This window comes from Erythrolamprus reginae, chromosome 1 (genome assembly GCF_031021105.1).
Source record: "Erythrolamprus reginae isolate rEryReg1 chromosome 1, rEryReg1.hap1, whole genome shotgun sequence".
Taxonomy (NCBI): Eukaryota; Metazoa; Chordata; class Lepidosauria; order Squamata; family Dipsadidae; genus Erythrolamprus; species Erythrolamprus reginae.
Window position 1 is genome coordinate 313,068,186 of NC_091950.1, and position 72,089 is coordinate 313,140,274.

The following is a 72,089-nucleotide window of genomic DNA, read 5'->3' on the forward strand; positions in this document are numbered from 1 at the left end:
TTTGGAATTGCTGAAAGGACTGTGTTGTAAACAAGAGATGGGAGATAGCTGGTGTCATATCCCTGCCCTCTTTGTTGAAAAAGGACTGTTCAGTTTTAAAGAAGATGGCCTCTTTGACCCCTCTTTCAAACCAGCTGTCCTCTCTGTCCAGAAGGTGGACAGAGAATCAAAATCTCTTCAAAGAAAAACAAGTCAAAAACAAGTCTTGAAAAAAGCACCTTTAGGGCAACCATGACTTGGATGACTGAAAATCTCTATAGCAGTGGTTCTCAACCTGGGGGTTGGGACCCCTTTGAGGGTCAAACTACCGTTTCACAAGGGTTGCCTAAGACCATGGGAAAAGACAAATTTCCCCTGGTGTTAGGAACTAAAGCTTCTATTCTGGCACCTTGGAACACAATTTTACAATCTAACCAATCAGGCGATTACAGTAGAGGTGTCCCCCTGACCTTCCTGCCAATCAGCTTAAAGCTCTGTTGGGAGAATTGGTGCTAGACTTATGGTTGGGGGTCACCACAACATGAGGAACTGTATTGTGGGGTTGTGGCATTAGAAAGGTTAGGAACCACTGCTCTATAGAAATGCAATTACCTTACAATACTAATGGAAATAAAGGGGGGGAACATAAGATGTATGATTTCTCTTTCTATGTATTTCTTTCTATCTTAATAGTAAACTCTACTCACGATATTTATATTGGAATGTACATATATATAAAGAAATGAATGATGTATTGAAAAGGTAATAGAAATGGATTAAGATCTGTAAAACTAGAACAAAATATGTGAGAAATATTTTCTTTTATTCTTTTTTTTTTTTTTAAACAATAAAGAAATTTAAAAAGAAAAAAGAAATGCAACTTCTAAACTTGGAAAGCCAGCTCTCTACTCAGAGCTCTCCTAGGACAAATGAATTTGTAGGCAGGAAATTATAATCACACAATTAATTTGTAAAGTTCATTTTTGAACATTTGGACACCAAATAGAGTTTGTTTGAAAAAAAAACCCAACAAAGCTGACTGCTGTAAATATAGACTATCTTTCCAATCTCCCTCTTTTCCTGCTGTTATAATATTCTGAAATGATGCCGTGCTTGTTCCTACATTTTAAACACAGCAGTTATAAAGTGCTATATTGATTGCGTTGCTTACTGGGCAGGAGTTACATGCCAAAGAATTATTATTAGTGATTAGAATTCATTGTATTTATATGCAACACCATGGAGCTACAACAGTAATAAACCAGAAAATGTCCCTGCTGTAGTAAGATGCAAGTGGGAATAAGGCCTCAGAGGTCTAAAGACACTTTACATATGAATTTCCTCTCATTTTATCACCACAGCAACAGTATTTCAAGTAGGTTGGGCTGATGGAGGACGGGGAGCCTCAAATTTCCTACTGAAGTCCAGTGCAAGTTTAAATCTTGATTTCTTTAGACAAAGTCTGATATATTATCCCAGCAGTTTAATGTTTTGTACTCAAAACCATAGCTCTTGCTTCACCAAGTTATACACGTCAGCAAACCAGAGAAAAAGACTACAGAAATGCCAATTTTTATCAGCCCGGTCAGAAAGGCCATTTAGAGTATTTCCATTAGATTTACTTGCTTGCTTGCTTGCTTGCTTGCTTGCTTGCTTGCTTGCTTGCTTGCTTGCTTGCTTGCTTGCTTGCTTGCTTGCTTGCTTGCTTGCTTGCTTGCTTGCTTGCTTGCTTGCTTGCTTGCTTGCTTGCTTGCTTGCTTGCTTGCTTGCTTGCTTGCTTGCTTGCTTGCTTGCTTGCTTGCTTGCTTGCTTGCTTGCTTGCTTGCTTGCTTGCTTGCTTGCTTGCTTGCTTGCTTGCTTGCTTGCTTACTTACTTACTTACTTACTTACTTACTTACTTACTTACTTACTTACTTACTTACTTTGGGAGGGAAGTGTTTTTTAATAGGAAAGTGAACACAAGAACAAGGGGGCACAATCTGAGGTTAGTTGGGGGAAAGATCAGAAGCAACATGAGAAAATATGGTTGGAACAAACTTCTAGCAGATGTGGTTGGTAAATCTACAGTAGCTGAATTTAAACTTGCCTGGGATAAACATATATCCATCCTAAGATAAAATACAGGAAATAGTATAAGGGCAGACTAGATGGACCATGAGGGTTTTTTTCTGCCATGAGGGGTTTTTTTCAATCTTCTATGTTTCTATGTTACTTACTTACTTACTTACTTACTTACTTACTTACTTACTTACTTACTTACTTACTCACTCACTCACTCACTCACTCACTCACTCACTCACTCACTTATTATTTGAGTCCCTTCTCCAGTGGACTCAGGATGGCCTACAAAGATAAAACAAAGATACAATATAAAACCCCAAATATTAAAAGTCACTCATCCATCACTCATCCATTCTACTAACATTCTACTGGACGGAGCAGTATTACGTTATATTGGGAAAGGGAGAGAAATCTAGTACGTTTTAGCCTTCAAGGTTTCAGTGAAGAAATTCATGCAGGTAGTCTTCATTCAGCAACTGTTATGTTATGAAAGCACAGAATTACAACTGGGTCTTGTATTTGTAGCTGCCACAGCACCCCCAAGATCACATCTGTCAGCCCCACCTTTTGGGGCTGCCATTTGGGCAGAGGGACGTTAGACTCTAGCCCCCTGGTCGACGAGTATAGGTATGTCTGTTTCTGAATGGGAATGAATGATTTCTAAATGGTTTTTTAAAATTTAATTTAAAGTGTTGGTAATGACCTTTAAAGCCCTTCATGGCATTGGACCAGAATACCTCCGGAACCGCCTTCTACCGCACGAATCCCAGCAGCCGATAAGGTCCCACAGAGTTGGCCTTCTCCGAGTCCCGTCGACCAAACAATGTCATTTGGCGGGCCCCAGGGGAAGAGCCTTCTCTGTGGCGGCCCTAGCCCTCTGGAATCAACTCCCCCCGGAGATTAGAACGGCCCCCACCCTCCTTGTCTTTCGCAAGTTACTCAAGATCCACCTATATTGCCAGGCATGGGGGAATTAAGACATCTTCCCCAAACTTTCTTATATTTTATGTTTGGTGTGTATGTGTTGTATGGTTTTTAAATTGTTGGGGGTTTTTAATGTAATTTTATTATTAGATTTGTTCCATTGTTATACTGTTTTTATTGTTGTTGTGAGCCGCCCCGAGTCTTCAGAGAGGGGCGGCATACAAATCTAATAAATTGAATTGAAATTGAATTGAATTAATTAGTTAAATTAATTGAATTTGGATATTTGTACTGTATATTGTGTTTTTTTGATATGCTGTAAGCTGCAACATTTTGATATGTTATAAATCCACTTAATAAACAATGAATAAATATAGGAACAACAGAATGATGCATTCAGTCAAAATAACCACGTGGTAATTATAGGCCAGTCACTGCCTCTCATTCCAACCTATTTCAGAGGGTTGTTTTAATAATAGTGTGTGAAGGGGACCTATGTATTCAGTGTTCCTGGATGAGTGGGCTATATATGAGTAGCTTGAAAACTGGCTTCAGCATGGAAAAATATGAATCACATAGCTGAATGGAATGGTCTAGAGGCTGCCAGACCAGACTGGCAAGATTTTCTATATTAAAAAGAAAACTCTTATCAAGAGATAACACCCTGCCATTACCACAATTCATTCATTAGTATTTTCAGAAAGGTTGCTATGGCATTATTACACAACACAAATAACATGTGGTTAAACAAATAACATACCGTTCTTGGGAAAATAAGGTAATTAATTCCCGTCACAAATCTTGAGTTACACTCCTATATCTTGGAGTATGTAATAACCAGAGGTTAAAACATTTCAATTAATTAAAATCACTCAATTTCAGGTTTATTGGGATAAAAATGACACATTTATGTGATGAAATGTCATTCTCAAGTCTGGCATTAAATAAGAGGAAAAGATAAACTCCATGATCATTAAAAGAGTTCAACAGACAAAATTACAAAACATTTTATTAATAGGGTTTGTTGGTCTGTTTGTAGTTTTCTTATTGATGTGTCTTATCTTTAAAATCTCTAAAGCAGAATTAATGCCAACAGAAAGAAAATTGAAACAGATGACTTAATCTAACTAAAATTATTCACCACTTTTGTGGCAAACTAGGGAATTCAGTCTGTGGCTATATCTGCTGTACAATTTATTTATTAAATTTATATGCTTCACATCTAACTGTTGAAGCAATTCTCGGCACTTTACATACAGTAAATACATAAACAACATATAAAGTTTCATTCATTTAAATTTAATTTCCTTTCCAAAGAGTTAACAGTTACAAGAAACCTCCAGGGAACAGTAAGTTTATAAGAGAGGTAGCATTTGCTTGTTTAATAGTTTTAATCTCCTTTCTAAAATTATACTTCTCAAGCAATAATTGTTAAATTAGTTTTAGTATAGTTAATAAGATAACTTTCACATTTCATCCAGCAGATTCATTTTAAAAAGAAACTATACAGAAGCTGAGACCATAATATTTATCAATGTTTACAATTTCAATTGCCATGAAAATAATTCTTGTTATATAGTTACAGATGCTACATATCAGATACTAGGTACTTTTATAAGATTCTTATTTCTTTTTCAAAAAGAAACAAGAAATCTTGCTGATGGATCTTATACTTCACTTTGTATAATCTAATATGCAATGACTGAAATACAAAAAGGCTTATAAACTTTCAATTTAGTCCTGTACAAGGGCATTGATACAGAATTTGTCATATTGTGCTTATTTGTAGATAAGTGGACAGCTTAAACGTTTCAAGCTGAAAAACTAATCACCTGACATCTTAAATCTATTATATTTGCTTCCCCCCCCCTTTACTCGAGTTTTAAAAAGATGGGTTAAATTGATACACGCTGTCTCTGCTTTGTTTCCTATGAATCTTAAGTTTTGAAAGAGAGCATTCAAATATGTGATGCATAATAGAATAGAATAAAATAGAACAGAATAGAATAGAATTCTTCATTGGCCAAGTGTAATTGGACACACAAGGAATTTGTCTTTGGTGCATTTGCTCTCAGTGTACATAAATAGACAAGATACATTCATCAAGAATCATAAGGTGCTACACTTAATGATTGTCATAGGGTACAAATAAGCAATCAGGAAACAATCAATATTAATATAAATCATAACGATACAAGCAAAAACGTACAGTCTGAAGTCATAAGTGGGAAGAGATGGGTGATAGGACCAATGAGAAGACTAATAGTAATATTAATGCAGCCTTAGTGAATAGTTTGACAGTGGAGAGGGAATTATTTGTTTATAATAACAATAACAACAACAACAACAACAACAACAACAGAGTTAGAAGGGACCTTGGAGGTCTTCTAGCCCAACCCCCTGCTTAGGCAGGAAACCCTACACTGCTTCAGACAGATGGTTATTCAACATCTGCTTTAAAACTTCCAGTGTTGGGGCATTCACAGCTTCTGGAGGCAAATTGTTCCACTGATCAACCGTTCCTAATGTCAGGAAATTTCGCCTTAGTTCTAAGTTACTTCTCTCCTTGTTTAGTTTCCACCCATTTCTTCTTGTTCTACCTTCAGGTGCTTTGGAGAGTAGCTTGACTTCTTCTTCTTTGTGGCAACCCCTAAGATACTGGGACATTGCTATCATGTCTCCCCTGGTCCTTCTTTTCATTAAACTAGCCATGCCTAGTTCCTGCAACCGTTCTTTATATGTTTTAGCCTCCAGTCCCCTAATCATCTTTGTTGCTCTTCTCTGCACTTTTTCTAGAGTCTCAATATACTTTTTGCATCATGTTTAGCAAAGTAATATGTTCTTGTGTCTAGTTTTCTCAGTTGCAGAGCTCTGTAGCGTCATTTTGAGGGTAGGAGTTCAAACAATTTATGTCCAGGATACGAGGGGTCAGTAAATATTTCCACAGATCTCTTTTTGACTCATACAGTATACAAGCCCTCAATGGAAGGCAGGCTGGCAGTAATTGTTTATTTTTCCTGCAGTTCAGCAATGAGCCATAAATCTGATTTTAAAAAATGCAAATTCAAACCTAGATAAGTAAAACCATATGTTCCTATAATCACTTCCTCAGAGATATTATGGAGAACTGATATACTTTTTAGTATTTCCCTCTTGCGATATAAAATAAAACCTCTTGAGATATCTTTGATCCTCTTTGATATTAATAACTGTACAAATGCAAATTACAACCAAAATCTTTAGATTTGAAACAGCTTAAATTGCTACATTTGTAAAATTATGTAGAGTTTTGAGGCATGAGATCCACACAAGTGCTACAATATGTTCATAAGAAAACAGAATTCTGTCTTGATTTAGAAATCAAAAGCATAACATTCAAAGAAGTCTTCGGAGAGGGGCGGCATACAAATCCAAATAATAAAATAAATAAATAAAAATAAATAAATATCAGGTTCAAGACAGTTTCTTAAATGATGCCATTATCCCATTGTATTTTAAAAGGCTTCATGAATCTGATTTAAAAATTATGTGATTACTAATAGATTTGATGGCTGTGTTCCTATATTTGGTTCCTTCCCCGCCAGAGAATGGTGTCATGTGCCTGGGTGTCTTCCAAAGACTACCCACTTCTACTGAGCTGGATGCCATGAAATCCCACCCAACGGAGTCATTCCTCTCTTGAAAACAATTACTAATTCTCCTACAATAAAACAACCAGGATACTGTTGCCATACCACAGGAAGGACTGATAACATCACGTGGGCTGCACATTCTTTTGTTTTGGCAGACTGCAGGTGGGATGGTCCTTTTTAAGATCTACAGAGCAGAGGAAGTGGGCCTTGAAACACAATGTACATTCAAACTGGCTTTTGTCTCAAGATCTCATGATATTATTATTTCTTCTACTTAGTGACACTGATTCCATCTGCAGCAGCTTTTTCTTGATGTACTTCCCTTCTTTGTTCCGAGACGAAAAGCAGACACAGGATAATAAATGAAGAGCACTAGACCATATTATGAGACTGAAGGATATTTAAAAGTCTTGAGAGGGGCAAGCTTCAGTCAATTTAGTTAGAAGATTAATCAGCTCAGCTAATTAACTTGATGGGGCTGGTTTTTAAATTGGCAAGAACAAAGGTTAATTGAAAAGGATCAGAGTTAAAAATATGTTATTATTCCTCTTTTGGGTAAGTTGCTTACCCAAATATGTTATGTAAAATATGTTATTATTCCTCTTTTGGGTAAGTTTGGGTAAGTTGCTCTGTGATGAAGAATAAAGCGCCCAGTTAAAATACATTATGTAATTTGTTTCTCCTGAAATACAAGTGACAATTACAATCAACAAGTTTTATGCAAGGAATAGACAAATATGTGAAAGAATGTGTCTAATCACACTTTGTCAAATAAAGTATCCTATCTTCTCCCCCTCCCCTCTTCTATCCTATCCAATCCTATCCTATCCTTACCTATCTTATCCTATCCTGTCCTAACCTATTCTATTCTATCCTGACCTATCCTATCCTATCTTATCCTGTTCTATCCTATCTTATCCTATCCTATCCTATCCTAACCTAACCTAACCTAACCTATTCTATCCTATCCTATCCTATCTTATCCTATCCTATCCTAACCTAACCTAACCTATCCTATCCTATTCTATTCTATCCTATCCTATCCTAACTTAACCTATTCTATCCTATCCTATCCTATCCTATCCTGATCTATCCTATCCTATTCTATCTTATCCTATCCTATCTTAACCTAACCTATTCTATCCTATCCTGACCTATCCTATCTTATCCTATCCTATCATATTCTATCCTATCTTGACCTATCCTATCCTATCCTGACCTATCCTATCTTATCCTACCTTATCATATCCTATCCTATCCTATCCTATTCTATCCTAACCTATCCTATTCTATCCTATCTTATTCCAACCTTATCCTATCCTGACCTATCCTATCCTATTCTATCCTAACCTATCCTATCCTATCTTATCCTATCCTATCCTATCTTAACCTAACCTATTCTATCCTATCCTGACCTATCCTATCATATTCTATCCTATCTTGACTTATCCTATCCTATCCTATACTGACCTATCCTATCTTATCCTACCTTATCATATCCTATCCTATTCTATCCTAACCTATCCTATCCTATCCTATCCTATCCTAACCTAACCTAACCTATTCTATCCTATCCTGACCTATCCTATCTTATCCTATCCTATCAATGGATACTGTTCAAGTTAATTTCATTTAACAGAAATAGGAATTTGAACTGAGCCAAGAGTCAGACCATTATCTCTGTCCACATAATGTGGCAGATGTTTCAGATGTTCATATTTATTTATTTATTCAATTTTCATGCCGCCCTTCTCCTTAGACTCAGGGCGGCTTACAACATGTTAGCAATAGCACTTTTTAACAGAGCCGGCATATTGCCCCCACAATCTGGGTCCTCATTTTACCCACCTCGGAAGGATGGAAGGCTGAGTCAACCTTGAGCCGGTGATGAGATTTGAACCGCTGACCTTCAGATCTACAAGTTTATATTAAGGGGCTGTGATAACATACATATTCATTATATTTAATTAATTCATAGCCATACAAATGGAAACCACCTCTCCAGCCAATAATAGCCCAGAATGCTTTAGAAACTCTCCTGCTTGAGATGTTAAATAGAGGGAGGTTGTCAAGAATTCAGACTGCAAGCACCCAATGTTAACAGACCCTTGTACTTACGCCTCCAATTTGTTTCCACCTCTTTGTCTTTTGATACTTGTAGACCAAGCAAATATTGTAGAGATATACTACTTGTACATTACCAAAGGGAAATCAATTGGTAATGTCATCCCTGATATCCAAGAAGAGATAAGAATGCATATGTAGACCAACAAACACATAACCGATTAAACAGCATAAAAATAATACAACACTGTTGCTACTTGCCTAGACTAGATAATGCTTGAACATCAGAGGTTTTACTCTTGAAAGAAAATTTAAATAAACAAATCAACTTCAGCTTCATAAATCTTCTGTTGATTTACAGCCACCTTTACATAACATATTTTTAGCTTGACAGTTAGGAAAACACTATTATTATTATTTTTTAAATTGGATGAATAAATATTGCATTCAAATATTGTAGAGTGTAGGCCAAACTTATGAAAACATTCAATCATTTTTTTAAAGGAGCCAATATTTTGCCCTGTTCAGATTTTATGCTGGTTTTGAATATTTCTGAGATAAAATTCTGTATGTGTATGACTTGTAGACTGTGGCAGTTGGGCTTCAAGCATCTCTCAGCAGATTTGAGAGACTTTCATGGTCTCTTTTGAGTAATAAGGAAAGATTTCTATGTTTGCATGGAACTCCAAAGGGTTTTTTTGCTGTAGGGAAGCGGACTTCTTTCTGGTGGCCCCTGTAACTTGGCATGTTATCACTCCTAACATTCATAATGCAGATTATAGAAGATTTCTCTTTTCACTCAAATCTCCCTAAATGAATACCAGATAAATTACTTCTCCATAATTTTCCTTCCTACCCACCTCCTACACTTTTGAATATCAGTCTTAAAACTATACATATATATAACAATATTTATTTATTTATTTAATTTATTTATTATTTAGATTTGTATGCCACCCCTCTCCGTGAACTCGGGGCGGCTCACAACAGGCATAAACAAATCGTACAAATCCAAATAGATTCAAATAAATTTAAATATTTAAAAAAGTTTTTAAAAGAACCCCGATACACACACACAAACATACCATACATAAATTGTACGTTTCAGTTCCCCCATGCCTGACGACAAAGGTGGGTTTTAAGAACTTTACGGAAGGCAGGGAGAATAGGGGCAGTTCTAATCTCTGGGGGAGTTGGTTCCAGAGAGTCGGGGCCGCCACAGAGAAGGCTCTTCCCCTGGGGCCCGCCAACCGACATTGTTTAGTTGACGGGACCCGGAGAAGGCCCACTCTGTGGGACCTAATAGGTCGCTGGGATTCGTGCGGCAGGAGGCGGTCTCGGAGGTATTCTGGTCCAATGCCATGAAGGGCTTTAAAGGTCATAACCAACACTTTGAATTGTGACCGGAAATTGATCGGCAACCAATGCAGACTGCGGAGTGATGGTGAAAAATGGGCATACCTAGGTAAGCCCATGACTGCTCTCGCAGCTGCATTCTGCACGATCTGAAGTTTCCGAACACTTTCAAAGGTAGCCCCATGTAGAGAGCGTTACAGTAGTCGAATCTCGAGGTGATGAGGGCATGAGTGACTGTGAGCAATGAGTCCCGGTCCAGATAGGGCCGCAACTGATGCACCAGGCGAACCTGGGCAAATGCCCCCCTCGCCACAGCTAAAAGATGGTTTTCTAATGTGAGCTGTGGATCAAGGAGGACGCCCAAGTTGCGGACCCTCTCCAAGGGAGTCAATAATTCCCCCCCCCCCAGGGTAATGGACGGACAGATGGAATTGTCCTTGGGAGGCAGAACCCACAGCCACTCCGTCTTATCCGGGTTGAGTTTGAGTCTGTTGACACCCATCCAGGCCCCAATGAACATTTCTCATTGTTTTTACAATTGTTTTTCTGATAAACTACTTTGAGATGATGTAGTATAAAAATATGTTAAAATAAATACACTAGCTGACATATAATTTGAGCTAGAAATGTGACATAGCATTCCAAATTGCATTATGGGGAATTTAAAGAAGCTGCTTGTCAAACATTGTCTTGAAGAAACACCTGGAGATTCAAGATCCTTGAAAAATCATCCTTTGAGAGGTGCCTACACCTTTGGCATCAGTCCAGATGCTGACATATCCCGTGCCCATATTTTCCAGCTGCCATAATGGAAACTTTAATCCAGAATGTGGAGAAGGATGTTATAGAGGGTTGCAAAGCTTTCATAAGAGTAGCCACTATCCACAATACTTCATCATAACTGAACTCTAGAAGGATTATCAGCTGATGGACTGATATTAACATGGTTCCAATAGTGGTTTCAAAGAAGAGAAATAGAAAGCACATTGTCTCCAAATGTCCCAAACTGTCCTATGTGGACTGGTAGACTCTTGGTTAGGTAATGACAGGCATACTTATCTTCTTTTGCTAAGCATTAATATCAAATCAGAAATATATTGTGATAGAACACAGAGGTCCCAACAGCAAATCATTCTTGTTAATGGGAATTAAAAAGCATAGAAATGAGCTGAAATTTCTAGCCTATTGCTTACCTAACTATAAAACCTATTAAATTCATTGGTATTTACTTAGCCTAGGATTAAAACATTTAGTACTCTATGAGTTCAAGTAAGGGAGGTCAGGTTCAAATGATATTAGGAGCTCTCATGTATTTTTAGTACTTGAAAAGAAAACAATATTCGTTCAAAATAAATCCTTCCAACTTTCAGCTACTACTATTTCTCCAGGGTAAACCTTCAGAATTTTCCATCCAAATTAATTTCATAGGGTAAATGAAACACGTAACAACATAAAATTATTCTATCATTATAGGCAGTAGGGTTTCATGAGCACAAAGCGGAACCTGATACGCAGACATTGGCATAATTTATTCTGTGTTTTATTTTGAGCCTTTAGGTGTGTTTTTTTTAAAACCATTACTCTTCTTTATTATCAAAAGGATATTTTCTTCTTATGATGAACTCTGACTCCAGTTGTTTTCTCAGAGGGTCACTTGCTGGAATGATTTAGGATGTTGAATTAAAGCAGTGAATGATGGGTGAACGATGATATGTTGGAGTGGTTTTTTTGGTACATCAGTTTGGATAGAGCTAGATCAGTAAGCTCCAGAATTGGAACTAATATGAAGAATAGAAGCTAGGAAATGATTTGATGAAAGTAACTAGCGGTAGCTTATTGGTATGGGAGAACAGAATGGTCTACTCTTACCAGTACTGTAACTTTGTTTGTTTGGCATGGTAGAATGGGATCCTTGGTAGACTAGCACTGATAGGAAGGAACTTTTAACCACCTACTGATACAAAAGGCATGATGATCATGATCAAATATGAGCCAGCAATGTGCAGCAGCGGCTAAGAAAGCCAACACAATCCTAAGCTGCATAAACAAGGGGATACACTCCAAGACTAGAGTGGTAATAATACCACTCTATAATGCCCTGGTCAGACCGCACCTGGAGTATTGCATCCAGTTCTGGTCACCACACTTCAAAAGAGACATAGAGACTCTGGAAAGGGTGCAGAAAAGAGCAACTAAAATGATCAGGGGACTAGAGACCAGGCCATACAAAGAGAGGTTGCTGGAACTGGGCATGGATAGGCTAGTAAAAAGAAGGGCCAGGGGGACAGATACTTAAGGGGTTGCCACGGAGAGGAGGGGGGTTACATTATTTTCCAGGGCACCAGAGGGCTGGACGAGAAACAACAGATGGAAGCTGACCAAGGAGAGATTCAACCTGGAGATAAGGAAGAACTTCCTCCTGATGGTCAGAACGATCAACCAGTGGAATGGCCTGCCAGCGGAGGTTATGAATGCCCAACTCTGGAAGTTTTCAAGAGGAGACTGGACTGGGCTGGGGAGGTGTAGGGTTTCCTGCTTGAGCAGGAGGTTGGACTTGATGACCTGTAAAGTCCCTTTCAACTCTAATAAATAAATGAATGAATGAATGAATGAATGAATGAATGAATGAATGAATGAATGAATGAATGAATATGGTGGTTTCCAGCGAGGACTTCACTGCACAATCCAGTTATGGTTCTTTCATTTGGGAGATTGAATATTATTGAGTACAAGGAATTTTTGTTCTTTAATAGGTAAAATAAATTTCAGGGCAGATTTTAGGTTTCTTTCCTATCTCAAAATGTCAAGAAACCATGCCACTGGTTGTCAGTTATTATGCCACTACAATTATACTACAGCTTTGAAGTTTGAGGGGGCTCCAGTAAGGGGTTGAAATAAAATAGATAGCCACAGGTCTGCAAGATTCTTTGTTCTTCTCCAGAATGAAAGGAAAGGTAATTCAAAGCCCCAAGCACAGGAATCTTACCAAATAGTAAGGAAAGCTGAAAAGTTTGTGCATTGCGCAGTGATTCTAAGCAGTTAGCAGAGTCATAATGGATCGAATGCCTTGTGTGGCAGAGGAAAATAGAAGAAAACAACATTTGGCTGTATGAAGAGCACTAAAATAGCTACGTTATAGCAGTAAGGAGAAAGGTAAGCAAATTGATCTCTTTTCACAGACATTGCAAGTTTGTTGATATAGAACAAAAGAAAAATTCAATATAATTTTGACCATATATATTGGATGAAATATACACAAGGAGGAAAAAGAGTAGAAAACTTTTCAAATGGATGTAGACAATTCTACTTTATAATATGGACTCTTTTTTTCTTTATTTAATTCATTTCTATTGTTCACTTAATTCATCTCTATAGTGCTTGGAAAGAGTACAACTCTGATAAAATACTTGCTTTGAGTATGATTCATTTAAAAATGCTGGGTTTTTAATAGCACCAAATTAAGTTATCTTTTTCTGTACCAGCAACTGGTAATGATTCCTTCCCAGATCCATCCTGGTTGTTATCGATTATTTTTAGGCTCTCCATAAGAGCAGGAGAGAAATAAAGGTAACCCTTTTTTTATTGATTTTACTCTTGGTTACTATTATTTTTGTTCTTACTAGTTTCCAATAGTGCAGGCTATTCTGTTCAAGCACATTAGTGCAACACAACACTGGGGAAAATGGGTCAGCTAATTAGTGAGTAAATAATGGATCTTTCTTGGACTATGGAAGGATGCTAATTTAAACTATTATTGACTAGAAAATTGGAAAATGAATTATGTGTTAACTTCATTATTAAATGAACATACATTATGTGACAGGATTGGTATTGTGATATGTATTTACTATCAGGTTCTGGAGTGCCTTTTTGACATCCACCAAGTTATTTAGGAAGAAACTATTAGTTTTCAAGAACATTGTCATATCATAAGTGTTGTGGTTAGCTCTGGCCCAGCTCCTGCCCGAAGGAATGTGGAGGTGGAGGTGGGGGAGACATCCACATGCCGCAGGCCTGTTTTGCTCCCAGTAGAATCTGCTGACAAAGTCTCCTCTGACCAAGGAAGCGTGAGTGACAGGGAAGAGGGGAGTTTGGCAGACAGCCCAGGAGGAGATCAGTTATCTGTATCATCCCTGGATTCTGAACAAGAATTACTGACACATCCACGCATGCGTAGAGTGATGCATAGGAGACAACAACTGAAGGATTATTACAAGAGAAAATGAGGCCACCTGTGGTTGGGTGGGGCTGCTGTAATTAGTGCTACAGATAAAAGTGCAGCCTGGTGTTTTAGCCCCATGGCAGTTTATCTGATTCATTGTTTCATCAAGATTGTGGTTTTTGTGCTGTTCAAGATTGTGTATGGACTCTCTGGACTTTAGAATTGGACTCAATTTCCCAGTTATTGGGTGAGCAATTGGATTGCATTTAACCTGTGCCTTGTGTGTACCAGAAAATCCCTTTGACATTTAAAAAGGGAACTGTTTCTGTTTTTCTGTTTATAAAAACTTTTGGGCTTTCCTTTTATTGTGTGGTGTGCATCTTCCTGTAATAATTACCCTGTAATTACGGGCAGTTGAGACATGCCAACAGAGCAATAAGTACATACCTCTGTGAAATTTTCTCCAAGATATTCTATATATTTATTGCTATTTAAGATAACAATATCTTGCAGTGCAGGAAAAGCCTTTACATATTTGGTAAACACCAAATGATGTTTCATGGCGACATCATAGGAATAAACCAGTTTTTACGTTGCTTATCATATATCTGATGCAGCGTGGGGGATTATTTTTATTTGTTTTGGTTTAAAACAAATATGCCCCCTTTGACCTTGGCACTTCTGCTTTAATTATTTTTTTCTTAACCTACCTTCTTTTGGCAGTAACCAAGACGTATGAGCCCATGCTCACCTTGCTCAACATCTAGCTTAACTGGGTGGTTCTCAAAGCAATTAAGTAAAACCAGATCTGGTTAGTTGATGTATGCATGTTTTTAAAAGTATTTGGAAGAAATGCTTGAGATCTCGCATGAGCTCTGCACCTCTTTGCGATTTATTAAAGTGCACAACTTTTTTCAAGTGTCCAAGTAACCAGGTAACTTTGCTGGGATGGATGGATAGATGGATGGATGGATGGATGGATGGATGGATGGATGGATGGATGGATGTGCTCTGTCGGGCTCTCTGGTAGAATCCTCCCAAAAATTCACAGGTACAAATTTCAGACACACACACGTTTGAAAATTCAAAACAATGTTCTTTATAATGAAAATTCACTTAAACTAAGCATTCTTTTTGTATAGCAAAGAGCACTCGTCTCCCACCAAACTGGTAATTTGTACAAGTCCCTTATCAGTTCTGTGATACTTAGCTTGCAGCTGTGAGGCAATTCACAGTCCTTCTTCTTTCACAAAGTGAAACACTTTGCTCTGGTTTAGTTTCAAAGCAGGGAAAAATCAGCACACAAAAAGTCAAAGTCAGTAAAGCAGTCACGAAACACAACGGTCAGATAATCCTCCACAATGGCCAAACCCACAGGCTGCTATTTATAGCAGCCTCACTAATTACCACAGCCCCACCCAACCACAGGTGGCCTCATTTTCTTTGATAATAATCTCTCAGTTGTTGTTGCCTATGCATCGCTCGCCGCATGTGTGGCTGTATCATTAACTCTTGTTCCGAATCCAAGGAGGAGCTAGATAATTTATCTCCTTCTGAGCTGTCTGCCCCACTCTCCTCCTCCCTGTCACTCATGTCTTCTTGGTCAGAGGAGCCTTCATCATCAGATTCCACCGGGGGCAAAACAGGCCTGCAGCATGTGGATGTCTCCCCCACATCCACAGTCCTTGGGGCAGGAGCTGGGCCAGAGCTAACCACAACAGAATGAATGAATGAATGAATGAATGAATGAATGAATGAATGAATGAATGAATCTAAGCATTGTGGAATGGGTTCCAACCTCTTTGTTTCTCAATCTTTTTCACAAATCCAAAGAGGGTGGGGAAATGCTTTAATGAAAAGCAGAGACATGTTGTAAATGCAGCATTTCTTCTAAACCATTGATTGGTTAATCAACAGGAGCCTCAGGGTAAAGATCAAAACAACCAAAATGGCTGCTAATAAAGATCTGCCTCCTTGTTACATGTGTAAACATCACACACACAAAAGCTTCAATTGTGCAACTGCGGCCATCATTTTGACTTTTATATTACCTTCCCTGAGGACACACTGAGTTAGTACTTTGAGCAAAGAAAATGGAAGTATAAATTCTGTAGCCAGACAAGAAGTCAAAAAAAAAAGGCCCAGTAGAAGGTAATGACAGAGATTTTCAGGATTGTTGCCAAAAAACCCTAAATAATACGTCCATATAATCATCATGGCTCAATTCTGTCTTGATGAATTACTTCCTTTCACAGAAACATAGAAGATTGACTGCAGAAAAAGACCTCGTGGTCCATCTTTCCTTATTTGAAATTTCTGAAGCAGAACTTCCAATATGAAAAGATTTGTTACCTGCGTTAGCGTTTTTCATTGTTGATTATTGCCTCTGATTATATTTCATTCCAGGCTTATTAATTTTGAAAGTCAAGTGGCCGAAAGTTTACATTTTTCTTTAGCTCACACATGTTTGTTTGGTTGCAGACATATTCTATAGAAAACAAAACAACTGAAGGATTTCCTCTGAAAAAATAACGTGTAACTCCAGCGAAAGTGATGTCGGTGAAAAACAGATGGCTACTTCTGTAACATTCATTATAAAGGAGTTAACCACAAAGCTGTCAGAAGTGGCTGTAGTGGGTATTCATTTAAGTTATAAGGAATCAATAAGACTTGACAAGCTTGCCATATAATAGCATGGGAATCCTCCTACTGGGAAAAAGAATTTTTTTTAATGCTTGTCAGAGCTAAAAAGCTTTCTTTCCCAGTGCCAGATTTGTCCCCAGTGATTGTACAAAAGACTCAGCAGTTGGTAGGACCAAAGCTAAAATGTAGCCATGGGATCATCTTCCAAGCTTGTCAGACAGCATGGCTGACATGGCTGTGGAAGCACCACAATCATACAATTATACATTTTGTTCTGTCTGGGTCACTCCGGAGGCTATGACCAACCCAAAAAGATAAGCCAGACACACCAGTTAAATCCAAACACAGTTTTATAATGGTAAAGAGAAAAGAAGCCAACAGAAAATGTCCTTACAAGTCAGGAAAGCACTGGAACTCCAAATAGATACACGAAGGCAAATGTTCATACATAAACACAGGATCCTCAATGCCAAACGAGGCTGTTGCTAACAGACATCAACCTCCCACGGGTCTTCAAGACTGCTGGGCCACGAGCCAGAAACAAAAACGCTGAGAGAAAATGCAGATAACAGCAACTCCACTTTGATAACACTCCACGCTGCCGAAAGGGTTTGCCTGCCTTATAAACCCTTCCCTGCTAATGAGGACCACACCCAACCCCCTGGTGTTCCTCATTCAATGCTGATAATACCTATTCAGTTGATTCCTCCTTTGATCTATGCATCTCTGTCGCATACTAATGATAGCTTGTGCTTCGTCATCCAATGACTCCAGAGAATCAAAGCTACTGGCTGGAGAGAGCCCTTCCCCAGGGCTCCCAGGCCTTTCATCAGCATCACTTTCATGGCTGCTGTCTGACTGCCAAAAACTCTCCTCTCTGCTCTCAGCCTCCCCCGGGCATGGAGCCAGCAGAGACGCAGCTGGTCTTTGATCTGACTCAGGCTGAACCACAACACATTTGAAGAGGCCTTTACACAATCACTGTCTCATTGTGTTGTTGAAATTCAGTGTTTATTGACTGTGATCTAAACAACCTATTTCCTGACATTTCACTGGCAATTGTTTTATTTTTTATTTATTTATTGTTAGAGTTGAAAGAGACCATGAAGGCCATCAAGTTCAACCCCCTGCCCAAACAGGAACCCTATAGTACACCAGTCAAGTGGCAGTTCAATCTTCTCTTAAAAATGTCCAGAGTGTTGGAGTTCACAACGTCCGCTGGTAGGTTGTTCCATTGGTTGATCGCTCTGACCGTCAGGAAGTTCCTCCTTATCTCCATGTTCCTCCTTATCTCCAACGTCTGCTGGTAGGTTGTTCCATTGGTTGATCGCTCTGACCGTCAGGAAGTTCCTCCTTATCTCCATGTTGAATCTCTCCTTGGTCAGCTTCCAGCTGTTGTTCCTCGTCTGGCCCTCTGGTGCCCTGGTGACATCCCCTAGTCTACTTGTAGACTGCTATCATGTCCGCTCTGGCCCTCCTTTTCTCTAGGCTATCCATGCCCAGTTCACTCAGTCTCTCTTCATAAGTCTTGGTTTCCAATCCCTTAATCATCTTGGTTGCTCTTTTTTGCACCTTCTCCAGAGTTTCAATGTCTCTTTTGAAGTGTGGTGACCAGAACTGAATACAGTACTCCAGGTGTGGTCGGACCAGGGCGTAGTAGAGTGGCTGACATCTTCAGAAACAACTCAGCAGACTCAGCAAAGGTGACTTTACTTCCGATTGTTCTTTCGCTGACTTGGTTTCTGATTGCTGCTGGTTAGCAAGAGCCAGTCATTTTGCCTCTGAAGATGCCATCCACATTTAGTGGCAAAACCTCAGGAAATCTGACATCTAGACTACAGTGGCTAGATCGTGAAGCTCAGCACTGACCAACAGATATTGACCATGAAAGCCTATGCTATATTAGTATACCATTGATTTGTTTCAGAGTTTTCAAAACTTTTATTATTTGTGATGGCTGAATTGGGCAGTTTGGTCTCATTTGTTTCTGCTATTTATATTTCTCTCTATAATATTTTTCTTAAGTAAACTGCCAAAATGTTCAGCTTTTTCTTGTGTCATAAAATCAACAAGTTTTCTTCTGTTATATTTCTGGGATGGGGCAATGTTTTTGTGATTGCCATGTTACTTTTCCCAGAAAGCCTGTTCAGTGATGGGCTTGAAATTAGGGACATTCAAAATGGCAGCCTCTATAAATAAGACTTATTTCCTTAGTGACTCATTTGGAACTGGTCCTGTTGAGGTGATATTCTACCAATGATTATTATAAGAACCAATGGTTAGAATGCAATATTGCAGGCTAACTCTGCCCCCACAATAAGAGTTCAGTCCTGACCAACTCAAGGTTGATTCAATCTTCCATCCTTCTGAGGTTGATAAAATGAGGACCCAGATTGTTGGGGTCAATATGCTTACTCTGTAAACTGCTTAGAGAGTGCTGTAAAGTCTAAGTCTAATAAGTCTAAGTGCTATTGCTATTACAAAGGAAGTAAAACATTCCTCCAACAGTTCATTTTATCTGGTATTAAATATCCCACAAAAAAAGTTTATACAGTCACACAGTGAATCATTTCCCTGTTTTTACAATTGAACTACTAGAAATAATACTTTAGAAATATTTATTCAGTAAGAATGCCATACTGGTAGACAGATTGATATAATTTAAGTGAAAGCACACCTTAAAAGCACATCCTGTTTGGGGATGAAGAAAAACATAGGGATTTGCTTGTCTCTATTATGTATGACTCAACTCTACACATTCTCATAGGATTTAATAAGAATTTGCCACATGTAACTTTGCTCAAGATGGAGTGAAATGATTTGGAAAAACATTGTTAGAAACATTTCTTCTCGGATTGCTGGAATGTTTTCAATTATCTGATGCTGAGTCATTTTTTTCTCTCTAGCCCTCAGAATAATAGATGTTTTCCATTTAGTAGAGGCATAAAACATAAAACTGTGGAGAATGTTACAATTCCACACAAGGGTGTACTTTTATTTGTGCATTTTTAAGTGGAGTATAATAAACATACCTACATTTTCTGTTTCATTCATAGGAGGAGTTATATAAATCAAGGATGGTATAGTTAAAAACATGTTATCCATAGATGTGGAAGTGTGGATCTAGTTAATAACAATATGGAGACTTTCACTTCTAAAACGGATAGCAAAGGCAAGCAACCAATGAAGAGGGAGAGTTAAGGCAGGAATTGGTAATATCTAATCAGCTATGATTGCTTCCTGTGCAAAAGTCAGCTGTGCTTCTACACAATAGTCAAGCTGTTTGACTTCCTGGCGCCATCCCAAGGTCATCATTTTCTATTGTTGCTTTTGTCTTATGGAAAATTCCTTTTGGAGAGTTGGAGTTTTCGTTTGCATTTTTTGGAAGAGGAAGTATGCCGAAGTTTTTAGTGGAACAAAAGATCTTTAGTCTTGACTGCCTCATGTGGTTAGCCAAGACCAATCTCAGGTACAATTGAAATACTTATTTTATATGCATACATGCACACATAAAACTAAAACCTTGATGTAACATTTTATATTTATATTCTACAAATTTGACAACAGTTTGAAAACATGGCATTTCTTTTTTTAAATATGTATGTATGTTGAATGCTAAATGTATGCAATTTCAGACTTGGTTTAAACAAAATTGCTCGGATCCGGGCAGACCTCGACTCCAATTGGGAAACAGAGTCGACTGACAATGAGTCAGTCGAGGTGACTGGGGCCCATACTTGTCCATCTGTCTGAGAAGAGTTTGATCTGGTGACACCTGATGAAGTGGACAAGGCCATTGGAGCTGTGAGTTCCGCCACCTGTTTGCTGGATCCGTGTCCCTCTTGGCTGGTTTCGGCCAGCAGGGAGGTGACACGGAGCTGGGTCCAGGAGATTGTCAATGCTTCTCTGGGGAGGGGGTCCTTCCCGGCTCCCTACAAGGAGGTACTTGTGCGCCCCCTCCTCATGAAGCTTTCCCTGGACCCAGACATTCTTAACAACTATCGCCCAGTCTCCAACCTTCCCTTCATGGGGAAGGTTGTTGAGAAGGTGGTGGCGCTCCAGCTCCAGCGGTCCTTGGAAGAAGCCAATTATCTAGATCCTCAGCAGTCAGGATTTCGGCCCAGCTACAGCACGGAAACTGCTTTGGTCGCTCTGATGGATGATCTCTGGCGGGCCCAGGACAGGGGTTTATCCTCTGTCCTGGTGCTTCTTGACCTCTCAGCAGCTTTCGATACCATCGACCATGGTATCCTTTTGCGCCGGCTGGAGGGGTTGGAAGTGGGAGGCACTGTTCTTCAGTGGTTCTCCTCCTACCTCTCCAGTCGGTCATAGTCGGTGTTAGTGGGGGGGGTCAGAGGTCGACCTCGAGGTTACTCCCTTGTGGGGTGCCTCAGGGGTCGGTCCTCTCCCCCCTACTATTTAATATCTACATGAAACCCCTGGGTGAGATCATCCAAGGGCATGGGGTGAGGTATCATCAATATGCAGATGATACCCAGCTTTACATCTCCACCCCTTGTCCAGTCAGTGAAGCAGTGGAAGTGATGTGGCGGTGCCTGGAGGCTGTTGGGGTCTGGATGGGTGTCAACAGACTCAAACTCAACCCTGATAAGACGGAGTGGCTGTGGGTTTTGCCTCTCAAGGACAATTCCATCTGTCCATCCATTACCCTGGGGGGGGAGTTATTGACCCCCTCAGAGAGGGTCCGCAACTTGGGCGTCCTCCTCGATCCACAGCTCACATTAGAGAAACATCTTTCAGCTGTGGCGAGGGGGGCGTTTGCCCAGGTTCGCCTGGTGCACCAGTTGCAGCCCTATTTGGACCGGGAGTCACTGCTCACAGTCACTCATGCCCTCATCACCTCGAGGCTTGACTACTGTAATGCTCTCTACATGGGGCTACCTTTGAAAAGTGTTCGGAAACTTCAGATCGTGCAGAATGCAGCTGCTAGTGCAATCATGGGCTTCCCTAAATATGTCCATATCACACTAACACTCCGCAGTCTGCATTGGTTGCCGATCAGTTTCCGGTCACAATTCAAAGTGTTGGTTATTACCTATAAAGCCCTTCATGGCACCGGGCCAGATTATCTCAGGGACCGCCTTCTGCTGCACGAAACCCAGCGACCAGTTAGGTCCCACAGAGTGGGCCTTCGCCGGGTCACATCAACTAAACAATGTCAGTTGGCGGGGCCCATGGGAAGAGCCTTCTCTGTGGCAGCCCTGACCCTCTGGAACCAACTCCTCCCAGAGATTAGAATTGCCCCCACCCTCCTTGCCTTTCGTAAGCTCCTCAAAACCCACCTCTGCCGTCAGGCATGGGGGAATTAAGATAATCTTTCCCCCTAGGCTTCTACAATTTATGCATGGTATGTTTGTATGTATGATTGGTTTTATAACAAGGGTTTTTAGCTGTTGTAGTATTGGATTTTTACATTCTGTTTTTTGTCACTTTTGTTAGCCGCCCCGAGTCCACGGAGAGGGGCAGCATACAAATCAAATAAATAAATAAATAAATAAATAAATAAATAAATAAATAAATAAATAAATAAATAAATAAATAAATAAATAAATAAATAAATAAATAAATAAATAAATAAATAAATAAATAAATAAATAAATAAATAAATAAATAAATAAATAAATAAATAAATAAATAAATAAATAAATAAATAAATACATACATACATACATACATACATACATACATACATACATAAATAAATAAAATCATATGCTTAATACAGTTGGATTGACTTGATTTTGCAATGGGTGCGAATACAATTACTTCACTTAGTAAATATGGTTTCCTAACAGCCTATTCTATGAACCTAGACAATAATGATTTTTTGATAAAACATTAATATTAAATAAACATTACAATTCAGGGTGGAAAATGTTCTCAAGTTTCTGACTGTATTAAGGAACAACTTAAACTTTAAAAAGAGATGTACTATTTAGAATCTCCCCTTCCCTTCTTCTCTCCCTCCCTCCCTCTCTCTCTGTATCACCATTTCCCTATCACATTTTATTTTCACCAATTTTCAATACCATAAAACTAACTTGTGTGCATGGATGAGGTTCAGGATTTTTTAAATATTAATTTTCTACCTCTGAAACAAAGTTTTATATTTCAAAGTAGTATACAATCATAATGATTATGATTGTATACTACCATGTGTAAAAGTCATCCCACCATGTGGTTTTGCTGCCAGCTTGTTTCCTCCTGTGATGCGTGGGTGCGCATCGTGGGCGTGGGTACACATGCACGGTCACAAAAAATCCTTGCCCCCAAAAAAGCCAAAAACAAGATGGTGATTGCATGCACAGGGCCAGAAACTCAGCTTCTTTGCATGTGCAAAAGCAAAAAAAAATCTGGAAAAAATTCAAAAAAAATAATTCAAAAAAATTCCACATTTAAAAAAAAAAAGATGGCGGCGGCACCAACTGAACTGGTTCTGTGACATCATCATGACATCACCAGTGGGGTGTTAGTGGTTTAGGCGAACCGGTCCAAACTGGGAGGAACCCATCTGGTTTGATGGCCATCTTTACAACTTATGTCAAATTGTACATCAAACCCTGTATTGATTTGAAATTTAAGTGCATATCCAACTGTTACAGTCAATGATGCTTCAAAAAATAAACTTATTTCATTGCTTGACTGACACTTGCAAATTTGTTTATGAAAAAATAATATTGATTCTGGGATAAACAATGGCAAAATGAAGTCCTGATAATCTTTGGGAATAATTTCTTTTAAATAATTTATGGAAGGATTTTCACCTCCCATTCTAGTGATTTTAAAACATTCAAAAAGTTTTTGCACCAAATTTCCAGAAGAAATACCTGGGATTAGCATTTCTTGATTCCCATCCCCCATCCAAAATACATAGTGGGTCAATGTAGAAATAATCAGAGATGGATGCAGCAAGGACTCCATAGCTCAACTCTGATATATATAAGCAAATATATATTTTTCTCTTCTGTTGCTAAATAATTATGTGTCAGTCTTACATTTAGAGTGATTTTTTGCCACGTATAGGCACCATGCAGAGAAAACAAGTCAATTCTACTTCTTCAAGAAATCTATTAATCAGCAATTGTTTATATAAACTGATCCATGGATTTAGCACCACATTGTACATTTTAATTGCATTTTGTACAGTTGCACACAAATTACTCCTCTAGATTTTCCATTGGTTAAATTTTTAATTTCATTATATTTGATGGGATAAATGTTTATGGCAAGTGAGGTTTCTATATGTGAGGTCTCCTTCTCTACAGGGTAATGCCTCAATAATATGCTACAGTGAAAAATAAATCATTAATCTTCCATGTTTGAAAAGCAAATCCAGAGAAGCTCCTGGGAATTTTCAGTGGCTTAGTCAGAAAACACCAGGCTAGAAATCTAAGTTTATGCCATCCAATAGAATGACATCTCTTCAGTTACTGTAACATAGGTTAGGTTTTGGGGTCATAATTATCACCATTTTGCTTCTCCATCATAAATACTGATAATCTTTTTATTACTATTATTATTATTCCAGTGACAGGAGCAATCTGAAGGTTTGGCACTGGGAGATACTAATTCTATTTATAACTTTTCTTTTTCTCACTGATCTCATACAAATGAACAATAAGGAAGAAAATTTTGGTGCATGAAATCACACCAAATGGCATTATATTTATTTTAGATTTTTATTTTATTTGTTGTTGTGAGCCGCTCCGAGCACGCTGGGTGCAGTACCAAAGGATCTCAGTAGACATTTGAAAACCATTGGAATTGAAAAAATCTCCATCTGTCAATTGCAAAAGGCCGCTTTACTGGGATCGGCAAACATAATTTGCCGCTACATCACACAGTCCTAGGTGCTTGGGAAGCGCCCAACTGGCGATGAAATACAAAATCCAGCATAGTGATCTCATTTGCTGTGTTGTACTGACATAACAATAATAATAATAATAATAATAATAATAATAATAATAATAATAATAATGTTAAAATACTAAACTCCAAAAAAAAATAAAAAAGAAAAAACACAAAGCAAACAAAGTATTGAAAAACAAGTCACACACATATACACATAATATCCTCCCTAATTGAATACTAATTAATACATTATTGCAATATTAGTTTCTCACCCACTGCAAAATAAGCTCCCCAAATTTTTAAACTACTAAATATATTTGAAAATTATTGGTCTATAAACTATATACTATATTAATGACAAAATAGTTACCAGGAAGAATAATAATAATAAGAAAAACAAGGTTAAAGTTTCAAAAACCTCTATTGACAAAATGTTATTTTAATTTACTCATAGAACATGTATCATGGTATCTTATCTATCCTAAATCATCTCAAGATTTACAAGTAATTCGTCCTGGATCAAATATCCACATTTGTTGCTTAATACCATCTCCTATTGTATGTTCTCTGGTTAAATATAATATATTCGGTCTCCCCAATTGGTCAATCTTCCCAACTAAGCCAGAGATTAGTATAAGAACTCCGTACTCCCTACTCAATCTGACAGAGTTTCTCATGTTTGTTTTAAAATGTTACTCCTCTTGCTTGCATCTTTGTAGTTTGGGTTTAACCCTTGTCAATCAGCCATTGGAACCTGAACACAAAATTCCACTTAAAAACAAGTTTAAAAGATTAATAGAATGATTATTAGAACAATAATACATAATGCAAAGACAGTAAAAAGCCTGTAGGGGTTTTCAATTAAGATTCCATTCATGGCAGAAATGACATACACACGAACCCCTCCCCATTCTCCTTTGCAGTCCTCTGATCCCAAATTTCAAAAGACATAGAAAAAAATAGTCAGTGCCCAAATCAAGTGAAGAGCATCACATGCACACTTTGATCTGAAGCTACTTTGTTCAGCAAGAGCCTTTGAAGCAGATACGTTAATAAATATGGAGGGTGGAAGCGAAGCAGAGGCATACAATGAAGTCCCAGTTCCATAGCTAAACATATACCACTGCAGGAGTTACAAGCCAATCTTCTCCATCGTGCTGTTTGGTCCAAATATGCTTTTTTCAAGAGGCAACTGGACTTTCTGAATGGTGGGGTCAGAGATGAAGAAGCTTCTTGGATGAGAAGCAAAAGGTCTTCAAAGAAAACCAATTCAACATCTTTGGAGCAACCATGATCTGGATGACTGAGACTTCCATAGACATCTTGCTGTTTAGTTAACAGCGAACTATCAGCATCCCAATAAACATCTGAGAAATAAATCAGAGTCCAAACCTTGGCCTTCTTCCAAGTTCCAATTTATTAACAGAGCCATGTGGATTACGAACTGTAGCAAAGCCAATACTAATCTTTCCTAGAGTTCCCCATCCAGGTTAAGGTTCATCCCTCGTCTCAACACCCACAAGTTCATCATGTGGACCAGTCTAGTTATCTGCATGTCCACGGACCTCCTCCTTACTTCCGTTAGTGAAAGGATGATCTTGAATCTTCAAGAAGGAATTTGTTGTGGCTAGTCTCTTTCCCCCTCTTGCAACCACCCCTCCAAATTCCCACAGTACTACTTAGTTGAGTTAGGCCAGGGGTAGGCAAACATGGCTCTTCTATGACTTGTGGACTTCAACTCCCAGAATTCCTGAGCCAATCATGCTAGCTCAGGAATTCTGGGAGTTGAAGTCCACATGTCATAGAAGAGCTAACTTTGCCTACCCTGGAGTTAGGCCAAAGTCTCTAACTCAGGCGATGGCTGCGGCCTGACACGAACATTAGTTCATAATGCATAAGGCAGTGTTTCCCAATCTTGTCAACTTGAAGATATCTGGACTTCAACTCCCAGAAGTCCCCAGCCAGCATTCTCTGGCTGAGGAATTCTGGGAGTTGAAGTCCAAATATTTTCAAGTTGACAAGGATTGGAAACACTGGCATAAGGCATAACCCTACAGTCTACAGCCCTTCAGGGATTAAGATATGGCAGCTAACTCCCCACCCCAATTCCTCTTCTGGCAGAACCTCATCTTGTCCTTCTCAAAATGCTTGCTTATGACTCCCTCTTCTGCCTTCAACTTCATCATCCTCTCTGACCCTTTGGTGAACTTTCTCCATGTGCATTCCAGGCAGGAGTGGGTTCTAACTTACCTCACCGGAGGTTCATTTTGTCGCATTCCACGTGGCTGTGCGTGCATTGCACAGCATCAAAAACATGGCTTCTGCACATGCGCAGAAGTAAAAACCAGCAAAAAATAAGGGAGGGAGCTGAAAACAAGATGCACAGTAATGAAAACTCAGCATCTGTGCATGCACAGAAGCAACAACCAGCAAAAACTATGGGGGAAGCAAAAAACAAGATGGCAGTGCATGCGCAGTGCTGAAAACTCAGCTTATGCACATGCGCAGAAGAAAAAAAAAAGCAAAAAATTTTCCCCAATTTTCTTTTTTTTTTAAATCCCAAAAAAGATGGTTCCATTCACAGATCAGCACCAACAGAACTGGCTGCATGATGTCACCACCGGTTTACTACCAGTTCTACAGAACCGGTGTGAACTGGGAAGAACCCACCTCTGATTCCAGGTTATGTTTTCCTTGCCAGAATCTGGTCAGTTTTCCTGAGTCTTCTGCTTCCCAGTTGATCTGCCTCAGATTTCCATATGTTTTATAGCACTAGGTCACCAGAGATTTTGCCCCATCTCTTCCATCTTCCCAGAAGGAAGCAGATCATAAGGGTTAGATGCATCATGATAGTTGCCTTCAGATCCAGAAAGTCACACCTCAATCATATAATGTTAACGCTATATATTAAAGTTGGAATTATAAATTATAAATTTCAACTTAATATAATTAAGTTGAACCGGACCAGATTATCTCAAGGACCGCCTTCTGCTGCACGAGTGGGCCTTCTCCAGGTCCGGTCAACTAAACAATGCCGCTTGGCGGGACCCAGGGGAAGAGCCTTCTCTGTGGCGGCCCCAGCCCTCTGGAACTAACTCCCCCCAGAGATTAGAATTGCCACCACCCTCCTTGCCTTTCGTAAGCTTCTTAAAACCTACCTCTGCTGCCAGGCATGGGGGAACTGAGATATTCTTTCCCTCTAGGCCTTTACAATTTTATGCACGGTATGTTTGTATGTATGTTTGGTTTTATAATAAAGGTTTTTTAGTTGTTTTAGTATTGTTACATGCTGTGTTTATTACTGTTGTAAGCCGCCCCAAGTCTACGGAAAGGGGCAGCATACAAATCAAATAAATAAGTAAGTAAGTAAGTAAGTAAGTAAGTAAGTAAGTAAGTAAGTAAGTAAGTAAGTAAATAAATAAATAAATAAATAAATAAATAAATAAATAAATAAATAAATAAATAAGCTTCCTATTTCAAAGCCAGATAATATATCACACTCTTCGCTGAGCTATTATCACCCACTGAAGTGTGTGCACATGTTTGGTTAGTTTAATTCATTCTTAAAATGTTCCTCATGTCAGCTAATAATAGAAGCCAATTTTTTAAAATGTCCATCTTGCTGTAACCCTTTGATGTGAAATCAGTATAATAGCCTAATTATCTCATTTGCAGAAGGTATGTTGAATTCACATTTTCATTCAAAAAGGGAAGATGGAAAAAATCACGCCTGTTCTTTGAAAAAGTGTGAGGGTTCAAAGAGCAGGAGAGGTTTATGGTTTTACAGATTGTCTGAACTTTAACACAGTCCATTTATAATGCTGATCAAAGTGTTATTATTTTTCCCTGAGTCACTGAATGTGTTTTGGAACCTACTTCTATTGTACAAGACAGTTTCCCAGGAAGATTTGCCTGATACAGATGAGGGGGGGAAATCTGAGGTTTGGAGGGAATAAAATGCATGAAATTTCTATGTATCCTCTACAAGCTAATTACTGAACCTTGCGCAATATTACGGTATATAGTAGGGGAATGTTGTCAAATACATGAATGTATTTATTATTTATATATTTATTTATTAAATTTGTATGCTGCCAAATTCCCAAAGGACTTACAACAGCTAAAAAACAACGTAAAACAATTTAAAACCCCTATGAATGCAGTCATACAATTCTTATTGATGTTGGATCTAGAGATGTGTGAATCAATCATGGCCCTAGGCTTGCCAGCAAAGCCAGGTCTTCAAGGCTTTCTGGAAAGCCAGTAGGGTAGGGGCAGTGCAGACCTCCAGAGGTAGGTGGTTCCAGAGAGCTGGTGCCACCACAGAGAAAGTCCTCCCCCGCAGTCCGGCCAACTAACGCTGCCTAGCCGATGGAACCCAGAGAAGATCAACCCTGTATGAATGTATTTCACTCTCTACCAAATTCCTATGCACTGACCAACTGTTTCAGCACATATTCATATTATTATAATTAGAAACAAACAAGGCTTCATTCTCTCCAGTCAATATCATAGTAAATCCTAGTGAAACAGACTGTTATAGATTTCTCCTTCTCCAGATAGCTTCAAATAGGCCGAACAAATATCTATCAGAGATGCTATGCTTTGATAATAACCAAGATAATTTCTAAAGTCCTTTCCAGCTCATTAATTTTATACAATTTAAACAGGATGATGCCACTGAAGTGCACATGGAACAAAATCAGTTCAGTTCCATTGATGTTATCAAGAAAACTGACCTTAAGTCTGTAAAATTTGTAAGACAAATCTTTACAACCTTTCAAAACTCTATGGTAGATTACCATTCCTGAATTTTAATTTTGCGTTTAATTGAGTTCCTTGAATTTAAACTTTGACCTTGAATTCAAAGAAAATACCAATGAAGTGAAAATGTAGGAAACTTTTTTGCCAGTTGGTCCTGGCTGCCTTATCAAATATTGTTATCACTTGCATCTCTAATATTCCAATACATGTCAAGCAATTGTTTGAAAACCTGCTACAGTACTACTCACCTGCTGTCAAATTTTTAAGAGCCGGCGTGTTTAATAGCCGGGGTGGCGCAGTAGTTAGAATGCAGCACTGCAGGCTACGTCAGCTAACTGCTAGCTGTAGTTCAGCAGTTCAAATCTCACCACCGGCTCATGATTGACTCAGTCTACCATCCTTCCGAGGTGGGTAAAATGAGGTCCCAGATTGTTGGGGGCAATATACTGATTCTGCAAACTGCTTAGAGAAGGCTGTAAAAGCACTATGAAGTGCTTTTGCTAAGTCTAAATGCTATTGCTAAATGCTGACTGCTTTGACATGCTTCTGTGAGCCGCCCCAAGTCTTCGGAGAGGGGCAGCATACAAATCTAATAAATAATAATAATAGTTTACCTGTATTTCTATATATAGAAAAGAGGAATTATATTTGATAATATATATTTGTATTTTTAGGTAGAGATAAAAATACATGAATATAGGGCAACGGTAATGAGAAGCAGTCTAATCCTTTGTCTTCTTAGCAAATGAGCCCTATGTTTCAGTGTTTCCCAACCTTGGCAACTTAAAGATATCTGGACTTCAACTCCCAGAATTCCCCAGCCAGCATTCGCTGGCTGGGGAATTCTGGGAATTGAAGTCCAAATATCTATAGAAACATAGAAGACTGATGGCAGAAAAAGACCTCATGATCCATCTAGTCTGCCCTTATACTGTTTTCTGTATTTTATCGTAGGATGGATATATGTTTATCCCAGGCATGTTTAAATTCAGTTACTGTGGATTTACCAACCACGTCTGCTGGAATTTTGTTCCAAGGATCTACTACTCTTTCAGTAAAATAATATTTTCTCATGTTGCTTTTGATCTTTCCCCCAACTAACTTCAGATTGTGTCCCCTTGTTCTTGTGTTCACTTTCCTATTAAAAACACTTCCCTCCTGGACCTTATTTAACCCTTTAACATATTTAAATGTTTCGATCATGTCCCCCCTTTTCCTTCTGTCCTCCAGACTATACAGATTGAGTTCATTAAGTCTTTCCTGATACGTTTTATGCTTAAGACCTTCCACCATTCTTGTAGCCCATCTTTGGACCCGTTCAATTTTGTCAATATCTTTTTGTAGGTGAGGTCTCCAGAACTGAAAAACAGTATTCCAAATGTGGTATCACCAGCGCTCTATATAGCGGGATCATAATCTCCCTCTTCCTGCTTGTTATACCTCTAGCTATGCAGCCAAGCATCCTGCTTGCTTTCCCTACCGCCTGACTGCACTATTCCCCCATTTTGGGACTCTCAGGTCTCAAAAGTTGCCAAGGTTGGGAAACACTGCTATATTTCATTCTAAACACATTGAAGGCTCGATAAAGATGAAGATAAATCACTTCCTTTCCCACATAGCAGCAGATATTTGGTTTCTGTGAACCAGGATGGGGAAGTGACATGGATTTGGAAAAATCATGGCTTCTCACTGTGTTGATAGATTTTATGAGACTTGTCTTTGAAATTGGTACATGCACACTCTTGTATTTGAGTATGAACGGGGTTGAAGAGGGCTTCCCATAACCCGTTTGCCACACAGGAGGCGCTTACAAGCTCTTAACAAGTTTGCCTTCACTTCTGATTCACGCCTGACTCACCTATTCAATCTGCCAAGAACATTCAGTCTTCTCTGCTGTGAAAGAGCAAATCCAGTGATTTACACAACAAGATTAACTGAGAATAAAGGTAGGGTAGTGTGTTTGTGCCAGACTAGCCTGCCAGGTTATTAAAACACCTCTGCCTAGCAATGGCCATCTTTATTTTTTCCACTTGGAAAAACAGCAAAGTTCAAAGAGGGTAGAAAGAGAAACTGGAGGGAGATTAGAATGTCCTGGCAGATCAAGGTTTGTGGCTGAACTTTCCCATAGTTTATCACAATTCCAAAACATTTGGGAACATCTTTATGAAACATAAACAGTCTAACAGTGCTTATTGTTCCATTGCTTCAAATGCAGTTAAATATGAACTCTTTTCTGTATGTTTTCCTTACCTTAGTTAGAAGTGCCCTTTGTTGTTCCAAAAAATATCAGTTAAATTCATCATTATTTTGGAATAGATCCATGACTATGAATTAAACATACTTTTTAGAAGGCAAAGAAAAATGAATTATTGTATCTTTTCCTGCTGATTTCTATGTTAAAGGGTTGATCAATCTGCAAGCTAACTAAACAGATCCAATCCCCTCTATTTCTTAATCTGGATTTTTAGGACTACCATACTCAAACTGCAGTGTGTTTGTTTATGTTCAAAACCTTGTAATTATTTTTGTTTGCAAAGCACTTAAAGTTCAGTGTATTCTCATATTTATGAATGAATTAAAGAGGAACATTGGCTGGTAATTATATCCTTACATGGAACGTTATAATCAATTGAGACATTTAAATCCAACTCTCAGTGCTGGTGTGATAGGTTTTCCCACACAACTGAGACACTCCGACTAGATAATCCTTGCAAAGTTCTTTCATACTATGTAATTTGGTGATTCTATTATTTTATTACCCTATTCTATTTTAGGGGTGCAATGGCATAGCCATTAAGATGCTGGGCTTGTCACCAGAAGGTTTGTAATTCAACAGTAGTGGGTTCTAAAACCTTTGCTACTGATTTTCATGCACAGAAGTGTCCTGTGGGTGTGGGAGGAGCATCCTGGGGTGGGTGGAGCCTCCCATTACTAGCGCTACTGGTTCGCAGAACTGGATCAAACCAGGAGCAACCCAGCACTGCAGTTCGATCATGAGTGCCAAGCAATGGGGTGACCTCCCATTACTTGCTCCAGCTCCTGCCAGCCTAGCAGTTCATAAGCATTCAAATGCAAGTAGATAAATAGGTACCACCTTGGTGAAAAAGTAACACTGTTCTGTGTGCTTTAGTGTATAGACATATCAGCCTCATTACCAGGAACCATCTTCCAGCAAAACTGGCATCCTTGGGTAGGAAATGGAGATGAACACTGCCCCCTAGAGTTGGACATGACTAGGCAGGGGAAATATTTTCCTTTTTATTATTCTATATAAAAAATTAGGTTCCAAAGAATAGGAAATAATTATTATTTAATTAAAAATGAATTAATAATTTTTCATTTCTATGCTGCTGCTTACACCTTCTTTGAAAGAATGCTAAAATGTTGCTTGCTCCTTTAAATTATATTTGTTCCTTTGATTGCTATTTGCATTGTAGTAGATAAGTATAGGAAAATTAGCATTCAGGTTTGTTCATGGTTGCCTGAGTAACAATGCTCTGATGCAGCATAAAAGTCCAATTAATAAATAAATAATCAATTAATAAATACGATATGATATATGATATAATATGATTTTATAATCCATATCACAGAAGCCAAAATATCAATAAGCGCTCAGCTTACTGTCTAGAATACTATCTTTTGTCTGGGTATTTGGGATATCTGTCTGTCTGTCTGTCTGTCTGTCTGTCTGTCTGTCTGTCTGTCTGTCTGTCTATCTATTTCCTCAAGTTTGAAACAGCCACATACCATTTCAACAGAGGCCAAACTTATCAGCCTTTTTAATCAGAAAGTTTGATGTGAAAAAGTTTGAAAAGTATATGTAACGTTTTTCAGCCTATTACATACATGATACTTTCTAATAACCAGAGGATTGAAAAGTGAGAAGAAAATGAGTAGTTAATATTCATACAGTTCAGAAAAAATGGTTCTTGAAACATCCCTAAATTGTCAAATAAAAAATATTTTTGTTCAAAAAAAAGTATGTCTATTCCCTTTTTAGAATTCTGTTGATTTAAATTGACCCATGCTAGATATAGTTTGATGTATGATTTATATAACAGTGTCAGTTATATCTATTGCCACACAACAGATCATCAATCAACAGACCTATGGAATGAACATGTAGCATTATAACTTAATAATTTAATGTCCCTGGCCAAGGAGTTACCTAACCTAATTAAAGGTAAATGCATTGCTGAGGGCTAATTTAATCAGGGTATAAATAAAAGGTGTCACATTATTTGAATTAAACTGCTGTCAAAGCAGAAGTTATATTGCAAAGTTCCTTGGCATTCAGAGACTCCCCATGAGCTGGGAGCAAGATACGGTCACTTTGCAGACTTTCAATTCCTCCCAAGCTGTATTTTCTAAAATACCGGGATAGAAGAATGTTAATTTAATCTAAACCCTCATCTTTCCATTTCTTTTCAATACAGCCTATTCAATGTCTCTATTTTTGAATCAACCAAAGTAAACAGTTCGGTATAAGGGAGCATGTTTGGAAATCACAAAATGCTGAAATAATTTTTGGAATGTATTTTAACTGCTCAAAAGTATTTCTTAGAATGAAATGAATGGCTCCATCAGATTATTTTAGACAAGTGACTGTCCAGTGTTAAAAACCTCCAACATTGGAGTACCTACATTTGGAGTACCTGCAAGCTGTTCCACTGGTTAATTGTTCTCATTGTTAGGAAGTTTAAACAAGGTCTAAGTATCGCCCACAAGATCATATGCTGCAACGTCCTGCCTGTCGGCGACTACTTCAGTCCCCTGTCCTATTGCTCTCCTATATCTTTCTTCTATTCCTATATCTCTTCTTCTATTCTTTCATTGATATGTTCTATTACTATAACTTCTTTCCTATTATTTCTTAGATATATTTTACTATGAGTATCTCCTCTATAACCTTCATCATGTATTTTACTATGTGTATATAGAGATATACCCACTAAAACCCTCATTGTGTATTGGACTAACTAACTAACTAACTAACTAACTAACTAACTAACTAACTAACTAACTAAATAAATAAATAAATAAATAAATAAATAAATAAATAAATAAATAAAACAAACAAATAAATAAATAAATAAACAAATAAATAAATAAACCAACAAACCAACCAACCAACCAACCAACCAACCAACAAACAAACAAACAAACAAACAAACAAACAAATAAATAAATAAATAAATAAATACAGTAAGTTTCTTCTTAGTGCCAGGTTGCTTCTATCATTGATTCGTTTCTATCCATTGTTAATTGCCCTGCCTACAAGTGTTTTGGTAAATAAGTTGCCCTCCTCACGCCAACCCTTTTTAACCCTCTAAAATCTATGTTCACTGTCTGCACTGTCTGAATATGCTTTAGCATTGAGAAAAAAACACCAGTGAGGGTATGAAAGAGGCAGAAAGAGTGTTTGTAGGTCAGCTGCCTGCTTAGACAGTAGCCTGGGATTCCCTCGGAACACATCAGATGAGTGAAATCTATCTTGAGATGGCTCAGTTGAGTCATAGCCGATTTGCCCAGACAAGTTAATTGCTTTATTCCTTAAAAGAAAGCTCACATCCATATGGCAGGTCTACACCAGCCATGTCAAATCTTCTTAACCCCTTCTTAATCTTCTTGAGAGAACTCTTTTCAAGACTTCCAAATTCGGGCTTTAATGCAGATTAAATGGATATATATAGTTTACAGATAGATATAAACATAAATAGCTAGATAGAGATTTGCCCACACGCATACCTAAACAAGATGTGACTAGGAAATACAAAAGTCCTGACCCAACCCACTTGAGTCATAACAAGGTCCATAATTAGAGCTAGGGAAATCCAAGCATCATGCTAAATTTGGGTGTCGAGGATTATGCTGCTATTTTCAATGGACCAGCATTCAGAATTTAAGGCTAATCGGTTTAGAGCTATATGCAAAACATCAGAAGCAATTTATAAATATGCTGCCATCACACTTAAGGAGGAGGGGGAAAGCCATGTCCTGAAAAGACTCTTTGAAGTACGGAAACTGTGAGCCTTTATAGTCCCCAACTTTCTTTCTTTATTTTTCACTTCCTGTTTATACCCTACATGCTTTCCCATGGTAGAATACTTCAAGTCCCATGAGATCTAATTAATATTCATCCACAAAGCGTTCCACATCTACCTGGGAAAATAAACTCATTATGACTGAGAGTCCAGAAACACTTCTGTGTATTCAGAATTTATGTGGACTTTTTTTTTCTTTATTGCATGAATGCCAAGAAAAATACAAACCTGAACACATCGTTTCTCAAAAGAAAGACTTTTAATGGTTAAGATGCTTCCAAGCCAAACCATCATCAATATGAACCAAGCAGCTGAATTTTGATCACGTGGCCATGGAGATATTGCAATGGCCATATGTGTGAAAAATCACCTTTTTCAATACCGTAGTAACTTTGAACAGTCACTAAATGGACTGTTGTAAGTTTGAGGACTACCTGTACTATGCTTATCTTAAACAATTAGGTACTGGGTATTCAATGAACACAATCTGGCACTGGATATTCAGTGAACATAGAGGCTAAAACAGCACAGCAGTGATATGTGACTAACAAGAATGGGTTTAGTAAAACCATTCATAGTGCAAATTGACCCAGTCCACACATCAAAAGAAAAGGCCGCTTGGACTACAGAGGATTCTTTGAACCCTCTGAAAGGACCATCCTTGTCAAAAAGTGCTAGAATGTGCAGAAATTAGTAAACTAACCATGGAACTGAGAGAGAGAGAGAGAGAGAGAGGAAACATGGTACTATAAAATTTGGGACAGATGGTGCAATTGTCTCGAAAAGAAAAGTAAAATTAATGTGTGAATTAGGATAAGAATGAAACATCATAAAAATGTGATAACAAAGGGAAAATGTAACAGATGTAACCTTAAATCTTAACCATTGTAAGATAATGTATATAATAGTATATAATTATTGGATAATAGTTAATAGTGTATATAATGAATAGGTAAAGATAAAAAATATTTAGATATAAAACAATAGCCATAACTAGGATAATGTAGAATTGGGAAGAATTCCGATGTTAAGAATCATATGTTATATGTGATTTATATGTTTGTCTTGTGTATTGTTTTGTTCTTAACTTGGAAAATTGCAATAAAAATTATTTTTTAAAAAAGAAAGAAAGGTCAATATGAGCAAAGAAATTAATTCTAGGTGCTTTAAAGTGAGTTAGTAAAATTGTGGGAGGAAATTGGCATGTTACTTCCCAAACCCATAGTTAAATATTAAGGCCTCCAAATGTTTTGAAGCAGCTTGCAAACGAAATAATACAAGCATTCATAGGCTGCATGAAAACATGATTGGTTTAGAAATGTATCCGCAATGAAACCAAAGTAAAATGGTTCGGGACATTTCAGGTTCCATATAGCAAATCCCAGTTTCAGTCCTCAGTGTCTCAAAGAAGGGATAGAAATCTTCCTTTAAAAAAATGATTTCTGTAGTCACAAATTACTGTATTAGGCTGGGTGGTTCGATTGGTCTGACTTACCCCAGGTAGTCCTCGACATACAATCACAATTGAGGTCCACATTTCTGATGCTAAGTGGGACATTTGTTAAGTGAGTTTTGCCCCATTTTATTATCTTTTTTTGCCACGGCTGTTAAGTGAATCACCACAGTCATTAAGTTAGGGAGCCAGGGTGGCGCAGCAGGTAGAGTGCTGTACTGCAGGCCACTGAAGCTGACTTGTAGATCTGAAGGTCAGCGGTTCAAATCTCATCACTGGCTCAAGATTGACTCAGCCTTCCATCCTTCTGAGGTGGGTAAAATGAGGACCCGGATTGTAGGGGCAATAGCCTAGCTCTGTTAAAAAAGTGCTATTGCTAACATGTTGTAAGCTGCCCTGAGTCTAAGGAGAAGGGTGGCATAAAAATTGAATAGATAGATAGATAGATAGATAGATAGATAGATAGATAGATAGATAGATAGATAGATAGATAGATAGATAGATAGATAGATAGTGAATCTGGCTTCCTCATTGACTTTGTTTGTGAGAAGGTCGCAAAGGGGGACCATCATAAATGCAAGTCAGTTGTGAAGCATCTAAATTTTGATGACATGACCATGGGGATGCAGAATAGAATAGGATAGGATAGGATAGAATTCTTTATTGGCCAAGTGGACACACTAGGAATTTGGCATTGATGCATAACCTCTCAGTGTATATAAAAGAAAAGATACATTTGTCCATAGGGTACAAATAAGCAATCAGGAAACAATCCATATTAATATAAATCATAAGGATACAAGCAACAAGTTACAGTCATACAGTCATAAGTGGGAGGAGAAGGGTGACAGGAATGATGAGAAGATTAATAGTAAAAAAAATATTCATGCGGTATAAAGATCCTCAATGGAAGGCAGGTTGGCAGTAATTGTTTTTTCTGCAGTTCTGATTATCCTATGAAGTCTGTTGTCTGTCTTGTTGGGTTGCAGAACCAAACCAGACAGTTATAGATGGTGGTCTTAAATGTGAAAAATGGTCATAAGTCACTTTTTTCAGTGCCATTGAAACTTTTAACAGTCACTAAACAAACTGTTATAAGTCAAGTACTACCTGTATAAGTCTAGGTCTTAAATGCATATCTAGAAATAAACATACAAACATTTGTACATAGGTTCTACTCCTTCTTCTTCTGACAAACTGAACTTAAACTTCAGTGCAGCCACTGATCCAATTCCTTCTATAAATGTAATGAAGCACACACCCCACAATGAAACAACATCCAAGAGGAAATATTTGGGCCCTCCTGTCTGTTCTTAGAAAGGATGCGGTGGCTCGGTGGCTAAGACACTAAGCTTGTCCATAAGACGATCGGCAGTTCGGCAGTTCGAAACCCTAGCGCCATATAATGGAGTGAGCTCCTGTTACTTGTCCCAGTTTCTGTCAAACTAGCAGTTCAAAATCAGGTAAAAGATGAAAGTAGAAAAATAGGGACCGCTTTGGTGGGAAGGTAATAGCGCTCCATGGACCTTCAGCATTTAGACATGCCGTCTGCATGATACAGAGACATATTTGGACAGCGTTGGCTCCTCGGTTTAGAAACGGAGATGAGCATCACCTCTAGAGCCAGAAACAAATAGTACGTATGTGTGGGGGGAACCTTTAACTTTACCTTATATGTTCTTAACTCTAAAATGAGACAGCTTTTGCAATATTTTTGTTTTGTGCAGAACTTCAGATCGTGCAGAAAGCAGCCGCGAGAGCCATCGTGGGGCTTCCAAGATTCACCCACGTTTCTTCAACACTCCATGGCTTGCATTGGCTGCTGATCAGTTTCCAGTCACAATTCAAAGTGTTGGTCATGACCTTTAAAGCCCTACATGGCATTGGACCAGATTACCTCCAGAACCGCCTGCTACCGCACGAATCCCAGCGACCGATAAGGTCCCACAGAGTTGGTCTTCTCCGGGTCCCGTTGACTAAACAATGTTGTTTGGCGGGCCCCAGTGGAAGAGCCTTCTCTGTGGCGGCCCCGGCCCTCTGAAACCAACTCCCCCCAGAGATTAGGACTGCCCCCACCCTCCCTGTCTTTTGTAAACTACTCAAGACTCAATTATACCGCCAGGCATGGGGGAGTTGAGATATTCCTTCCCCATAGGCCATTACAATTTATGCATGGTATGTTTGTGTGTATGTTTGGTTTTATAATAAGGGTTTTTAGTTGTTTTACTATTGGATTGTTACATGCTGTTTTTATCATTGTTGTTAGTTGCCCCGAGTCTACGGAGAGGGGCGGCATACAAATCCAATAAATAGATATAGATAGATAGATAGATAGATAGATAGATAGATAGATAGATAGATAGATAGATAGATAGATAGATAGATTAATGGGGGGGGGAGGTGTTGTGTAAAATGACTTGAGCTCCCAGAAGAAAACAGAATATAAACCAACAAATATCCAAGATATGATGGTGAATGTGGCCCTAAGCACAGATTCCTAAAGGCATTACTCATTTCAGAATTTAGTTGTTATGAAACATGTTTTCTGTCTTGCTTTTAATTGAATTAAACATACTGTACAGCTATTTATAAAAATGATATGTTTGAGTCTGGAAAATAATAGCTGCTGAATTGCACAAAGCAATAACACATAGTTTTATTAATGGAGGAATGTTAGCCTTAATTGAAACCCCAGGGAGTATTTTAGATAGAAAAAATGTAAGGAACTGAGCTGAGGAATTTCATTAAAGGATTCAACCATAACCTAACAGGATACCATTTTCTTCTGAACTGTTTACAAGGTTAATCTGAAGAAAAGTGTGAACCAGAGAAATGGAGGGAAAGGTGAAGGGCGTTCTTTGTGACTCATCCACCATAACAAACACTGACAAAAACATTCACCTTTGTTTATTTTCCTCTAACTTGGGTCAGGAAATGCAATTTAAACAAGTTTTCTTATCAGCCTTTAGTGCTATATAATCATCCATGTACAGAACATTGGAGAGTTCCATATTTCAAGAGCCATAACATAAAGTAAATAATAAAAAAGTGTGTATTAGGTCTGGCTGCCACATGTTAGTCTAATGACTGGTTATCACAAATGATGTTAGATTATCCTTGGAAAGTGGTCATTGCTTTTTCCCTCCAGCACAATTCTAACTCTCTTACATAATAAAGATTCAGAAATTACTATTTGCTACTGCTCAGCATCCTTATTTAATCATTCTATAATGGCATAAAAACATTAAAATATTTTAAGTTTCAGACACCTTACTTTCAGTTAAAATCTGACTGGAAGTTATAATAGTCAACAACTATTCCAGAAGTGTACTTAGCTCAAAACTGAGAACATATGGCCTAGCTACTTGAGGAGCAACTTGTTTCCCATATGTTTCCACCAATCCAGAGAGGTCAGCCTAAGTAGGTACGCTTCCAGTTCCATCACTCAGACCATGTCATTTTGGTGTGACCCAGGAAGTGTCAAACTGTCTGTCTGTTCGATTATATCTGTTACCAAAAACAAAAACAGAACACAAAGACATTACACATCATATGTATAATGCTCATTTGCTAATTGTGTAATTGCATACTACGTTGCTAGTTGTGTAGATAAAAAGTAATTGTTTCTGGAAGCTGAAATGCAAAGTTTATTTGTTTGTTTATATTTCATATTTCTTAACTGCCCATCTCCCTCCAAAGAACTGAATCCTTTATAAGTTTTCTTGTTGTTTATTAAATGATCACTTTCCTGCAATGCTAAATATATATACAGAGATGACCGAATGGAAGAGTTAGAGTCAGCCACTAGACCAATTTATCACCTTAGCTTTCAGCTTTAAATGTGTTTATTCCAAGAATAGATGCAAGAAAAGACTAGTGTTTAAAATATTAAAAATCATGAAGCTACATTTAAAAGCTATTAAAAGCTTTATTCTTCAGCTAACAGAAGATTCTAATTATTATTAGCTTAAGTTGACTTTCAGATTAGAATGCCTATAAAATTTTGCAGAATTCAGTTTATCATGCAGATCCAAGTAGGTGGTCTTAGGCAATAATTCATATTTTACTAATTATTTTTTAAAAACCAATAAATCAGACCACCTACCTGTCAATGGTTAGCATAGGAAAGACACTTTAAGGCACTCTTTATGTGAAAGCACAATCTCGAAGTGATGGGTGGGCAACTGCCTGGACTGGGGGGAACACAGTGGGGTAGCGAAAATGGAGCTCCACCCCAGAGCACCCAATTTGCACTGAAAGATATTGAAAGAAAATGCAGGGCATTTACTACCAGTGTGGTAGTAAAAATTTTTGATAGCCCTTCACTGGATGGCAGTGTGGCATTGTTGCTATTCTTGCATTAGCCGTGGTGGGCAGAGGTTAGAATGCAGTATTGCGGGCTAATTCTGCTGACTGCCGTCTGCCAGCATTTTGACAGTTTGAGTTTCATTCACTCAATAAATGAGGGGATGAAACTGAGGGCCTAGATTGTTGGGGGGGGGAAGCAAATAAAATGAGGACATATAGGGTCCATCCAGATATTTCCCTCCTTGCCTTCCGTAAAATGCTGAAGAACCACCTTTGTCGCCAGGCAAGGGGATAACTACCACCACCACCGCCCTTTTGTTATATTTTCGACCTTATTGTATGATGGACTGGGTTGAATGTGCATGATTGTGTAGTTAGGGATTTTATTATGTTATCAATGTTTTTAATTGGTTTAAATTTTTTTACTATTGGATTTGTAATGCATTGTATCACTGTTATGCTGTGAGCCGCCCCGAGTCTTCGGAGAGGGGCGGCATACAAATGTAATAAATAAATAAATAAATAAATAAATAAATAAATAAATAAATAAATAAATAAATAAATAAATAAATAAATAAATAAATAAATAAATAAATAAATAAATAAATAAATAAATAAATAAATAAATAAATAAATAAATAAATAAATAAATAAATAATTAATCATAAATAATCATAAATAATCATAAATAATCATAAATAATCATAAATAATCATAAATAATCATAAATAAACAAACAAACAAACAAACAAACAAATAAACTAAGCCTTTTACTGCCACACTATGGGTGTGGCTTATTTTGTGGGGGTGGTTTAATGGTCATGTGACTGGGTAGGAGTGGCTTGCCAGCCATGGGACCAGGTGGGAGTGTCTTGAATGATCATCATAGTTCAAGTGAACTGTTATTGCTACATGATGCCTTTTCATCTCAGCTGTGGGCAGAGTGAGGGCTTCTTGAGGGGGAAAAAGACAGCAGCCCAGACTGCTTCGGCGTGGCATGGCTCTCCTGTCCTTGGGAGGTGGCCGTGTGAGGCTGGAGGGGAGGTAGGCAGGAGGGAAGGAAGCTCGTCTGAGGTCAGGAAGGAAGAAAGAGGAAAAAAGCGAGGAGCGCACAGCAGCAGCAGCAGGGAAATAGGGTGGTAATTTGTACAAATAAAACATTAGATAAGTAATGATAAAAAGTAACAAAAAGAAGACAATAAGACAGAGACAGTAGGCACAGTGGTGCGCTTATGCACACCCCTTACAGACCTCTTAGAAAGGGGGAGAAGTCAATTGTAGATAGTCTAAGGTTAAAGGTTTTGGGGTTAGGAGTAGAAACCACAGAGTCAGGTAGTGCATTCCAGGCGTTGATTACTCTGTTGCTGAAGTCGTATTTTTTGCAGTCAAGTTTGGAGTGGTTGACATTTAATTTAAATCGATTTCGTGCTCGTGTGTTATTGCGGAAATAAAAGAGAGCTGAGCTGTGACCTGTAATCCAGGAAGTTACAGCCACTGGTCAGCTAGAGCTGTGCATGCAGCTTCATTTCTGCTGGTGGAACTCCATTCCACCCCATCCTGCCTGCTGCCCACCCCCAACTAACCTCCATTATGTTTAATGGAATTTTGGGGGGGGTTGGGTAACACATCATACTAGATTGTCCTACTAAAAAGTTGACTTGCCTTCTGCTGAAGAAAGAGCACATTTAGGGGTTAGATTCCAAGGGTTCAGCCCTATCCCTGAAGTTGCATTATTCAGTGTTGAATTTCTGCCATCAGGGAAAGCAGCTATTTCATGGCTAAATTTGAGTAGCTAACGTGAAGAAATCAATGAAATAAATTGTTCGCTGCATATTGCGTCTCTGATTAATGAATGGGCACCACTTTTAATAGGCTCACTTGCTTGGAAATGTTTAGTGTCATTAGCACAGCCGGTTTTAACAGCAGCAGGGCCATTTTTTCCTGCTTCAGCATTGGGAACAATTGTACACAACAGCAAACGTCACCAAGAGAATAGACTCCGATTATTGCCATGCCTTGCTTTCCATATCACTCCAATTCTCCACTATCGCTCAGAAGGGTTTTGTTTCCTTATTTAACTAGTATCAGAATCGCAGCAAACCAAACCAAATGTTCTGCAATGTTTGCTTAATAAAACAGCTGCTGGAATGTAGATCACAGTAGGAAAGGCCACCCACCTGAGGACGATGTATTCGGGAAATAAGGCATCTGGAATATCAACTCAACAGAAGAAATAAGACTCACTGAGCTCTGTTACATAATAGCATTGGATTGAGAGGTGCTGCTGATTTTTCCTTAAAATCTGTCCCACATATGAAAAAGAAAAAGCACAAAATCTACTGAACATTGATTGGACATGGCAAATATAGTCTAAAGAGCAAATATTTTATTGATTTGATTTGATTTGATTTGATTTGATTTGATTTGATTTGATTTGATTTGATTTGATTTGATTTGATTTGATTTGATTTGATTTGATTTGATTTGATTTGATTTGATTTGATTTGATTTGATTTGATTTTCTCCAACCTTGCCAGCATTACATCTTAAAGTTGTATTTGTACTATTTTAACTCTTGTTGAGAATACTGGGACTGGTGCACAGCATTGTATTGTCAAGATGCATGTGCATTTATGGGAAAAGGAAAACAAATAATCCCAATAGAAAAAATTAGACCTCCTTCCTTACCACCAATCTCTCAAATGTTCTTGACTTAACAAAAAACAGGGACAATGTCCATATGTTTGGAGTGGAGTCTGATCTGGTTATCAAGTTCAAATGGGTTGGTATGGGTGAAATGGATGGTATAATTTGGAAAATTCTTCAAAGTTAAACTGTTGGATTTTTTTCCCTCTAACGTCACTTGTCAAAGTTCTTTGGAACCAATATTCCAAGCAATAAACATTGACTTGTGTTATTGTACAAAGTGCATGATACTATCTGAATTTCAAAGGTGCAAGCCACATAATTGCCCTTTATACATGTTATTCTTTCCACTTTCCTTGTTTCTCTGGAAGCCATGTGTGTGTGTGTGTGTGTGTGTGTGTGTGTGTGTGTGTGTGTGTACTGTACACACAAACATATATACATACATACATAAACACACACACATCCCTGAAACAATAACCTCTCATATCAAGAGATAGATAGATAGATAGATAGATAGATAGATAGATAGATAGATAGATAGATAGATAGATAGATAGATAGATAGATAGATAGATAGAAAGGTAGGTAGGTAGGTAGGTAGGTAGGCAGGCAGGCAGGCAGATAGACAGATAGACAGACAGACAGACAGACAGATAGACAGATAGACAGACAGGTAGAGGTAGAGGTAGATATAGAGATATGGGAGAATATATAAATGCTTAAAATAAGTCATTCTTTGAAAGCCAAAATATGAACTTGTATCAGGGTGTTTTTTTTAAGAATTAACGGAAATGTGAATACCTTTATAAAAAACCATGAATTTTATATAATTGATTTGAACATCATTGTTATTTAGGGTCTGTGAGGTTTTTCTTCCTTCATGCCATGCACTATATGAAATCACTTTATGTGAGACAGGCAGATGTATAAATTTGACAAAATAAATAAAATATGTGTACCACTTGAGAAATGGTAAATAATCATTCAGAAAATATATATGACCACTCAAGGTGACTATAATCTTTTAATGAAGGCAGGCATGATAGAGCAACTTTCTTTTTTGTCTAATCACGTTTTTAAATTAGGAAAACAAAATATTGTCATAGCCTGAAAATATGCACTCTTGTTCCAATGTTACTGATAGGCAGTGGAATTGGTGCTCACCACATTACTTGATCGTCTCTGATACAAGTAGTTGTTTGCAAATAAAGACATTCAAAATGCTCCTGTGGAAACGTAGTAAAGGGAAGAACTAAAAAAATACTTTGAAGATTTCCAATTAGGATCTCTTAACATGGGTTGTACCTGTGTGCTACATGCCCACTCTAACTCTCCTAACATCACTCTCAAGAGTCTTGCTCTTAATCAAAAGCTTCAGTTCTGGCAATGCTAAGTGAGCTGCAAGGCTGCTCCTACTTAATTAGGCTGCAGTGCTGAAATATTCATTGCTTGACTCCTGTAGAAGCCTTTGAGAATTGAAGAGTTAGCTCATATTATTTGGGTGTAAAGCTTCTCAGTATAAACTGAGACTGTTTTATCCTGAGTTAGCCCCTGTGTTTTTCTAACTCCTGGCCAAAGAAATCCATGCTGTTTCATATATTGATTAATTGTGTGCTTTCAAGTTTTAGATGACTCCTGGCAACTATGTAGATTTGCTTTAGGACAATCTAACCTGGTCTTTCAAGTCTTCCAATGATACAATCACTGGGTCTATCCATCTTGCTGTTGGTCATCTATCTTCTTTCTTTCTTTCTTTCTTTCTTTCTTTCTGTCTGTCTGTCTGTCTGTCTGTCTTTTTTTCTTTCTTTCTGTCTGTGTGTCTTTCTTTCTTTCTGTCTTTCTTTCTGTCTTTCTTTCTTTCTCTCTTTCTGTCTGTCTGTCTTTCTTTCTTTCTTTCTGTCTGTCTGTCTGTCTTTCTTTCTGTCTGTCTGTCTGTCTGTCTGTCTGTCTGTCGGTCTGTCGGTCTTTCTTTCTTTCTTTCTTTCTTTCCATCTTTCTCAGAATTAAAGACTTTCCCCAAAAGCTGCATCTTCACATAATATATCTGGACCCTACTCATTAGTGCCATGAGCGAGCACCCTGGGTTGATTTGTTCACTGATCCATTTGTTTGCTTTCTTGGCTATATGGTCAGGAATCTTCTCCAACACAAAATTCAGAAGTGTCCATAATTGCTCAGAGGAGGTATTCAGCAGGTTCTGACCAGTTCTGGAGAACCAGTCACGGAAATTTTGAGTAGTTCAGAGAACTGGTAAATACCTCCTCTGACTGGCTATTCTCTTCTGAATCCCAGCTGATTGGGAGGAAATGGGAATTTTGCAATAATCTTTCCCTGAAATGGGGAAGGAATGGAGATTGGATACGGTATCCTTCCCTTGCCACACCCAGCAAGCCACACCCACCTAGCCACACCCACCAAGCCACACCCACTAAGTCACACCCACTAAACCAGTAGCAAAAAATTTTGAATCCCACCATGCTACCTGAAAGGACTCAAACCCCCTACCTCTCTCCTATTTTGTAACTTAATTACATTGCTACTGGGTCATGCTATATTCAGGGTGAATTTACCAAATTTGCCAACCATTTTGACGGTGAAATTATTTTTCAATATCAGTTAAATAGCTTCGTATATGGAATTTATTGAAATATTTGAAATTATCTCATAAGGGTGTTGTTTTTTAAAGAAGTCTGCTTTGTGGAACAGTTTAAATCTGTTTTAAATGTGTCACAGATCTTGGCACTTCTTCCTTGGGGAAAGTAAGAGAAAGAGAAACAATACCTTATCATGAAATATTAACAGAGTTTAAATAATTAACATCGTATGACAGAAATGTGATCACCTTTCTCCCACTGTACTCAGTTTACTCTACAGTATTGCCATCCATGCTGCAAATTTGCGTATCTGTGTAATTAATTTTCTTCTCTTTTTCTTTTCTTTAGGCAAATCCCTTCTAAGAAAAATACATGGATAGGCATACCTATATCATTTATCTCCTAGTGATTTATAATATCTTTATAGCATCACCCAACCATCATTGTTCCATCTTGGCTTGTTCTATTACCATTATTTTGGCACAATTATGATCGGATGACACTACAAGACAATATAAGTCACTAGTGGGGAAATATCCATAACCATAAGGGATCGGCTTGATTTGAGGTTTTACTTTTACCTTTTTGTTTTCTCATAAGAGGAAATAATTTCTTAAGATTTGTCTGTGATGAACTGAAAAATTGTCTCACAATAAATAAGAGCTACTGAAGTATCTGTGTATTGCGCATTGCACTTGATGTAAAGCACTGAGTGCTACAACAAAGCAGTAACTTTGTTGTAGCACTCAGTGTTGTTGATTTTACTACACTCAATAGTAGCCACGTATCATTTGTATTATTAGTTCAGCTTGTAGGTAATGAAAGGGGGACATGATTGAAACATTTAAAAACATTAAAGTGTTAAATAAGGTTCAGGAGGGAAGTGTTTTCAATAGGAAAGTGAACACAAGAACAAGGGGGCATAATCTGAGGTTAGCTGGGGGAAAGATTAGAAGCAACGTGAGAAAATATTATTTTACTGAAAGAGTAGCAGATGCTTGGAACAAACTTCCAGCAGACGTGGTCGGTAAATCCACAGTAACTGAATGTCTGGGATAAACATATATCCATCCTAAGATAAAATACAGGAAATAGTATAAGGGCAGACTAGATGGACCGTGAGGTCTTTTTCTGCCATCAATCTTCTATGTTTCTATGTTTTTATGTTTCTCCTTTCTTCCCTCTTTCTCAAATTTATTTAATAATAATATCCATATTATTGCAGGAATTTTATCTGATATAAGCAGAATTTTAAAAAGAGGAGAAATAGAGGAATGTACAACTTAGACTAGATTGGAAGTGTATCAGAGATTTCTTGCTTCATCTATGAAATAAAGGGGCCTACACTATCTGTTTGTTAAAAGTATTATTTAAGAGATTAAGATCCTTCAAGAAAATATTCTGTGTGTGCTATGTGAGCCAGGGTTAGTTGTGTGCTAAGATTCATGTTGGACTTAGCTTGGGGATGGCATAAGGTGGGTCTTTGAACTCTTTCAAAGTTGCTGTAACTCAATGTTTCCCAACCTTGGCATCTTGGAGAGATCTGGACTTCAACTCCCAGAATTCCCCACCTAGCGAATGCTGGCTGGGGAATTCTGGGAGTTGAAGTCCAGATCTCTTCAAGTTGCCAAGGTTGGGAAACACTGCTGTAACTGAAGGTTGGCAGCAGCAGCAAAATCCAGAGCTGAATCAATTTTTGCGTAAGTGAGAAGGGGGATCCATTTGTCAACCAGTGCTTACTCCAAGCCAGGACTGCTCCGTAGAGCTATCTAAACCAGACTGCCAGTTGATGGTGGAACAGCATCAGTTGATCTCCTGCAAACTAGAAATATATGGCATTGAGCTAAAGATACTAGTGGTCAGCTGATGAAGATAATTCTACGTTGGTGTCAGTGATGGAGCTAGCTATATTTTTCCTGCAGATGATGCTGGCTGGACCAGTTTCTTCTCCACTGAGCAGCAGTGATGGTGGCCCAGAGATTCCTGCAAAAATTTACTACCACACTGTGGATGTGGCTTATTTTGTGGGCATGGCCTGCTGGCTATGTGACCAGGTGGGAGTGGCTTGATGATCATGTGACTGGGAGTGGCTTAAAGGTCATGTGACTGGCTTAAAGATGGCCAACTTGACATCACTCACATCAAGGGTTAGGGTGCCTGCTCTCCTGGCCTCAAAGAGATACAATTTCCCTATCTATTTACTATTACTGAACATCCAAAATATACCATTTAATTCTATGTATATATGCCATATACACATACACAAGCACACAAAATATACACTATCTACTATGTAAAATATATGTACACACAGCTCTTGTAAAATTATACATATTCAACCTCATTTACTGTGATAGGAAAAACATACACAGAGCCCAGAAGGGAAAAAAAGAAAAAAATCAAAAATTTTCTACTGGTTCTGAATACCTGAGCGTACCTGTAGGAACCCATCACTGTCTTGGAGTAAGCGGTGAATTAGTCTTGCAGTACTGTGCCATCACGGCTCTGTAGAACCCTTAAGTGGCAGCCCACCTGAAGATACGCCCATCTATATTCCTGAATTAAATATATTGAGCTCCCTTTAGAATGCCCCAACTCCCTACTCCGCCCATGTCCAGCTGTCAGTGGCGCAATTAGTAGGCTTCTCAAGGATCATCTAATTCTAAATTGCCACTAGTTTTACTGGGAAGGAAAGTGGCAGGCTAATATGTCATGTTATGCGATGTTAAGGAATTTCTTGCTTTAGGCTGGGGGTGTGGTAGGAACAGATGGCATGAGGTATCAAGTCTGTAGAAAGTGACAATGGGAAACTAACTGTGACACTCATTTTTCAATGCTTGCAATTTGTCACCTGGCATTTCTCACTTTAAGGAAAGCAAATCCTTTTCTCGGCTTCTACTCACACTCCTTAGCCTGGGCTAGGGGTGCATTCTAATTTTCCTCGCTGCAAGTTCGCTTCCTACTGTGCCACATGGACACGCTTCGTGGGCATGTGTGCGAGCATGCGCAGTGGCAAAAAAAATCCATTTTTTTTAAAGTCAAAAACAAGATGGTGATGCATGCACAGTGCTGGAAACTCAGCTTCTGCTCATGGGCAGAAGTAAAAAAAATCAGGTAAAGAAATCCCCCAAAGAATTTATGATTTTTTTAAAATTTAAAAAAAAGATGGCAGCCTCCACAGATCGGCGCCAACCAAACCCGTTCGATGACATCATCATGACATCAGCAGCAGGTTGCTACCAGTCCGAACCTGGAGGAAGCCACCTCTGTCACAGGCCTCTCAGAAAGATGTTTATTATTCTATGTTTCAGAGCATTCTCCCCACCCCACCAATGTATTTGGAAGGTATGTTTCTTAAAATTCTATAGAACAGCCTGTTTGTCCCTTTCAACAAGACAACGGGTGGGGGGGGATGGACGACATTTATTTATTTATTATTTATTTATTGGATTTCTATGCTGCCCCTCTCTGAAGACTCAAACATATGCAAACTGGCCTTCACAACGCCTTCTATTATCCAATTAGTGGAAGAAAAGCATCAGGACGGGTCATTAGCAGCTTTTCCAGTGCAGAGACTGAATACATAATTTACTTGCTGGCAAACACAACTGTTCACATCTGTTGCCAACTGGCTATGGTATTTTTTACCCTTCTGTCCATCAAAGAAAGGGAGAGGCATGCTCGGGCTAAAACTCCAAGGTGTCTGTCTCAAAGTTGCATTTGTAGTATTAAGAGATTGTGGTGAAGTACTTGTTTGCTTTATGATTTAAGAGGCCTTCTATACTTGTGTCCCTATGTTTTTTCGTTAGCTGAGGTGATTTCATTCTATATAACCATATTATTGAATATTGAATTATTGATTCAATCATTATAACTGTTGCCCTGAAACTCATAAGAGGGATTTCCCCCCCCCCAGTATACGTAATCCTCAATTAACAACCACAACTGAACCTCAAATTTATGTTGTTAAGTGAGATATCTCTTAAGTGAGTTTTGCCCCATTTTATGACCTTTCTTGCCACGGTTGTTAAGTGAATCACTGCAAGTGATAAGTTAGCAACCTAGTTGTTAAGTGAATCTGGCTTCCACGTTGACTTTGCTTGTCGGAAGATTGCGAAAGAGGATCACATGACCTTGGGACCCAGCAATGCCCATAAGTATGAATCAATTGCCAAGCATCTGAAATTTGATCACATGATCATGGGGATGCTTCAAAGGTCATAACTGAGGGAAATGGTCATAAGTCTCTTTTTTCAGTGCCATTGTAACTTTAGACCAGGGGTCCCCAAACTTTTTACACACTGTGTTCACTGTCCCTCAGACTGTTGGAGGGCCGGACTATTAAAAATACCCTATGAAAAAATCCCTATGCACACTGCACGTATTTCCATAAATGATACTTTTCTATAATTTCATTCAATATTTCCAAGCTCAATTAATTTTCAGGCACTTAGCATTTACTATTATTAACTTTCATCAATCTTCAACATTTCCAAATATATTTTAAATTCATAATGCAAACTCATAAAATCATACAGTACATATCATAAACCCCTTGTTTATCATATGTATCATCCATTAATTTTACCTATGTAATTCTATATAGTTCTAAAATTCCAATCCAATTTTACAAATTAATACATCCTAATATTAAACAACACCTAAATATAACTTTTACCAATATTCCATAGTAAATCCATATTTAATAATCAATCATCCCTCCTCAAATTTCTACCACTGTTCTCATTTCTGGGTACTTCTCCTGTCTCTCCCCCTTTTCTCTCTCCTTTGTTTCATTTCTCCCTCTTCCTCCCCTTTTCTCTCATTCCTTCCCCCTCTCACTTCTCCTCTTTTTTTCCATCCCTGTCTCCTCCCCCCTTGTGTGTGTGTGTGTGTGTGTGTGTGTGTGAATTCTTGAACCATTTCCAAAAACAGGTGAGAGCTGGGTTTTTTCTCTCTGTTATTATTTGGGTGCTTTTTACCATATGCTTAAATCAAGAGTCACCTCTCTCTCTCTTTTCTCTTTCTTTCTCACCCTTGCCCCCTCTTTCTTTCTGTCCCTTCCTTCCCTCTCTCCCCTCCCTTTCTCTCTATCTCTTTCTCCTCCCTCTCTTTCTTTCTCTCTCTCTTCCTCCCTCCCTCCCTTTCTCGACACAGCAGGGCCGTCCACTTTCCCTCTCAGCAGGAAGGGGTTTGAAGACAGCAATGAGATGCACCCCTGAGTGCGCCAACACCACCACCGACCCCCCACTTCCCTTTTTTTTCTCTTTCTCTGTGTGCATTTGTTGTGGCCACGGTCTCTTCCATCTTATTCCTCCCTCCTTCCACCCTCGTTCCTCTGTGAAGGTTGCCATTCCCCTCACGTTGCCTCTGGGCACTCAACGAGAGAAGACTTCTCCTTTTTTTTCTCTTCTCCCGTGAGTTTCTGCTGGCTTATTTTGTTTTATTTAACCAGAGGGACCAGCTTAGAAGTGGCCCCAATGCCACGCATCGCCCTCCTCACATCAGCACTATTTCTTTTTAAACTTATGGAGGACCAGCAGAACAAATATATATCTTGTACTACATCTCTACGACAAATAATGTTTGACTTACATGTTTGAATCTCTAGAAAAACTCAAGCTTTCCAGAGAGTAATGAGAAAGAAAGAAAGCCGGATGAAAGCAAATTATATTCTTAGGCTTGTGTATGAAACATAGTGACTCAGGAGTACAATGGAATTAAGTGGGAGTGGCTTCCAGAAAATATACATGAGACTACAACCCAAGAAAAGCAAATAAACCAAGAGCAACTCTATCTAGGTCACATCACTCAACAGTATTTTCTCTATAAACTTAATGAACTCAATCTGTATAGTCTGGAGGACAGAAGGGAAAGGGGGGACATGATCAAAACATTTAAATATGTTAAAGGGTTAAATAAGGTTCAGGAGGGAAGTGTTTTTAATAGGAAAGTGAACAAGAACAAGGGGAGTCTTCGGAGAGGGGCAGTATACAAATCTAATAAAACTAAACTAAACTAGTTGGGAGAAAGATCAAAAGCAACATGAGAAAATATTATTTTACTGAAAGAGTAGTAGATCCTTGGAACAAACTTCCAGCAGACATGGCTGATAAATCCACAGTAACTGAATCTAAACATGCCTGGGATAAACTTATATCCATCCTAAGATAAAAATACAGGAAATAGTATAAGGGCAGACTAGATGGACCATGAGGTCTTTTTCTGCCGTCAGTCTTTTATGTTCTATGTTTCTATTAAAATGAGCTGGCCACGTAGGGAAGCAAAGAGCTATGCTCTTTGTCCATTATGTAACTTGTCCAATTTTTAAGCAAAATGCCAGCAGATTATAGAATGAAATGGTCAAAGATAGGCTCTGTCAGTTCTTTCCTGTTATCTGTCCGCTCTCCTCGCTTCCTTTGTGTTGACTGGATTCTTTGTCACATTTTCTTCAGGGTTCATTCGTAGCTTTCCGTGGAAAAAAAAAATCGGAGTCCTTGACCTTCTGTCCACAGCACTGTACTTGAATATCCTGCTGTGCATAATTATGCAAAAGAGCTCTGCGTCCATATGGGTTTTTCCTCTCTTTCTTCTTTGCTTGGGAATGTCTTGGAGTCATTGAACTTACTGTGACATAAAATGTGGTTACTAAATAACAGAGATGAAAAAAATTGCACCACCTAAAATGATCGCATCTCCTCTCAAATTGCAAGGGGTGGTGGTGAATGAATGAAACTCTGAAGCTCTGAATACTTGGAATTTATGGTATAAGTGGATGGAGAATAGAAATAAGGTAAAGGGATACAATAAGGTAATGGCATACAAGAACAGATAAACGCATACAATGCAATGAACAATTTGTAAAGGTAAATGTAAACTGATAGATATAGAAATGTAGATATATAGTATGTGAAAATGGAAATATAAGAAATATGATGAAATGGGTAAGATATGTAAAAAAGAAAGATATTTATTTATTATTTATTTATTGGATTTGTATGCCGCCCCACTCCGAAGATATAGAAACATAGAAACATAGAAGACTGACGGCAGAAAAAGACCTCGTGGTCCATCTAGTCTGCACTTATACTATTTTCTGTATTTTATCTTAGGATGGATATATGTTTATCCCAGACATGTATAAATCCAGTTACTGTGGATTTACCAACCACGTCTGCTGGACGTTTGTTCCAAGGATCTACTACTCTTTCAGTAAAATAATTTCTCATGTTGCTTCTGATGTTTCCCCCAACTAACCTCAGATTGTGCCCTCTTGTTCTTGGTCCAAAATAGGCTTTCTTCAAACTGGCACATTCTTCTATTATTTCAATTCCCACCCCCATTAAAACCCAATTTACTTTAAGCTCTTGTTTATAACAAGGAATCAGAGAGTAATTTGTTTTCCTACATGGAGATGGGGACGTGTATCATATTTAAATCTCAGCCAGGTTCTTCTCACCAGCAATGGAGCACAAGAAGCATAAGATTACAACCATGTAGCTTGTAAACATTTTATAGAAACACAATCTTTCCATTCCCACCATGTGAACATGTCGTGTTCTTTCTGGGCTATTTTGCATGCCTAGAGGGTGTATGATTTTATACTAGGAAGCGATAATCTCCTCTTAATACATGAGTCAATCATTCAATCCTACACTCTCGTGACCTGCCTAGTCTAATGCAGCTGACCAAATGTGAATGGCAGTTTTGTTAGATGCTGTTCGTTGAATAGGAACACAACAAAAGTCCTGCTGGATCAAATCCAAGGCCTTGTTTAGTCCAATGTTCTGTTTCTATAGCGGCCCCTAGATGCCAATGGGAAACTTGTAAGCACAGGAGAGTACAAAGACTTGCCACAGACTTCAGAGGATAATCAGAATTGCAGAAGAAACAATTACTGCCAACCTGCCTTCCATTGAGGACTTGAATACTGCACAAGTCAAAAAGAGGATCCTGAAAATATTTACTGACCCCTCGCATCCTGGATACAAACTACTTCAACTCCTACCCTCAAAACGTCGCTACAGAGCACTGCACACCAAGACAACTAGACACAAGAACAGTTTTTTGCCAAACGCCATCACTCTACTAAACAAATAATTCCCTCAAGACTGTCAAACTTTTTATTAAGTCTGCACTTTTATTTCTACTAGTTTTTTTCTTATCGTTACTATCACTCATTTCCTCCGACTTATGACTGTATGATTGTAACTTGTTGCTTGTATCCTTAAGATTTTTATTAATATTGATTGTTTCTTCCTTGCTTATTTGACCGTATGACAATCATTAAGTGTTGTACTACATGATTCTTAACAAATATATCTTTTTCTTTTATGTATACTGAGAGTATATGCACCAAAACAAATTCCTTGTGTGTTCAATCATACTTGGCCAATAAAGAATTCTATTCTGTTCTGTTCTATTCTGTAGTTGTTTCCCAACTGATGCTATATAGGACAGCTATTTTGAGTAAACCACCATTAAGAACCATCTTACAATGAATGTGTTATACTGTCTGTAAAATCAGGAACATTAATGACTATAATTACATCTTCTAGCAAGAAACCCCATTTAACTATAGAATTATGAGAACATGCATGCACAATCTTGATGGCCTTTAGATGGCAGCAAATAGTGGAAAGTTTTTGTATCCCTTTGTTGACATCTAGTGGCCATTATAATTCTTGCAGGCCAAATCTGGTAGCCCTAATTAATTATAGGGCTTGAGACAAAATGACTTATTTTAGCTTTGTGATTCTTGTAATATTCAATTTCTTAAATTCACGTAAAATTGGTATTAACCAATAATTTCCTGCAACATTTTTAAATTGGTATTACTCTGACCACTTTCCATTGTTTTTTCTGCAACTCTATAACAATTCCTTGCACTTTTCTAGGGGGAGAAATGAAGTTAGAATCCAAAGGGATCTCTTATTTTTTTTTATTGCTTTGACAAAGGCAAACGCTATAACTTGTGGTGATTTTTCAAGAACATTGGACAGATTTTTCTATCCTAATGGATCGTTAAAGCTATCTCAGCCATCTGGCTTCTAATTTATTGATGAAAACCTTGATGCGATTTATTCACTGAATCTCCTTGCCTACATTGCTTTTCTACCTGAGGCGGAGTGGTGTTGATTGCTAGCAAATGCAGAAGATCTACATGGTGACAATGGAATCATGTAGAATTGTCAGCTTTACTCACAATAAGCATTGCTTTTCCTCTTATTCAATGGCAGCAGAAATTAGGTCATATGGTTAACCATCTCTGCCGATAGGCTTGGGGCCACTGAAATTTTAATATCTTGCCCCAGCCAATGAATGAATCTACAATGCATGATGTATAAATGTGTTTGTTTAATTTTTTTAACTATGGGAACTTTTAGATTGTGATTTTACTTGATTTCTAACATGTTTATATTACCTTTGTTATAAGCCCCCTTGAGTCTCAGGAGAAGGGTGGCATAGAAATCGAACTAAATAAGTAAGTAAGTAAGTAAGTAAGTAAGTAAGTAAGTAAGTAAGTAAGTAAGTAAGTAAGTAAGTAAGTAAGTAAGTAAGTAAGTAAGTAAATAAACAAACAAACAAATAAATAAATAAACAAATAAACAAACAAACAAACCTAATATGGAAGGAGGTCTCTAAAGGCCAGCAAGTCATTCATTTATGTCATTTAGACCAGTGTTTTTCAACCAGTGTGCCGTGGCACACTAGTGTGCCACGGAACATGGTCAGGTGTGCCGTGAGAAGGGAGAGAGAAAGAGAGAAAGAGAAAGAAAGCAAGAGAAAGAGAAAGAGAAAGAAAGCAAGAGAAAGAGTGAGAGAGAGAAAGAAAGAGAAAGAAAGAGAGAGAGAGAAAAAATAGAGGGGGAGCGAGAAAGAAAGGAAGCGAGAAAGAGAGAGAGAGAGAGAGAGAAGGAGAGGAAGGGGGAGAGAGGGAAATGAGAGAAAAAGGGGAGAAAAAAAGAGAAATGAGAAAATGATTGAGGCAGAGTGAGAGAGAAGATAGAGAAACAAAAGATACAGAAAAGTGACTCTTGATTTAAAGCATATGATAAAAAGCACCCAAAGAATAAGAGTGGAAAAACCCCCTGCCCTCACCTGTTTTTGGAAAGAATAAGAGAGAAAAAAACCCCAGCCCTCACACAATGGGGGGATAATATGTACTGTCTTAGATTGTCATTTTGTGTCATTTTGGTTGGTGGTGTGCCCCAGGATTTTGTAAATGTAAAAAATGTGCCGCGGCTCAAAAAAGGTTGAAAATCACTGATTTAGACCATTGCTGCATTCAGACCACAGTTCTTGGGTTCTTTTTTTCATATTTACTTGGCACACCCTTCTGGCCAATTACAATTATAATTTCTGAATTAGAACAATTAATTAAATTGTTTTCCCAGCATGCTCTTTTCTGAAAATAGCTATCTTCTGCTATTTTATTTCTATCTCCTCTTTCATTACAGGTTATGATAAATGATTATTCTATGCACCGTTTTAGTCGACTAAAATATAAAATTAACCAAACAGTCCAGTTTTACATGGAATCACAACTATGCACCTCTTTAGGTTTAACGTTTCAGTCTCCAAACTTGGCAACTTTAAGACTTGTGAATTTCAACTCTCAGAATTCCCCAGCCAGTTGAAGTCCACTAATTTTAAAGTTGCCAAGTTTGGGAATACCTGGTTTCAGTGATGGTCCAATCAAGGGTTTCTAATTCTTATTAAGCCAGAAACTAGATGTATGTGTAATCCTCCTCAATATTTCTCTTTATGAATGTTGCCAAATACAGCAAGCTCAAGGTATTTTATAAGTACTTGAGAATGTTCTTTGAATCATTGTCTCTTTTTTCCCTTAAAATTCAATGATGCTCTAGTTCAATATTGCTATCTAGCAGCTGATATTTTGCAATGGGGTTGACATATAATGTATATTCATATATTTAATTTATATTTTTATGTTAATTTATATTTTAAAAATATAAAATAAGTTAGTCCTTGACTTGCAACAGTTCATTTAGTAAGGTTGTAAAATAGGGAAAAATTCACTCGCTTAGTAACAGAAATGTTTGGCTCAATTGTAGTCGTAAGTCAAGAACTTACCTAGTTAATATTTAAGAGCATTGATAGCAGATAATATTGCAGTATCTTGCAGTGTTTTTCAAGCATTTACCTTTGGAGAACTCCTTCCATTCATTCTAAACAATCCTTGCATAGAAGAAACATAGAAACATAGAAGACTGATGGCAGAAAAAGACCTCATGGTCCATCTAGTCTGCCCTTATACTATTTTCTGTATTTTATCTTAGGATGGATATATGTTTATCCCAGGCATGTTTAAATTCAGTTACTGTGGATTTACCAACCACGTCTGCTGGAAGTTTGTTCCAAGGATCTACTACTCTTTCAGTAAAATAATATTTTCTCATGTTGCTTTTGATCTTTCCCCCAACTAACTTCAGATTGTGTCCCCTTGTTCTTGTGTTCACTTTCCTATTAAAAACACTTGCCTCCTGGACCTTATTTAACCCTTTAACATATTTAAATGTGTCGATCATGTCGATCGTGCATGTTTGCTATGGTCCAATAGTGCACATTCTGCCCTCACCATACACTGTTGGGGCTCTCATTAATAAAGAAATAAAAATGAATCACAGATTGCATCCATTATTTTCCTGTAGGAAAGTTCAAATTTTGGTTCTTTTCACAGAGGAAAAAATATTATATGTTGTGATTCAGCCTGAGGCTCCTCAGGGACCGGCTGCGTCTCTGCTGGATCCATGCCCGGAGGAGGAGGACAGTGACCAGGAGGGGGAGGAACAGGCAGACGGGGGAGAGGAAAGTCAGGAAGAGGAGGAGGGAGAGCAGCCTGAGAGCCCCCGGGGGGGACTCTCCCCAGCCAGTAGCTTGGAGTCAATAGGGGATGACGCCCAAGCTGTCATTGATATGAGACAGCGACGTGCAGAGCAACGAAAAGAGCAGTTAAAGAGATATTTTCACAATTGAATGAGAAACAGCTGGGGTTGGGTGTGGTACTCATCAGCAGGGTTTAAAAGGCAGGCAAGCCCTTGCAGCCATGTGGAGTATTATCAGCTTGGTGTGGCGTTATCCTGTCTTGTTTCTCGGCATCTCCGTTCCTGGCCTGTGGTCCAGCAGCTTTGGAAGATCCGTGGGAGGTATAGGCCTGCTATCTCCAGCCTTGGTTTGGCAGCAAGAATTCTGTATTGCTGCATGGACTTTTGGCCTTCGTGAATATATCTGAAGATACAGCATTTTCCTGTTTGTAAGGACATTTTCTGTTACCTGTGTTTTTCTTGCATTTTATAAAACTGCCTTTGCCTTTTACCAGTGTGTCTGGCTTCTCTTTTTGGGTTGGTATTGGCTTCTGGAGTGACCCAGACAGAACAATTATAAAACATCATTTACATATAAAACCAATCACTCTCATCTAAAAAGAAGTAACAAAAAAGCCTAAATTATTTGTGTTTAAAATCCGAGGTACAAATCTGATATTCAAAATGCAAAATCGATTTTACAAGGCTCCACACACAAATCAAATGGCAATTATGGAAAAATTGGGTTGCAGGGTCAAAGCCATGTAACCGGAAATAATCTTGAGTTAATACGTATAAGATTGCTACACGGTAGTGTCCTCATGTGTTAATTTTAGCTGTCCTTGAAGCAGCTTTACCATAGCTTATTTTTCGTTTCTTATTCTTCTTATCCTGAGTGCTAAATATAGTAGCCTTCTTATATTAATTGTATTATCCCAGAGAGACCTTGTCTCTCTCTGTTTCACTAGAGGGATGAATGGCATCAGTTTCCATTATGAAAATCTGGTAGCTTCAGAGCAAAGATTCTTTCCTCGTGGGAAATTGTTTCTCAATATTCTTAAATTAAACAATTAGGAAAAACTGGAACAGAAATCTTTTTCAAAAGCCAGCCATTTAAATCTCTTATAGCAATTGGCAATGAATCAACTTACAATAAGCATAATACCAACCTGGATATTCTCCCATTTTGTTGGCAAAAGGTTTCCTGCTGAGAATCTGTAATATTTTTTTCCAAAATGTGATTATAAATAATAGTAATATCCAGGATAAGTACCGTAAATGGCAAGCGATGTTACAACAGATACATCTTGTACCATGGCAAATACAGTGCTTTTGCATTTCAATTTCAATGACATCATTTAAGCCTTCAGTTATGTATACCTAAGCTATTAAAAATAATTCTAGAGCTGAGCGTGATTTGATAAGGCTTTTTTCTCAGACTACATGCCTCACAAAATTTAACTCAGCTTAGTTGATTCAAATACCAAAATAATGTGCTGCAATCAGGCAGAATACTATTTTCAAATGTCTGATAGTTGTGAAACTTAATTTATCAGGCCACTCTATCAGAATGTAACATATTGTACTTCCTTATTTAATGTATTTATATATTTGCTAAAGTATCTCAAGGTGGTTTGCAATAAAAAAAGGAATAAAGTATATAATGAAATGATATTTGAACAGGAGTCTTCGGAGAGGGGCGGCATACAAATCTAATAAATTATTATTATTATTATTATTATTATTATTATTATTATTATTATTATAAGAAAACTATATAAAATAATATTGAAGTAAATCTAGTCATTTAAAAAGTGGAGGAAAGACCTGGGAAAACAGTCACGTTTTCAACAGATGCCTCTTAAAGACTGTTGCAGACAGTAGTGGGTTCTAAAACCCTTTACTATCAGTTTGAGTGTGCATTTGTGCATGCGTGCAATGCTTTTGCACATGCCCAGAAGCATCCTGGGCAAGTCGGTGGAGCCTCCCACCACTGGCACTACCGGTTCTTCAAACCAGGCCAAACTGGAAGCAACCCACCGTTGGAGGCAGAGTATTAACAATGTTATTAAGAAATAGTTCTATTTGTAACTATGATATGGCATTCAAAAGGCATTCAAGACTTATAGACTGCAGTGGTTCTCAACTTTTCTATTGCTGTGACCCCTTAATACAGTTCCTCATATTGTGGTGACCCCCAACCATAAGTCTAGCGTCAATTCTCCCAACAGAGCTTTAAGCTGATTCGCAGGAAGGTCAGAAGGACACTCCAACTGTAAATGCCTTATTGGTTGGATTGTAAAAATATGTTCCAAGGTGCCATAATAGAAGCTTTAGTTTCTAACAACTTGGGAAATTTGTCTTTTCCCATGATATTAGGTGACCCCTGTGAAACAATCATTCGATTCCCAAAGGGGTCCTGGCCTCCAGGTTGAGAACCATTGTGAGGATCTCCCCCAAAGATCTCACTGATTGGCCAGGTCTAATTACAGTACTGTGAAGATACACTGACCACTATTCTGTTACCATGTCATTTATTGAATCCTTGACCTGAGGTGGACAAGGAGTACTTACAACAGTAAGTACCCTGGATGCAATGTTTTGTATTAGTTGAACTTTCCAGAATGTCTTCAAGAATACACTCTAGTAATCTAAATGTAAAGTTACCAACCTGTGAACTGCTGTAGGTAGACTACCCTTTACAGCAAAGGGCATAGTAGATATTCCAGAGGAAATACATATTTCCAGCTCGGGAGATCCAGCTCGGGAGATCACTTGAATCTTGATGATTTTAAAAGTTCCTGCAACATATCTGCCTCTTTTTTCTGGGGCCATGTAGCACCTTTTGGAATGAGTAGTTCCCCAATACTCCAAACTCCTCCTCCTCTCCCCAGGATTTAACCTTAATTTTTAGGTGATCATGTACCCCATCATGGCCTTTCCCAATGCAAATGTTATGAAGAAGTGACATTTACTCCAAAAGCCCTGATGAGCCACCTGTCAGCACCCACTGAAAGCAGAACTCCAAGGCAGATAGATGCCTCTACGAACAAGTTTATTGGATACATCATATTGGCACAACCGGTGAAAACCAACTCTGAAAGTTCCTGCTGTTTTCCTCTAATTAAAAGAATAAAAACTTCTCCCCTCCCCAGTGTTATCAGTCCACGTTGTCCAATTAATATAGTCTCCCTCTTCACAAGCCACCTGTTATGATGACCTTGGTTCCCACAGGAAAATGTTTTGTTTTGACTGTAAGCTGGGCTATCTATTCCCTTCCTCCTCCCCTTCTTTCTTAAGCTTCATGGCAACTGTGAGGCAGCACAAGATGGCTTCAGCCAGGTTCACTTCAAAGTTAACAGAAGCAACTTTCATATAACCTGAATTACCGTATTTTTCGGTGTATAAGACGTACCTTTTTACTGCAAAAAAAGGGCTTAAAATTGGGTGTGTCTTATACAACAAATGTTGCCAAGGCCGCCCAGCAGCCCTCAGATGGAGGCTGGCACCTCGGCCCAGGGGCTGGGCAGGGTGCCGGGCATAGCACCAGCAGCAAAGCTTCTCTTTCCAGGTGGTTGCCTGGGGCCTCCAACTGGCAGGGACAAGCTAGTCTCAGCTGAGGCAGAGGCAACTACTGAGGTGATTCCAGCGGTTTCCCCGGGCCCCCCTCCCACCGCCAATGCCAAATTACGAACCTTTGCTTCGGATCCACTCCAATGCCAGGTGAAAATGACAGCGGGCGGCAAGGAAGAGGAGCCGGGGAGGAAAGGGGCCAGATGTTGAGATCTCTGGGCTACCTCCTGCTATTGCTTCTTCCCTCTTCGGCCCAGCTCCTCTTTCTTGCAAATGGGGAAATTGCAGCGAACAGGCCCTGAAGGGGCAGAAATGTCATCGGCACTGGCGACATGTTGTTGGGAGGCGAGCCCACCTCCCAACAACATGGCGGCAGTTCAGATGACGTCCATATGTTGGTTGAGGCAAGCAGGATTCCCTTGAGTACCATTTGTTGGGGGTCAAAGGAAAGGGAGGGTTTTGCCTTCTCTTTCTGCTCAAGATCCCCATGTACGATTGGTGGGCCACTGTGTGACACAGAATGCTGGACTCGATGGGCTTTGGCCCAATTCAGCATGGCTTGTCTTATGTTCTTATGTAATAGGTTGATAGCACTGGGGACAAAATGATAATTTTGGCAGCCAATCATGCCTCTCGGAACAACACAGTGTCCCTAACTCTCAGCTTACAGAAACACTCCAAAAATACCTTAGTCAACAGTAACAGAAACTGCTGAGAGATCAAGCAGGATCAACGGCGTCTGTGTTTTCCAACTGTTGGATGACCATGGCTCATTTTGTCCCAACAGAAAGTGCTCCCAGTAGCTGATGTCATCCAACTCTGCAGTTATACAAGTGCAATCTTCAAAACCAAAATAAGAAATGTTATTGGACATTGGATCCAGGGACCTCAGTAGAACTCTGCTTCCTTCGCGTTTGGTGACACCACTCCTTGTATTATTTGATCAATTCCCTCCTTCCCTCACTTTGGCTAGCTCAGATATGTTAAAATGACCAGGGATCGTCATGTGGGTTTATTCAGAATAGCAAGTAAAGAATTATTCCGTAACTATTTTCCTTTTTCGCTTTGAAATGGGCAGGATTGGGAGCTCTGAAGCAGATGGTAATAAGCTCTTCACCACTCTAAAGAGCTTTGCTGGATGGCTGTTTGAGGATGCAATGGAAGCCACAATCTATTTCACAAGGTTCACTGCCACACAGTAGGTGCAATTATATGCACTGAATTAGGTCCAATTGGCCTCTTGGCACGTCTTACACTACTTGCACTCTAGTTGTTCCCTAAGTTTTTGATTGCATCCACAGAAAACCAAGGACGGGCCTAGGTTCCACACTGCCAGAAGAATACACTTATGCGCAATCGTGTCATTAGCCCTTTCAGATTTACCCCAGAGGTCAACGGCAGCCTTGACAAGCTCATTGTCTCTGGCTTCTGGAAATCTGCCCAGAAACCCAAGTGCTCCATAGAGTTTTGCCTCCTTTCTTAACTCCTTTCTTTGTTCTCATTCCTTCCCTGACTTCCTGGTTTGGGCAAACCATTAGATGGCTATTGTTTTACCCAAACTGCAAACAATGGCTTGTGTTTGCGAGAGCTGGCAAAAAAAAAAGTTCCTATCAAAACTTACAAAATTTAGCTGGTTATTCAAGGTGACCTGCTTTGCTGAGTAAGATCCTGTCTATTTCTCATCTAAAATACAGTAAAATGTGACTTAGAGGTGGGTGGAAGCTGGAAATTACCTGAACATTCATTATTCCACCCATGTTTGGGTAAGGAGTCCAGTGGTGAAATTAAGGTTTTAATATGAAACAACAGCAAAATCAGAGCAGGCAGGTGTGGTGGCAAAATGTAAATGACCCTTCTGGGATTCAGAGAAGGAAGTAGAACATGCAAATGCAAGACAAGATTCAAGATTCAGAAATTCAAGTCTAACTACCAAGCCACACCCTGCCTCTTACAAGGTGCTATATAATCCTAGGCATCATGGCACCTCTCAAAGATGTATAATCTTTTTTTTTTAAGTATAATATTATATGGCCCAAACCACATAATGGGAAATTGCAGGAAAGGATTTTTCAAAAAGATATTTCCTCTGAATTTTCATTATGATAACATAGTACAGAACCAAGATGCATCTTTCGTTTCCTGTAATTTTCTGTAATGTCTCCCTGTGGTATGGCTTATACTGCAATTTCTACATAAATTAAGAAAAAATATTACATAAAGTTTATTGGGCATGCTTTTAAAAAAAAACAAAGAAAGAGATCCTAATTCTCAATAAAATTATATTAAGAAAATAAAATTGGGAATTTAGCAGTTTGGCATTCAAGCGATTAGCTGTTATCCAGCCTAATATCAGAAAAGTACATTGTACAAATTTAGCACATTTGCACTAGTTCACTTAAGTAATATACTTTATAACTCCGGCGGTCCTTAGATTAAGCCGGTTATCTTGACCCTTTTCAGTCTGGTTTCAGGACTGGTCACAGCATGGAAACCGCTTTGGTCGTGCTGGTGGATGATCTCTGGCAGGCCCAGGATAAAGGTTATTCCTCTATCCTGGTGCTTCTTAACCTCACAGTGGCCTTCAATACCATCGACCACAGTATTCTTCTACAACGTCTCAAGGGGTTGGGAGTGGGGGACACCATTCTCCTTTGACCTCTCTAGTTGTTCGCAGTCACTGTAAGTGGGGGGAAGGAGGTCCACCCCTAGGCCCCTACTTTGTGGGGTGCCCCAGGGTCTGTCCTCTCCCCTCTACTATTTAACATTTACATGAAACAACTAGGTGTGATCATCCGAAGACACAGAGTGTGGTATCATCAGTACACTGATGATACCCAATTATACATCTCTACCCCATGCCAATTCAGTGAAGCGATTGGTGTAATTTGCCAGTCCCTGGAAACTGTAAGGGTCTGGATGGGAGTAAACAGGCTCAAGCTCAACCCTGACAAGATTGGGTGGCTCTGGGCATTTCCCCAAGGACTAGTCCATCTATTCATCAATTGTTCTGGGGGGAAGAAAATTTAACCCCCTCGGTTAGGGCCCATAACTTGCGTGTCCTCCTAGATCCACAGCTGAAGCTTGACCACCATCTTTCAGCTGTGGCCAGAGGGACTTTTACCCAAGTTCGACTGGTATACCAGTTGCGGCCCTATCTGGACCAGGAGGCTCTGCACATGGTCACTCAAGCCCTCATTATCTCCCATCTAGATTATTGCAACACGCTCTACATGGGGCTACCCTTGAAGACTGTTCAGATAGTACAGAATGCAGCCACACAAGCTGTCATGGGTGTTCCTAGATACACTCATATAACATGAACACTCCGCACACTGCATTGGCTACCAATTGGTCTCCGGTCAGAATTCAAGGTGTTGGTTATTACCTATAAAGCCCTTCATGGCTTAGGACCAGTCTGTTTACAAGACCATCTCCTGTCATATACCACCCGGAGACCAATCAGATTACAGGGAGTTGACCTCCTCCAGGTCTCATCAACTAAACCATACAAGTTGATGGGCCCGTGAGGAAGAACATTCTCTGTGGCTGCCCCGATGTTACGGAACCAACTACCCCCAATCAGCGTTCCCCGTAAACTGCGTGCATGTGCACACACGTGCCCCCAAATACCCCCCGCGCACCCTTTTCCATGGGCACGCGCTCCCCATCCCCCTTCCAGCCCACAGGGGGGTTGCAGGGGTGGGGAGGTGCCGGCAGTTAAAGGAAAGGGAGCCGTGGCCACCGCTGCCTCCCCACACTGCCTCCGGCCCCCTCGCACCACTAGCCTCTCGGCGCTGTCCCCGCCCACCCGATCCACCCCCTCTCCTCCTCCGCCACCTCCTGCCTTGGGGCGCGACTTCTCCAGCACCGGTGGCTGAGGCTTCTTTTCCTTCTCTTCCGTGCTCCCAGCCAGGGGGCTGCGAGAGAGGGTTTTCTCCATGCGCTTCAGGAATGCCCTCCCCACCCCTCTCACAGCCCCCTCGCTGGGAGCGCTTTCGTCCCGAACTTTCAGCAAGGGGGCTGCAGTAGAGGCAGGGCAGGCGTTCCTGGAGCGCTCGGAGAAAGCGCTCTCGCAGCCCCCTTGCTGACACAGTGAGAGAGAGGGAGAGAGAGAGAAAGTAAGTGAGAAAGAGAGAGAGAGAAAGGGGGGAGAGAGATAGCAAGAGAGAGAAGAGAAAGAAAGAAAGAGAGATAGAAAGAAAGAAAGAAAGAAAGAAAGAGTGAGAGAGAAAGAAAGCAATAGAGAGAGAGAGAAAGAGAGAGAGAGAGAAAGAAAGAGAGAGAGAGAGATAGAAAGAGAGGGAGAGAGAAAGTGAGAAAACGAGAGAGAGAGCAAGAGGGGGGGAGAGAAAGAGAGAGAAATGACACTTGATTTAAAGCATATGGTAAAAAGCACCCAAATAATAACAGAGGGGGGGAAATCCAGCCGTTTGTGTGTGTGTGTGTGTGTGTGTGTGTGAACTCTTGAACCATTTCCAATAGCTCACCTGTTATTGGAAATGGTTCAAGAGTTCACACACACACACACACACACACACAAGGGGGGAGGAGACAGGGATGGGAAAAGAGGAGAAGATAGTAATAATAGTGATAGATTTTGGTTTTGTTTTATTATTAATTTCTTTTAATAAAAAAGAAGGGAATTTTTTTCTTATTTATTTATTTATTTATTTATTTTTCCATTGAGGACCTGTATACTGCACCAGTCAAAAAGAGGGCGGGGAAAATATTTACTGACCCCTCACATCCTGGACACAAATTGTTTCAACTCCTACCCTCAAAACTTCGCTACAGAGCACTGCACACCAAGACAACTAGACACAAGAACAGTTTTTTCCCGAATGCCATCACTCTACTAAACAAATAATTCCCTCAACACTGTCAGACTTTCTACTAAATCTGCACTTCTATTCTACTAGTTTTTCTCATCATTCCTTTCACCCATTTCCTCCCATTTTGACTGTATGACTGTAACTTGTTGCTTATATCCTAAGATTTTTATTAATATTGCTTCTTCATTGCTTATTTGATCCGTATGACAATCATTAAGTGTTGTACCACATGATTCTTGACAAATGTATATTTTATTTTATGTACGCTGAGAGTATATGCACCAAGACAAATTCCTTGTGTGTCCAATCACACTTGGCCAATAAAAAATATATTCTTCTATTCTATTCTATGCCGCCCAGTTCCAAAGGGACTGCCGCTCAGACACTATACTTTTCCGCCCACACCGAAAAAAAGTTAGAGGGAACATTGCCCCCAATATCCTCACTGCTCCTACCCTACTATCCTTCCTAAAGGCTGTGAAGACTTGGCTTTGTGGCCAGGCCTGGGGGTCGTGAATATAACATCTTATCGCGTTCCACTGCAACTGTTCTGTATAAATATGGATTTGATTGGATAATTCACTATGGTTTGTTATGGGTTTTTAATGTTCTTATTACTAATTATTTGACTTGTTTATTGTATATACTATTTATTGTTGTTAGTTGCCCTAAGTACCATTGGGATTGGGTAGCATAGAAGTCAATTAAATTAAATAATCAGCAGTCTTAACCATGGACAAAATATTGATATTTTAAAATAACACAATAATAAAATAGTAGAAGTAATAGGTCCACTTTGCCGATTATCATTTTCCTCTCAGGCTACTAAATATAGTGAAAGACCCACCCTACAACTGAAGGTCAGTGTGTAATTGTGTGGAGGAGTATATGTTTGATTAAATAATAATTATTTTTTTTATATATCTCATCCTTATTATTATACCTCCTTTTTCCTCCTATTTTCCCCAACAATCCCATGAGGTGAGTTGGACTGAGAGAGAATGACCAGCCCAAGATCACCCAGCCAGCTTTCATGCCTAAATCAGGACTAGAACTCCCAGTCTCCTAGTTTGTAGGCTGGCTGTTTTAGTTTTAATAGTAATGGATTTTGGTTTTTTAAAATTATTAATTTCTTTTAATAAAAAAGAAGGGATTTTTTTCTTGTTTGTTTGTTTGTTTGTTTGTTTGTTTGTTTGTTTGTTTGTTTCTAGGCTGCCCAGTCCCAAGGGGACTGCCTCTCAGACATTATACTTTTCCGCCCACACCGAAAAAAAATTAGAGGGAGCATTGGCCATGGCCATGGATCACTATGACTTAACTCAAGATTTAAATCATAACATTCCTTCAAGCTTTCACAGGGGCAGGATCTGCAAACCACTGCACTAGACAAAACTTGTCTAGATATGCTAATAGTCTCTATTCATCTGGGACAGTTCACATTTTCTTCAGTCTCATTTCAACAACAATATTTTTGCTACATCTTGTTAGAAAAGCTAAGTGTGCAGAGTAGATGCCCTACTCTGATTGCTAAATATGCAGCTGAGCAATTGACTTTTCTGTAATATGTCTTATACAAACTAATGCTACTATTCAGGAACTTATGGTTTTGCACTCTCTTTGGGCAACAATAACTGATTAGCTCATATTTGTTCCACCTATACATTAACAGTCTTCAGGATACTTGCTCTACAAGGAAACAAGCCTATTTTAAGAAAAGAGTTGAAAAGATTTAGCACATGGGTCCAACGTGACCCATCACTCTGGCTCACCTGTCTTCTTGGCTTTCAATGAGGTTTTACTGCCCTAAATTCTGCGACTGCGAAAGAAACCTCGGAGTCTTGGTGGACAATCAACTAAACATGAGCCAACAATGTGCAGCAGCAGCTAAAAAAGCCAACACAATCCTAAGCTGCATCAACAGGGGAATACACTCCAAGACCAGGGAAGTCTTAATACCACTCTACTACGCCCTGGTCTGACCACACCTGGAGTACTGTATTCAGTTCTGGTCACCACACTTCAAAAGAATTGAAACTCTGGAGAAGGTGCAAAAAAGAGCAACCAAGATGATTAAGGGATTGGAAACCAAGACTTACAAAGAGAGACTGCGGGAACTGGGCATGGATAGCCTAGAGAAAAGGAGGGCCAGAGCGGACATGATAGCAGTCTACAAGTATATGAGGGGATGTCACAGAGAGGAGGGGATCACTTTATTCTTCAGGGCACCAGAGGGCCGGACGAGGAACAACGGCTGGAAGCTGACCAAGGAGAGATTAAACATGGAGATAAGGAGGAAATTCCTGACGGTCAGAGCGCTCAACGAATAGAACAACCTACCAGCGGACGTTGTGAACTCCAACACTCTGGACATTTTTAAGAGAAGATTGAACTGCCACTTGACTGGTGTACTATAGGGTTCCTGTTTGGGCAGGGGGTTGAACTCGATGGCCTTCATGGTCCCTTTCAACTCTAACAATAAATGAATGAATGAATGAATGAAGGAAGGAAGGAAGGAAGGAAGAAAGAAAGAAAGAAAGAAAGAAAGAAAGAAAGAAAGAAATTCCCTGAAAATCCACTTACATTTTGAGTCCTAGTTGCTCATTTTATCTCAATCGTGTCACGCTTTCCCCACTACAGGATTAGCACCTACAACTGGAATACTTGAATATCTGTAAATCTTCTTGGGCCAACTGCCTAAACTCACCAGTTTGATTCAGTCTTGACTAGACATGGCAAGTCTAAAAATGATCAGTTGAAATAACACTCAGGCCCTTTTGGCAAGGCTTCTGAATGGAGTTAAAACTGACCTCTATTAGCAGGAGGGTTGAGGGGGGGAAATGCTAAAGTAAAAAGAGTTCATTGGCTTTGAAATGCATGACTGATGCTTACTGAGGCACATAAGACAGCCTTTTGCCACCAGAGTGAACTCAACCATGGCAGTGGATTTACATGACAGGAAGGACATTTAGCTTTTAAAAACAGTGCAGGGGTTTTAGGGAACGGAGCCACAAGACTCTTTCATTGGAGTTTTGAAAGACAAAACAAGTACACCTCCCAACGTCAGAATTCTAAGAAGATGCACATCTGATAGGCAAAAGATCCTTTTCAAGGCTAGGCATTAGGAACACAAGAAGGCTCCTCAATAATACTCAATCAGAATACAGCTGGAAAGGACATTGGAGGTCTTCTAGCCCAGTGTTTCCCAACCTTGGCAACTTGAAGATATCTGGACTTCAACTCCCAGAATTCCCCAGCCAGCATTCGCTGGCTGGGGAATTCTGGGAGTTGAAGTCCAAATATCAGTATTGGGAAACACTGTTCTAGCCGAACCCCCTGCACAAGCAGGATACTCTATACCAGTGATGGCAAACCTATGGCACAGGTGGCATGCAGAGCCATATCTGCTGGCACAAGAGCTGTTGCCCTAGCTCAGCTCCAGTGTGCATATATGTGCCAGACAGCTGATTTTTGGCTCTCACAGAGGCTCTGGGAGGACGTTTCTGGCTTCCAAAGAGCCTCTGGGCGGAATGCGGAAAGCTGTTTTTATCCTCCCCCAGCTCTAGGGAAACCTTTTGAGCCTAGGGATGATGAAACACAAGCCCACTGGGCCCACCAGAAGTTGGGAAACAGCCCATTTACTGCCCTCAGAGGGCCTCCAGAGGGGCGGGGGAAGCTGTTTTCGCCCTCTCCTGGACTTGAATTATGGGTGTGGGCACTCACGCAAGCGCAATAGCATGCACGCACACTCTTTCAGCACCTGAGGGAAAAAAGGTTCGCCATCACTTCCCTATGCCATGTCAGACAAGTGGCTATCCAGTATCTTCTTTAAAATCTGCACTGCTGAAGTTCCCACAACTTCTGAAAGCAGATTGTTCCGCTGGTTAAATTGTCCTCAATGTAGGAAATTTCTCCTTAATTCCAAGTTGCTTCTCTCCTTTATTAGTTTCCACCCATTGCTTCTTGTCCTACCCTCAGGTGCTTTGGAGAATAGCTTGACTCCCTCGTTTTTGTGGCAGCCCCTCAAATACAGGAATACTGTTATCATGTTACTCGTAGTCCTTCTTTTCTCTAGACTAGTCGTACCCAGTTCCTGCAATCATTCTTCATATTTTAGGCTTTTTCTTGTTTTCTTTTTCTTGTTTTAGTCTTTTTCATATGTTTTTCTGTTTCATCAACAAAATGGCCTTTCTTCCTCTTTCTTATTTTCCTTTGCGTGAAATCTGCTCTTGAGTGTTGGGAACCTTCCAAAACAGTTATGGGAACATTTGCAACAGTTGGAGAAAAAGAAGGGAAAATCCCAATGCCTTGGTATATGTGGGAGTGCAAAGACTGACTAATCTAGTGAGAACAACAAAAGTGCAAGGGGAAACGTACAATAGTAATGAAGCAAATATCTCAAATAGAATAGAATAGAATAGAATAGAATAGAGGAGAGGAGAGGAGAGGAGAGAATAGAAATTTATTGGCCAAATGTGATTGGACACACAAGGAATTTGTCTTGGTGCATATGCTCTCAGCGTACATAAAAGAAAAGATACATTTGTCAAGAATCATGTGGTACTTAATGATTGTCATAGGGATCAAATAAGCAATGAAGAAACAATATTAATAAAAATCTTAGGATACAAGCAAATGAAGAAAGATAACAACAGGGGTGGCATTAGGAAAGTTTACGTCACAGAGCTCTACAGGTGAGTGAAAAGATGGTAGGAAATTGGAAACTGGTGGAAAAGTAATTATCTACTGTTCCTTAGACTGGAATTCAGTGTTGTTTGTCGGCAGGATCTAGGGAAGTCTGAGTTAGGGAACTTACTAAGGGAAGAGGCAGGACGTGAAGCCAGGAGAATGGCCAATGAAATGTGTAATTTTGCCTTGCCTTTGAAGTCATGTGTGTGATGCCTCTGATATTATTATTTATTAGATTTGTATGCTGCTCTTCTCCAGAGACTCAGGGTAGCTCACAAAATACAATATAAACAATGCAACAATTGCGGCGAAGATGGAATGACACACGGACAAAAGGTGTGGGTTATAAGGGTCACTTTATTAATTTATTTAATAAAACCAAACACCTGCAGAGATGAAGCCAGAGGGGTGGAAATTCCCTATCAATAACATTTCTTTGCAACTAATGGGCGAAAGCTTCTTGCAGGGCAAGGGGGTGATCCCCACCATTCCCTTGGCCCTTTGCCACGCCAGCTTTGGCATGTGGGAAGGCTTAGCCCAGTCCCTGGCAGACCCTGGCCAGCGAGCCACAAAGGCATTCCCCCCTCCATTACTCAGGCGGAATCTGCCCAGAGGTCTTGGTGAGGGGTAGCCTATCATCATCCAAACGGTGCCCAAAAGGA